A 55,176-nucleotide genomic window follows, 5' to 3' on the forward strand; every position below is an offset into this window, starting at 1 on the left:
GTTGAGAATTTATTTCACACCATTTTATAATATAGACTACTCAGTGCCTCTGAAAAAATAATTGACAGTCAAATTGCACTTCTATCCTTAATTTTTATTGGTTCATTTTTTTTATATAGATGAGGATCTTGGATCCAAGATTTTAATCTAGTTTGCTAGCCGAAATTCTTTTACAAGAAGGCACTGGCTGAATGTTTTTATCTTTGATGGTTGCAGCTGATATTCACTCTTTCTTCAGCAAATCTAAGATGATCCACGTAATTCTTTTTCGAGTCAACCTTTTGCGAGCTTACACGTGTTTTACTTTTAAGTTCAGCATGATGTTTGTTTATTTTTTTTCCTTTTTTTTACTTGTTTTTTTTTTTGGGGGTTAAAAAATGTAATCATTGGTTATTTGAAAATGTACGTTACATGTTAACTCTACGACTAAAGATCTTCATCCAAATTGTACAAAATGGAAAAACAAATATTTGAAAAGAAAGAAAGACATGGAATGCAAGATATTTTTGTTTGCTGGATTTTGAATACAACAAAAGGGTCTATTTAGAAACTTTCTTTGCAATTCTCCGTTTCCTGAGGGGTTTTCTGCTGTTAATGGAAATTTATTTTCATTAAACTCGAATACTGGATTTTATTAATTTAACAAAACAAAGTTACTTGGTCTTATTGGAGGAGCTCATTGATTATTGATTAGTTTGTTCAATTAAAAATATCATCATAATAATTGTTGTTGGTACTTAATGCACTCTGTTTTTGAGAATCAAGTCAGAACACAGGTGCTGTTATAATAATTTCTCGCTTCTGCACCCATGTCAAAGGTTGAATGTGTCATTTTTTATAAATATTGATATGTTCTATAAAATCATTTTTCTATGATATATTATTTTGATTATGTATAAGTATCCTCTTATTAAAGACAATACATAATCAGACATTAAATGTGAGCATTTCTCACAATAAATATTCAAACATTGGGTCATTAAGTTGTGAGGGATTAGTTTTTTTTTTTTTTGGCTAAATCCAATCTCGATAATTTCCATGATATATTATATGTTACGAAGAATGGTTAGAAGGATCATTCTTGAATATTGTTGATGGTCTGCTAGCACGATCCTGAAATTTTGTATTCGTAAAGTTCACATTTGTCTATTAATATTTTATACACAATATGTCTACATAGATATTAGATATATATTCACGCGTTTCAATAATTCAACGATTTTATAAGGAAGAACTAGAATAAAAAAATTGAATTAAATTGTTTTAAAAAAATCAAGAAATGCGGATGAAAGATCTTTTGATGAATTGACTAAACTTATCAAACATATTATCACTTTCAATAGTTCAGTATTCTTTTTCCCTGAATTGAAATGCTCAAAAATCAACGTCCAATCCTACCAGTAGTTCACTAAACTTTACATCCACTCAACAGGTTCAAGAGTTGTTTCCATTCTTGTCCTGCATCATCTCTTCTAAAGATGACACATTCATGTGCATTATTTTTCTCATCAGATTAACTGATTTAACTGATTTCGTTAACTCTTACCCCTTGCAAAGATGAAATCAACTGTATTTAGTAATGTTTGCTTATATATCGAACAAAATTGAAGTCCATTTGTGGTAAGGTCCCATGAAAGTTAAATCAAGCCAAGCTAAAAGAAAGTGCTTCTACTTCAGTGCCACAGGAGTCACATATAAACATTTCTGGCAGCAATGGTTGGATGATACAGAGAAGTTCTTTCTTTTTTTTTCCTTTCTTTTTTCTTTTTTTAAGAAAAAGAGGAGGGCACCTACAAATTTTATTAACAAACCCTCACTTATGGTGAAGGAATACCATGGCTACATAATCAATAAAAATAACTACATCAGAGTCAAAGAAATCAATACCAGTTAAAAACTACAAAGCCTATTACTTTTTAGAAAAAATACATAAAAAAGATGTCAATGAAATGTACGAAGAAGGAGAAAGAGAATATATGAAAGTAAAATTAAAATACAAATAAGCACAAACAAAGAGAGAGAGAGACTCGCTACTACAAAAAATGCAAATATGAGCACCCATTTCAAAGCATTTTCGTGAAAAGGGCTTCAAAATATATCCAAGAAAACATTTAATAGAGCTTATTAAAATATATTTTTTAGAATATTAACCTATAGCGCTTAATTAAAAAAACACTCCTATACTTTAACATTCTACAACTATTATCTATAAATGGGGTTGTAATTGTGAAGCCTGTCTTCAATAACAGTTTCTCCAATTCACCCAAGTAGTCTCACAACTCCCATAGTATTATTAGAAGCTTGGAATTGCATTCTATTTCCTTAATTGCTTCTGCCAATCATATCTGTTACCTGAAGTTTCCTTCACTAAATTTTTACATATGCACTGAAAAATATATCAAGGCATAACCCACTGTCCCATTTTAGTAACTCTAGTGAATTAAGTTGCTCACATGTTTTGAAATTTTAATGAGTAATAAGGTGAGAGATTTTAGGCGAAGACATGATATAAAAGGAGTATGCTTCCTCACCTAATTTATTCTGTGATTTATTTCACCCTACACTTGTAATTCATCCATCCATCCATCCATTCATTCATCTGAGAAATTTCCTTCTTTGAGCCTTTGATCTATTTTCAGGGGAAAAATTGATCGGACTTTTTGTTAGAAAATGGGGAAGTTCAGAGAATTTCTAAGCATATAGGATTAATACAGAGGAAATACGACCTTTTCAAGCATGACAATCAGTGTTCATATGCTGCTCTAAGAAACTGCAGATTGGAGCTTCAGGAATATTGCTGTACCAAAAACACAAAACATTAGAAGATCTTAATAATTTTGCAATAATTTGGACGAATGATAATAGCTAAAAAAGCAAAAACAAAATTCAGCCTTTACTTTTTACCCGCAACAATGAAATAGCCTGAATATATCTATTTAGCTCAGGTCATAAAATATACAGTAAAAAAATTATTTATATATCTATTTGTACGTAGACTTAATTACTAATCAAAGTATAACACGTTATTTTTCTTTTAAAGTTCACCAATTCTTTTGATAGAAATTTAGAAAATGTAGAAGAACAACTACCCCTCTATGCTTATGTATACAAAATTTAGATAATATAAAAAAAAGTCAAAATTAAAAGTATGAATATGGGAAGACAACAAATTCAAAGTTCAAACTAGAAGCAATTGCCATTATGAATGCCCAAGTGTTGAACAAGTGATAATAAAGTTGATTGTCGGATATGTTAAAAAAAAATTAAGTATTGAAGGATATCTATTTTGGTAGGAAAAACTTACTCCCTCCTTTAAAAATAATGACATTTTTAACTGAGTCTCATCTTTATAAAGTAATTACTTATCTTAAAGCTAACATCATTTTTTTTCATATGTACCTTTATTTAATATAGTGTTTCACTTCAAAATAAATGTAAATTAATTTATTTATTAAGGGTATTTTTAGAAAAAGTATAATGATTAGACCTTAAAATATAAAAATATTTTATATTTTTGAACATGTATAACCCTTCAAAAAATATCTTATATTTTTTAATGAAGGGAGTATATACTTACCCTTATATATTTAAAGTACTTGTTTTTATTAAATCTAAGACATTGTAGGTACTTTATATCTCATTTATTTTATAACAAACTTTTGTTATTAATATTAATAATACATTAAAATTCATTTATTTTGATTTTGTTGTATACATTGAGTATATAAGATTAAGTACCTAAATCTTGTCCTATTTTCATTTTGGTCACCACATTAGTAAGGGATATATGGTCTGATTTTTTTGGCAAATATGAAAGCTGAATCTAATGATGTAAACAAAGCAAGAGAATATAAATTGTTATTCATATCTGTAAATTGATTAACATAAATCACTACAGATTTAATCATGTGACAACATCTAAGAAATGTCTCAGCAAAATACGAGTACTTTGTATCGGTATACTTCAATGAGGACAAAAACACGCAGAAGGTATTTTAAAAATTATAAAATATTTAGACATGACTTTTTTAAGAAATGGAAAGACAGAAAGTACAAGGAATTGCTAATTATTAAGCATGTGGCATTAATACAGAGGAAGAAGTGCGTACCTTTTCCAACATAAGCAGTGTTAATAATTGATGTTCTGCTCCCAAGAAACTTGAGATTGTAGCTTTAGGATAACGTCTACCCAAAGAAGAATCCACGGGATATGTTGAGTGAGCATGCAATAATATAACTTAATTTGATGAATAATAATAATAACTGAAGAACAAAAACAAAATTATCAATTATAAAATCATTAATATTGTATACATATGTGGGAGTAGTAATAAAGTGGATGAATTAAGCACCTTTGCGCAGAATGAGAGTCAAGCTCTGCGTATGGTGACATGAGGGATAACAGCAATTTTTGGCCAATCTGGTCCTGTCTCTTCCTGTCTCTTTTTTGACACTTCTCCTCGGGCAATGGACAATTATCAATAGGTAAATGAGAAAGGGATGGAGGGAAGTTGCTGTCTTCAAAACTCATGTTCGGACAGTCTCAAAAAGATAAGGAAGTGAGAGAATTGAGGCGGAGAAGAGCCCTGTAGTTTAATCTTCTCGAGTTGCCACAACCTGAGAATGAAAGAGACTCGACGTTGGATGGCAGCAAGCCCTCCTCAGGGAAGGACTGATCTCCATCTTCAAACTCACCATCACTAAATGAAATTTCTTTCAACTTATAATCAGACACATGCAAACGCCAAGACGCAAAGTGTATGAAGCATGCAAGACGTGGTAGGGTGCAAAGCATGCCTGCTCGCCGTATTACTTCCCTCCATGTGGCCACATCTTTTACTACAATCTTCCTACACCCCTTTAACCATATACCTTCCATGCAAGAGGACTTGGGAAGTGTTGTCTCCAAGTTATCACACCCAAGTATGTATAACTTTTTTAACCATGGAAGGTGTGGAGGTAGAGACTTTGTCAGTCTTGGACAACCCCATATACAAAGCTCTTGAAGGCATGGGAAACTCTTATCTTCTTCACAAATCTTCCATTCCTTCCAGTCCATCATATCATGAAATGTTAAATGTGAAAGGCAACGAAATGGGTTGTTAGAGGATCCATTTTTCCCATAAAACTCTTCGCTTATCACCTTTATTCCATCAAATCTATAAATCTCAAGTTTCTCCAGGGAAGATAGTTGCCCAAGTGGCGGTAAGTTCACACAGTTGGTACAATTCGACAGAGATAAAGAAACTAAATTGGGTAAAAAGTGTGAACCACCCGGCCAGTTTGGAAATTTGGTACCTCTGTAACCTTCAATAACGAGCTCTTTTAAAGTATTATTTGGTTCAAACCCTTCTAATACGTGTTCTTGATATTCTACTACTTCAAGACTGTAATCATACTGTCTATAATTCAAAATTAATTTATCCAAATGCTTTTCTTTCAAATGGCCTCTCTCAAACTTGTGGGTTCATTAATGATCTCCATATTAGAGATGGTTAGAGAACCATTAAATGGTTCAAGGCACCTAGTTCTTTCAAACCAGACCCTCCTTTCTTTGCCGAGAAAAAATGATTTACTGTCTGGAGACGATTCAACTTTCCATATTCTTGGGCATCTTTTTTATGTCATAACAACTATCCAAATCAAGATGACGCAAGTTGATGAGCTTGTAGAAATGTGATGGGAACCCAGTCATGTGACAACCTCTTAATTTCAATGTTTGTAAATTAACCAACAAGCACATTGATTTTGGCAATTTTTCAATTGACGTCTCAAAAAGATCTGGATAATGCAAGTGTTTCAAATTGCTAAATCATCCCCCAACTTTTTGAAAGTTTGACACCCCTCCAAAGATAACTCCCGTATGTACTTGAGATGAGAAAGTCTATATATTATGTCATACTTGGAGATGGAATTTTCATGCAATAGGATAAAACTACGTAATTGGTGGCATTTGAAAACTTTCTCAAAATTTTCATTTGCTTTGCCTATACATGAAAAGTAGCGAGCCTCAGTTGAAATTTCTTGTGCCCGATCAATCTCTAGTTGCACACTAAACTTCCCCATCACAGACTTCGCTAGATCATTCAAAAGATCATGCATCACGAAGCAATTGCCATTCTTTTTTGATAACCTAGATTCTAGGTCATTGAAAATTTCATTGCCAACTTCTTCAAAGCTTTTACTTGTGTGAGGGGAATGTAACAAACCTTCAGCCATCCATAGTTGAATAAGAACATCCTTTTCTATCAAGTGATCTTTCGGAAAGAGGGAACAAAATGCAAAGCAACGCTTGAGATTAGAAGGTAAATAATGGTAGCTCAACCTTAAAGATGGGATTATATTACTCTCATCCTCTGATAAGGACCAAATATCACTCTTCAAAATTGCATCCCAATATTGAGGAGCTAGTTTTGTGCCCAACAAGCTTCCCAATGTTTTTATGGCCAAAGGCGATCCTCCACGCTTGTTAATGATTCTTCTACCAATTGATTCAAGTCCTGGATCAACATATTGGTCACTAGATGCATGTTTTGCAAATAACTTCCAAGGATATTCATTTTGCAATGGCTCCAAAAAATGAATATCTGTGCACCGCATGACTTTCGCCACCCCTTGTTCACGTGCTGTTATGAGAAATTTACTTCCTGGAGCTCCATAGTTGAAAGGAGTTCGAAAGGCCTCCCAAATGGCATGATTCTTGTTCCATACATCATCAAGAACCACAAAAAATTTCTTATCCTTTAACATTTCCTGTAGTTTACGTTGATGTGGATCTAAATCATCTGATTTTTCAAGTTCAATTGAACAATCAAGTACTTTAAGAATCGCTTTTGTTGCGTGAACAAGATCAAACTCTTTAGAAATACACGCCCAAGCTCTGTAGTGAAATCCATCTATCATCCTTTTGTCTTCATAAACAAGCCGCGCCAGAGTGGTCTTACCCATTCCACCCATACTTGCAATGGCAATCACGTCCATTGGGGATTGAGTCTTGCCCTTGTTGCGCGACAGTAAAACTTGACTAGTTTCTCTTTATCAGCATCTCTACCAAATATATCAGCTTCATTTATCAAAGACGATTCTGGCAATCTCTGGCAAACTCTCCTATTCGCTCCCCCTTGAGTGAGTGCGCTAGAGCCAACCTTCAACCCTAGGTCATCCCTCTGTTTTGCTAAGAGTTCTAGGTAGTCGACAAGTTTCCGGATCCTTTGTTCGATATCTTTTTCAAAGGATTTCACATTGGAAGTTAAGCGGTTGCGTAGTTTACCTGTGTGGGGGTGAAGTTCAAGTTTCAGTTGCCGTCGAGAGGCCTTTGTTGCAATCTCAAGCAACAGGTCCTCAGCCTGGAACACAACGCCTCTGAGCTCATCAAGCCAGTTCTTCACATTAGGGTCTGCGTATTGCCTCTCCTCAGCATCTTCCATGACTTTGTTGAGACTGTTAAAGGTCGTCTTTAGTTTTTTCAGCGGGAAGTTATCCTGGAGATTTCTGACACGGAGAAAGTCAAGAATATCACCAGAAGCCAATCTATTGAGAACCGCCTCGATGGCAGCGGTGAGAAGTGCTCCGGAAACCAACTCAGCCATGGCTTAACTACGTAAAACTTAGCACAAGCAAGTATTGAGCAGCAACGGAGGACGAAAACCGGGAAGAGATGGATGAAGAAAGTGAGATTCGTTGGTTTAAGGGTCGCTTCTTTGTTGATTGGTTGTTGGGAATTACTGATCCGAAATTGAAATCAGAGATAATGTTTGTGCGATGCATATTGATTTCTTTTCCACAAAGACTTTTCATAATTCCGTGCTGCTACCTGCCAGCTACTATATTCTTGTTTTCACATTCTCATTCTCATATGGACGAGGATGGATAATTTTGATTCTAGCATATTATTACTTTTAACCCAAGTGAAGTGACTCCTGTGATTAGTGTTTTTTTTTTTTTTTTGAAGTGCCCATTCGAGTTACTACAGTTGGAGTCACGCATGTTTAATAATTTCTCTAATTTGTTAGATAGGGTTAATTTTCTGTGGGCCAGCTCATGTTTTATCTTGAACAAGGAAATATTTTGATATATTTTATCTTGTAATAAAATATACGCGCATGGGTGCCTATATATCTGGGTTATATAAATGAAAAATGCGGATCCAATTAATAATGTCTCTATATTTAATTAATAAAAGCTTTTCATTAACATGATATGATATGAGACATATTCAGACCAAAATACTGATTGAGTTTATCTTATTCTAACCCTTTTCTAAATCTAATAATTTCACAAGTATTAATTTTTTTTTTTTGGCCTATATTGTTATTCACTCTTGTCTTTTTAACATGACCCGCCCTATTAAAATTGTAATATGGAAAAATGGAAGAAAAAGGTTGAAGCAGGGATGCTGCTATTCTGCTAGATGCTTTTGCTCTCCTAGATGTAGCCTGTAGGGGATTCGCATCTCCCTAATGAATGCATCTCCTAGATGCTACTATTCTGCTAAGTTGGAAAGCATACCTCCTTGGGGAAGAGATTCCATTCCTGGACAGCAAGATAAAGACAAGAAATGAAGAGGTGGAAACACATCTGAGGAGCTCCATATGGGCGTGTCTTTTATTGTAATGTTCTTACAATTATTTAAATATAGCCTTTTCATGGAAGAGGACTTGGGAAGTGTAGTCTCCAAATTTCCACATGCCACAATGTCTAATGTTTCTAAATAAGGAATGTGTTGAGGCAGAGACTTTGTCAGTCTAGGACAATCACATATATAAAGCTCTTAAAGGCAAGAGAAACTCTCATCTTGATGACTTATATTCTATTCTTCCCCATCCAACATCTCATCAGAACTTAAATATGAAAGGCAACAAAATGGGGCACTGGAGGAGCCATTCCCGTAAAATTCTTCACCTATCACCTTTATTCCATCAAATCCTTTAATGACAAGTTTCTGGAGGGAAGGTAGTTGCCCAAATAGTGGTAATTGCTCAAATTTGGCACACCTCAGCAAATATAAAGACACTAAATTGGCTAAATGTGAACCACCAACCCAATTTGGAAATTTGCCACCTATGTATCCATCAACAGTGAGCTCTTCTATAGCATGATTTGGCTCAAGTGCTTCCACTATAGACTCTTGATGTAGTGCCACTTCATGACAGCGCCAATACTGCAACATTAATGTATCTAAATGCTTTTCTTTCAATTTGGCCTCTCTTACTTCTGTAGTTTCATCTATGCACCCCACATTTGAGATGCTTCGTGAACCTGTTAAGTGGTCTAAGATACCCAATTCTTTTAATTTTGAACCTCCTTTCTCTGCCACAACAAATTTGTTCATTGTTCGGAGATGCTTTAATTTTCCTATATAATTTGGCATCTTTTCTATGTTAGAACCTACCAACTCAAAGTGACGCAAGTTGATGAGTTTGCAGAAATTTGATGGCAACTTTGTCAAGCAACGGCAATGAATTAATTTCAAAGTTTGTAAATTAATCAACAAGCACATTGAATTTGGTAATTTCTCATTTGAAGTCCAAGAAAGATCCAAATAATGCAAGTTCTTTAAATTGCTAATACCATTGGTCATGTTTTTGAGATTTTCATATCCCCTCAATGATAATTCCCGTAAGTACTTGAGATGACATAGCCTGGATACCATATAACCATTTATGCCAAAATTGAAGGAGAACAAGAGGCAACTATGTAACTAGTGGCATTTGAAAAATCTCTAAAGTTTCAAGATTTTCATTTTTGTTGCTTATATATGAAAAGTAGTGACTCTTTGGTGACATATCTTGTGCTTGATCAACCTCTAGCTGTGCACAAAACTCCCCCCTCACAGATTTCACTAAATCACTCAAAAGATCATCCCTAATGAAGCAATCATCACATTTCTTGTCAGCTTAAAAAAAGATCTACTCCCTCTAGTCTTATTTGTAAGTCATTTTTACCAATCTCACCAATACTAATATAACAACAGTATAAAGAATAATTACAAATGAAATTTTAAAACTAATCCTCGGATAGAAAACCAAAAAGTGATCCAAGCAATATAATATTATTTCCCAAGTAATTCTCTCTCATACTTTACAGAAAAGTTGATTAGTGACAGTAAAAAAAAAAGTCTATCAACTTTACTTACACTTACTGGCAGGAAGGTCGAAATGAATTGGGGGGAAAATTTTTTGGGAAAATACATCCTTCTAAAAAGGAGAGAAAAAGCAGACAAAACAAAAGAAACAAAAATGCATGAGACCACCAATTGCTTCAGCCTTTCACCATGAAAAATTGCTGCATGTCTTTTAATTTAAATGCTCCAGTTGAGGAAGACAGTGGGGACATCAACAACATTTTTTGGACTTAAATGCTCCTCCCATGTGTGAGAATGTCTACCTAAACAATAATCAAGGAGAAAAGCAACATGCAATCAATGAAGAAAAAAATGGCAAGGATATCTATCCTTATGAAACTTAGAATATCCGTATATAAAATTTAACTCTCTAGTATTTCTATTTAGTTCCTAATAATGGTTTCCTAAAGCACCATATCCCCATAATTTTTTAAATATAGTAGAAAGATAGAAAAAAATATATCACTTGTACCATATAGAAAAAACCAAAATATAGTAGACCCGAATGCAATGAAGTTGTAGTAGTATACGGCAAACAAAACTAACGATGCAGTGCCAATTTGCTTCTTATCCTTCCAGAGCAATGTATAAGCAACTGTAAAAAGCCAGTGACAGTAAATTTGCACATTGACTAAAATCTATAGAAGAATAAATGTACACCACAGATTAACTCACAACACCGACAAGTTACACAATTGAGCACATGAAGAAAACAATAATTGATACCACTAGCTAATTTAGATTGTAAACATACTATGAGGACATAACATGCATGTCTGAAAAAATAACATAATCTTCTTTAGAAAGGAGAACTTGTCTCTAGACAAATGACAAACCTTTGACTTGGTTTTCACCAAGAAAAAAGGGGAAAGAAAAATTTACAAAATGAAGCATGGGCTCACAACATTAATGTGGACAATTAAATCTTCATAACAATAGAACGTGACTAGCCAATGCACAATTTTCTTTTATTTGAATAAAGAATCCACCATAAAACTTAAAACCACATCTACACATTCAAACTTTGGTAGAGAATAGGGTTCATGGACAAGGGAGTTACCAGCGATCAGAAAAAGGGATGGTGAGCACACGTTGGAGACATAAGCCTTGAGGTTTAGCATAGCTCAGAATAAGAGGTGCATGCATGAAGCATTGCATGAAATCCATTTGATTGGGTCTTGAAAGCCTTGTCCCTTTGGATAGACCCAACAGAATTGAGTCTCCAAGAATTGGAGAAGCCAAACCATCAAGGGTTTTAGGAGTAGAGACGTCCAAGTCCCAAAACCCTGCTCCATCCATAACCCATCCTAGCTAGTTTCCTCATCTCTCTTATCTCCCAGAATAGAGCACTTCTGACCTTGCAGAACTTTGCCACCGCCAAGGGAAAGAGTGTGCTTAGCCTGTTTCCCTTCACATGGCTCTTTGCTTTATCACTATCGTCAATTTTCCAAAGTGTTAACTTGCAAACTATGAAGCATTGACACAAAACATCCATGTTGACAATTAAATCTTAATAAAAAAAAATATATAACATGACTAGGCGTATTTCATAAATAATCCACAATGTAAAATTTCTCTACATCCCTCAAACCACCCTTACCCAACCTCCTTTCAATCTTATATATGGGAGAACTACCAACTTGAACTTGAATCAATAAGAAAGCAAACATCTTGGATTAGAAACTAAAAGATACAGATTAAATAAATGTTAAGAACAATATCCCAAATGGCTTTTTAAATAAATTCAACATGCAATAACATGGCACAATATTATTCATGAAATATCTTAGACCAAAGTGACCATCACAGTCTCAAAGCTTCCAAAAGAATCCAATTAATAATTTTTTATTCAGTTCAAAAGATTCTTTAAATAAACTTGGATCAAGCCATGATTTGATATTTAGTTATGTAATGTACAGCAATATGGAGTGCACCTAACGCTAGCAAATACCACAGCAATCAAATAATCAAAATATTTAGTTATGCACACATAATTTGATATTTTATATAGAAAGTAGGGTGAACATAAATTTGAATAGACTTTTGAAATCTAATATCAATAAACTTTTGAAACAGAGACAAATATGGAAGGCAATATAATTGAATCACCAAGGCAGCAACCATGTAAAAGAAGGTTCTTATCAAATAAAGAATGTGTTGCTATTTGTAAGATTTTGTTACACTCAATCTGCCAAGGTAAATTGAGCAGTATCACAACAAGAGAGATAGCTTCAGCATACTCAGTTTCAATGAGAGTAATTCAATGCATTTGGCATCAAGTTAAGGAAATAGGGAATGCAACTCATAGAAAGACAAACAGGTGTGGAACAAAGGGACCTAATATGAACATGGAACAAGTCATGGCAATTCTTGTACAATAAAGAACTACTTAAGGTCTCTTGTAAGTATGCTAGCAGTTAACAAGACATCACTGATCAGACTTCAAAAAAAGGAGTTCCATGGCGCCACACAAGTGCAATCAAACCATATTTAAAGGAGTAAAACATGCTTGCTAAATTGAGGTGATGTTTGTCCATGCTAGAATAAGAAAGTATACCAAATGATCTAACTTTTCAATATATGTACAACATAATCCATATTGATGAAAAATGGTTTTACATGATAAAGAAATCACATACCTACTACTTGGCAATAGGGAAAAGCCACCACATCAAACATGTAAAAACAAGAATTATGTTAGTAAGGTTATATTCCTAGTTGCTGCGGCTAGGTCTAGATTTAATGCACAAGGCCTATCTAGCCATACACTTCACTAATACATTTAATTAATGTAATCGAACTTAATTAATTCGGTTAACAATTGAGAATGTTACATATTTTACTCTTAGTTTATTTAGTCTTATTAGAAGAACTTATTGACTAATTTGTTCATTTAAATAATAATAAATTGGCGATACTTAATGCACTTTGTTTTTTTTAGAATTAAATCAAAATAGGGGTGTCGTTGTAATATATTCTTGCTTCTGCACATTTGCCAAAGTTTGAACGATGACTATACCATGCACTTTCTCTGTTAAAAATGTAAGGCATTTTTTGCGGAGTTAGATATTTAAAAATATAAGGCATTTTTAGTCTTTTAAGATATAATCATTGCTTTTTTTTTCAAAAGTACCCCTATTGATAATGACTTTATATTTATTGTAGGGTATTTGATAGAGGTAAATATAAAAAGATAGGGTTAGTTTGAAATATCTTATATTTTTAACAAAGGGAGTATGTGTATTACTTTCATTCATAAATATTGATATGTTTTTATAAAATTATATCAATACTTCATTAAAGTCCATAATACATCTGTCATGTCCCAGAAATTAAACGTGACTAGCATGAGATGTATACATAATCATACATCCCTTAAGTCGTGATAAAAGAAATCTTAATCTAATATTTAATATTTATTTATAAAACATAATTAGACTTGAAATAAAAGTTTAAGTGTTTTTGTAAAAATTTTGGCAGAACTTTCTTTATAAATAAGATCTCCTGAAAATTCTACAATACAATATTTCTATTAAAAACATCAAGTCAATCAGGAGTAGAGTTCCTTTTGGCCAGCTGATAAAATACATAACAGCATAAACAACCTAATTACAAACTATGTGGAGTACCTAACAATAAGTTAATAAAAATAAAAATTCATAATTAATACTTTACATCAAGATAAAGTTAAATCATTGGCTTCTCCACTTCTAGTCAATCAAAAACTCTTCAATGCCCAGTTGGTGGTTCCGCATCAGCTACACTATCTGAGACCAAAATTATTTCCAATAAATAACGTCCCAAAAATAATTAATTAATTAATTAAACATAAAAAAAATTAAAAACACAATTATCATCCTGAAAATTCAAATAAATTTGGAATAAAAGGACTCTATGTAACCTTAAATGAAATCTTAAATCATTAAACCATCATATCAAATATTATCACTTGATTTCAAAGAAGCAAATAAACAAATTGAATAATTATAAATAGATTACTAATTAAAGTCATTAAAATATAAAATCATTAACTAATCAAATTCATGTTTATAGGGAACAATTAACAAATGTGAACACACAATCTACGAGGATAAGTAACCAGAAGCAGCTAAAGCCATGAAACAGACGTGGACACATAGTCCACAAGGATAATTAACCAAACATGGTCATAGCCACGAAACAGATGTAGGTACAATACCCATAAATAACAGACGTGAAAACAGAGCTTATGAAAATCAAACTAGCTAGTAATTGACCATGACGCGCCAAAGGTTAACGGAACTGCTATTAGTAATCAATGTTCTATCTAAAGTCTCTTTAAAAATCAATTTCTAAACATGCGAGAAAAATAATCATCATCGAATTAAAATTTTCTCTTCTCTATATCAGACTCGCATGAATTATGTAAACACTCATTCTTTTTAATGTAAAAACTTACAAACACTTTCACAAATTTTCATGATTGTCCTTGTCAAATAAAGGATTACTAGAACTTGTAAAAAAAAACAATTTGAACAATGTTATAAGCACATAACAGTATACTTTAGAAATTAATAACTATAAAATCCTCAATAATTCACTTCATCTCTCAATAACATAAATAAATTTCTTTGTAATATTTGATTCAAGTTCACAAATGAACAACACCCCAAGCTAACCCATGTTTCTTGTGAGATCCCACAAAGTTATAGAAAAATTCCTATTCAAGTATCTCCTTTTCCAAATTTTTAAGCTAAATTCATGGATAACACTATCTCAGCCAATTATGTCTTCCAAGGAATTTAATGAGACTTTAATAATTATAATTCCAAGCAAAACTCTCCTAAGGCATTTTATCAAACACCTCATAAGCATTAAACCATAAACTAATAATCCAAGTTTTTTTTTCCAATAACTTCCTCAATACCTCAATACCAATTTTAAGTTCAAAGATAGTTAAATCAATTTATTCTTTTGGTAGAACTATTGTAAGTAAGAGAAATTAGCTAGCAAAAACCATATTCTTAAGCTTAAATCTTGAATATGATCAGACTCCCTTCTACTACTCCAATCACACACAGCTACAACAAGAAAGAAATAAAAATCTCTCGCCATCACAGAACATCAACAATGCAAAAAGAAAGGGAAAAAGTCACGAGCTGTATAAGGGAGAAGAGATTCAATGCAAACAAGCTGCAACACAGTCAGAGGAGGAAGATTTTTTTCAACTCCCCAGTCACAAGCCACAGATGAACAAGGACAAAAGGCAAGGAAGAAGAAGATCTGAGCACTCACCTCCACACGGATAGCAAAAAAAAAAACATGAACAGAAGAGGAGAAAGAAATGGTCGACAGAATAGGGGAGAAGACGACAGCCACACACTAGCCTCCCTTTCATGAATCAAACCTCCAAAACTCTTAGACCAACTCCTTACGTGCTCACGATTCTGAGCTTCTAGCAGTGGAAGACCACAGCACACATTAACAATGCCGACGACCTGATTCTCACACCCATCAACACCATATGCATGAACGACGAGGACTGAACAAAAAATGAAGGAGATGAACAGCAATAGAAAGCACAACAGAGCTTTGGGCGTGCACAGCTACGGCGAGCTTTCACCTTCATCGGTGACTACTAAAAAAGGAAGGGAAGAGATGAAGTACAATGGGGCAGAAAATCAAAGCTCTCTCACTCACACACGGTTCTAGAAAAATCGAAGAAGGAGAGGAAGGCATATCTTCAGATTTAAAGACGGGTAAAATGGTAATTTTAGAAAGAGCTGAAGCAAAAACAATCAAATCTCTGTTCTTGAGCTCCCTAAGTTTCAAACTTTAGACCTCCTAATTAAATGGCTACACTATCTCCACCAAGCCAGCTCTTATTTCTTGCTATATTTACTCCAAAATTACTAAAATATATTTAAAACACAATATAATAATTACAATTAAAATTCCTAGGACATAACAACATCCACTCAATAGTTCGGGAATTGTTTTCATTCCTACCCTGCATCATCTCATCCAAACAATACACATTCGTGCATGCATTTCTTTTCTAATTGGTTTAGCTGATTTCATTAACTGATTTAACTAATTTTGTTAACTGTAACCCCTTGCAAAGGTGAAGTCTAATATATTTAGCAATGTTTGCCTATATATCAAACAAAATTGAACTCCATGTGTTGTCAATGGCAATGTCAGGACCTTAAACTATGGGGTGCAACATTCTTAAAATTAAAAAAAGTTAATCTTTTAGTCTTTTAATTTTTAACTCACTTATAATACAGTCTCTCAACTATAACTAACTACGATTCAGTCTTTAACTATTGACTCTCTTATAATTTGATCCTTATTTTTAATTTTTCTTAAAATTATCCTTATCAAATAAGAGGAATAAAAAAAATGCTCATATCTTATTCTAAAATACCTTATACTCTTTGATGTGATATCTAAACTAACATGAAAAAAGGGGGCTAACAAAAGTTAGCGGATTGAATTATAGGCGAGTCAAAAGTTCAGATATTGAGTCATAGATAAATAAAATATTAAGGGATTGAGTCGCAATAAGTTATAGTTATAGGATTGAGTTACAAGTATATTAAAAATTGAAGGACTAAAAGATTAATTTTTTTAAAATTAATAATTTAAAAATAATTAAAAATTTTTGAACCCAAAATATCTAAAGTTGGACTAAGGAGTGTAAAATATTTAGACTAAAGGTTGTAAAATATTAAAATATGTAGACCTTTTTTGTAATTTTTTTTTCAAAGTTAAGGGGTGTATTTGCCCCTTGGCTTCCCTATAGCACAACCCATGCATATGTATGGTAAGGAAAGGATGCCTGAAAGTTAAGCTAAGCCAAAAGGAGAGTGCTTTTACTCAAAACCATAAGAGTCACAATGCATATCTCTAGTAGCCATGGTTGGAGGGGAAACAGGAAAGTTCTTTTTTCCCCCTTCCTTTCTTTTTTGATTTTAAGGAAAGAAAAGGACAGTACCTTAAACTTTTATTAAGAAACCCTCATTTATGGGAGGGAAATATTGTGGTTACATTGTCAATGAAAATAAGTTTATCAAAATCTAAGGGATCAATACCAGTTAAAAACTATAAAGCTTGTCACTTTTTAAAATAAACCAAACAAATGAAAAACAAGAAAAAGAGAATACACTAATACTATGTTTAGATACACAAGAATTCGGATTTGGATTTGAGCTAAATCCATTGTTCGAATAATTAAAAATGTATGGATTTAAATTTAACCCAAATCCAAATCTAAGTTCTCTCTTAATTTTTTGTAATTTGAAATCCTTTATAAACTCTTATTATTTCAAATCCTAACTCAAACTCTTTTGTAATTTGACCTAACTGCATAAAGGCTTGATTGACTTGCCAATGGTAATTCGACCGAACCATCAAAGTTGACAAAAACAAGCTGCCACCATTGAGCAGGACGAGACGGCCAATTTCCACTAAAACCAGACCGACGATAACGATAGGGACCGAATGACTGACTTCTACAAGGACCGAACCGACAACGACAACAGGAACCAGATGGCTGACTTCTATAGGGACTAGACTGATAGCACCAATGGGGACTGAATGACCGACTTCCACCAGGACCAGACCAACGGTGATGATAGGGATCGGACGCCCGACTTCCACCTGGACCGGATGGAAGGGGATCGAAAGAATGACTTTTATTAAGACCTACTGATAGGGATCGGACAATTGACTTCCACTGGGATCGAATCGTGAGGGAAGATAAGGACTGGATGGTTGACTTCCACTAGGACCTGATCGACGACTACGATAGAGACCAAATAGCCAACTTCCATCGGGATCAGACCAACGACAATGACGAGAAACATCTGTCTAATTTTGTTGAAAGTTGGCCAATCGGTTCTTGTCGTCGATCCAGTCTCGGTTAAAGTGGGCCGTTAGGTCCCCATTATTAGTGTCAGTCTGGTCTAAGTAGAAGTCAGCTATCTAATCACCACCAATCCTGCCTTAGTAGAAGTCCGTCGTCCGGTCCTCGTCATCACTGTCGATCCAGAGCCGTTCGATCCCTATCAATCTGGTCTCGATGGTAGTCAGCCGTCCAATCTTCATCATCGCCGTCAGTCTAGTCTTAGTGGAAGTCAGTCATTCGATCCTTATCATCATCGTCAATCCGATCTTAGTAGAAGTCAGCTGTTCAGTCACCGTCATCACTGTCGGTCCGATCCAGGTGAAAGTCAGCCATTTGATCCCTGTCGTCCCTTTCAGTTCGATCCTTGTCATCACTATTGGACCAGTCCTGTGGAAGTCGACCAAGGTCTCGTCCCCATCATTGTGACGGTCTGGTCCCAGTAGAAGTCAGAGATCTCATCCTGATCGTCACTGATGCCACAATCCTATTCAGCTTTGTTTGTCTGATCCCATTAAAAGTTGGCCATTCGAGTCATTGAATTCAACCAATCCTCCAAGTTTCTTTTAAATTCAAATATAGATTTTAAAATTTAAAATTTTACTTTAGATCCAAGCAAAGAATTTAAATATTGTAATTTGAAATTTTTTATATCATCCAAACAAAAAATTTAGAATCCATGAATTTTAAATGTGAGATTTTAAATATGAGATTTTAAATTCAAATTCCTAATTAAAATCCACCCATCCAAACACAATGTAAAGATAAATTGAAGAGATAAATAACCACGAACAATAAACAACAAAAAAAAATAGAGGGAGACTCTAGCATTCTAAAACTATTATCTTTAATGGGGATGTAATTGTGAAGTTTGTCTTCAATAGCAGTGTCTCCAATTCATCCAAGTAGTCTCACAACTCCCATAGTATTATTAGAAGCTTGGAATTGCATTCTATTTCCTTAATTGCTTCTGCCAATCATATTTGCCCTCTGAAGCTTCCCTTCACTGAACTTTGACATGTGCACTGAAAAATAGATCAAGACATAAACTACTATACCTGTTAGTAAACAGGTGAATTAAGTTGCTTACGTGTCTTGAAATTTTAATGAACATTAAGGCGAGACAGATTTTAGGCTAAGACACAATATAAAAGGAGAATGCTTGCTCACCAAATTTCTCCTGTGATTTATTTTACTCTACACTTCTAATCCATCCATTCATCTGAGAAATTTCTATCATTGAGCTTTTTGAAATCTACCCTTGGAAAAATATACAACTGAGTAAATTTTAATATAGAGGAAGTACGACCTTTTCAAGCATGACAATCAGTAAGTTCATATGCTGCTCTAAGAAACTGCAGATTGGAGCTTCAGGAATCTTGCTATACCAAAAATTAGAAGGTCATAATTTTACAATAATTTGGACGAATGATAATAACTAAAAAAGCAAAACCAAAATTCAGCCGCTAATTTTTACCCACAATAATGAAATCGCCTGAAAAAAAATCTATGTAGATCAGGTCATAAAATAATACAGTAAAAATTATTTATGTATCTATTTGTTGACTTAATTACTAACAAAATTATAACAAGTTATTTTTCTTTTAAAGTTCACAATTCTTTTGATAGAAATTTCGAAAATGTAGAAGAACAAATACCCCTCCATGCTTGTGTATACAAAACTAAGATAATATAAAAAAAATCAAAATTAAAAGTATGAATTTAGGAAGACAACAAATTCAAACTTCAAACTAGAAGCAATTGCCATAATAAATACCACAAGTGTTGAAGAAGTGATAATATAGTTGTTAGTCGGAAATGTTTAAAAATATTAAGTATTGAAGGATATTTATTTTGGTAGAAAAAACTTACTCCTTTGGCTATAAAAATGTAAGACATTTGAAATCGAATTTCATCCTCTAATAAAGCAGTTACTTGTCTTTAAATTAATACAATTTTTTCATATTTAATTTTATTTAATAGGGTTTGTCATTTTAAAATAAATATGAAGTAATTTATTTATTATGGAAACTTTTGAAAAAAGCAAAATAATTACACTTTAAAACACTAAAAATACCTTATATTTTTAAATATTCAACCCATCAAAAAATGTCTTATATTTTTTAATAGAGAGAGCATATACTTACCCTTATATGCTTAAAGTACTTCATTTTAATTAAATCTAAGACATTATAAATACTTTATATCTTATTATATTTCATAACAAACTCTTATTATTAATATCATTAACACATTAAAATTCATTTATCTTGATTTGATTGGATACATTAAGTATATAAAATTAAATTCATAACTCTTGTCCTATTTTCAATTTGTTCACCACATTAGTAAGGAGTATATGATCTGATTTTTCAGGCCAAATATAAAAGCTGAATCCAATGATGCAAACAGAGCAACAGAATGTAGATTGTGATTCATAGCCATAAATTGATTGACATAAATCACTACAGATTTAATCATGTGCGTAACTGAAGATCAACATCTAAGAAATGTCTCGGCAAAATACGAGTGCTTTGTATTTATTTATACTTCAATGAGGACAATAAAACACGTAGAAGATATTTTTAAAAAATATAAAATATTTAGACATGACTTTCCAGAATAATTGATATTGTTCTGCTCCAAAGAAACTCGAGATTTTAGCTTTAGTATAACGTCTACTCAAAGAAGAATCCACATGATATGTAAAGTGAGCATGCAATAATATAATTTTGATGAATGATAATAACTGAAAAACAAAAACAAAATTATGAATTACTAAAAATATTAATATTGTATACGTATGAGAAGTAAATTAAGAGGATGAACTAACTTTGAGCAGAATGAGAGTCAAGCTCTGCGTATGGAGGAGACATGAGGGATACGAGCAATTTTAGGCCAATCTGGTGCTGTCTGATTTTTACACCTCTCCTCCAACAACGAACAATCTTGGATAGATAAATGAGAAAGGAATGAAGGGAAACCATGCTCTGGAATGCCTTCGAAACTCAAGTTTGGACAGTCTTGAAAAGATTAGGAAGTAAGAGAATAGAGGCGGAGACGACCACTATAGTTTAATCTTCTCAAGTTGCGACAACCTGAGAATGAAAGAGATTCAAGGCTGGATGGCAGCAAGCCCTCCTCAGGGAAGAACTGATCTCCATCTTCAAACTCATCATCACTGAATGAAATTTCTTTCGACTTATAATCAGACTCATGCAAAACCCAAGACGCAAAGTGTATGAAGATTGGAAGATTTGGGTCGGTGAAAAGCATGCCTCCTCGCCGTATTAAATCCCTCCATGTGGCCACATCTTTGACTGCAATCTTCTTACACTCCATCAACCATATAGCTTCCATGCAATAGGACTTCGGAAATGTTATCTCCAAATTTCCACACCTAATTATGTTTAACTTTTAAACATGGAAGTTGCGGAGGCAGAGACTTTCTCAGTCTCGGACAATTCCATATACGAAGCTCTTGAAGGCATGAGAAACTCTCATCTTCTTCACAAATATTTCATTCTTCCTATTTTAGCATCCCATTAAAACTTAAATAAGAAAGGCGATGAAATGGAGCATTGGAGGAGCCATTCCCATCAAACTCTTCACCTATCACTTTTATTCCACGAAATCCATCAACCTCAAGTTTCTCCAGGAAAGGTAGCTGCCCAAGTGGTGGTAAGTTCACACAGTAGTTGCCCCAACTTGACAAAGATAAAGACACTAAATTGGGTAGAAAGTGTGAACCAACAAGCCAGTTTGGAAATTTCCTACCTCTGTAACCATCAACAATGAGCTCTTTTAAAGTATTATTTGGCTCAAGCCCTTCTAATACATGCTCTTGACGTTGTACCTCTTCACAACTTGCGTCAAGCATTCCACGATAATACATCAGCTTTAATTTATCCAGATGCTTTTCTTTCAAATTGGCCTCTCTTAAACCCGTGGGATTATTTATGATCTCCACATTAATGGTTAGTGAACCCATTAAATGGTTCAAGGCACCTACTTCTTTCAAACCAGGTCCTCCTTTCTTTGCCACAAAAAAATGATTCATTATCCAGAGATGATTTAACCTTCCCATATGTTTTGGCATCTTTTGGATTCCAGTACAACCATCCAAGTCAAGATGACGCAAGTTGATGAGCTTGTAGAAATGTGATGGAAACCCAAAAAAGCAACAATTTCTTAATTTCAATGTTTGTAAATTAACCAACAAGCACATTGAATTTGGCAATTCTCGAATTGAGGTCTTAGAAAGATCCAGATAATGCAAGTACTTTAAATTGCTAATATCATCTGTCAAGTATGTCAGACCTCAATTTCCACTCAAAGATAACTTACGTATGTACTTAAGATGAGAAAGTCTCGATATTGTATCATGATTTATACCTTTACCCACTTGGATGAAACTACGTAATTGGTGGCATTTGAAAACTTTCTCAAAATTTTCGTTTTGTTTGCCCATAAATGAAAAGTAGCGAACCTCTGTTGAAATATCTTGCACCCGATCAACCTCTACTTGCACACCAAACTTTCCCATCACAGACTTTGCTAAATCGTTCAAAAGATCATGCATCATGAAGCAATTGTTATTCTTTTCTGATGGTTCAAAAAATGACCTAGATTCTAGGTCATTGAAAATCTCATTGCCGACTTCTTCAAAGCTCTTACTTGTGTGAGTGGAATGTAACAAGCTTTCAGCCATGCACAATTGAATAAGAACATCCTTCTCTATCAAGTAATCTTTTGGAAAGATGGAACAAAATGCAAAGCAACGCTTTAGATTAGAAGGTAAATAATGATAGCTCAACCTTAAAGATGGGATTATATTGCTCTCATCCTCTGATAAAGACCAAATATCACTCTTCAAAATTTTATCCCAATATTGAGGAGCTAGTTTTGTGCCCAACAAGCTTGCCAATGTTTTTATGGCCAAAGGCAATCCTCCGCACTTGTTAACAATTCTTCAACCAATTGATTCAAGTTCCAGATCAATACAGTGGTTGCTAAATACATGTTTTGCAAATAACTTCCAAGGATATTCATCTTGTAATGGTTCCAAGAAATGAATATCTCTTGCCCGATGACTTTTGCCACTTCTTGTTCACGTGTTGTAACGAGACTCTTACTTCCAGGAGCTCCATACTTCAAAGGAGTTCGAAAGGCCTCCCAGATGACATGATTCTTATTCCATACATCATCAAGAACCACACAAAATTTCTTCTCCCTCAACATGTCCTGTAGTTGGCGTTGATGTGGATCTAAATCATCTGATTTTTCAAGTTCAATTGAATAATCAAGTGCTTTAAGAATCGCTTTTGTTGCTTGAACAGGATCAAACTCTTCAGAAATACACACCCAAGCTCTGTGGTGAAATCCACCTATGATTCTTTTGTCTTCGTAAACAAGCCGCACAAGAGTGGTCTTACCCATTCCACCCATACTTGCAATGTCAATCACATCCATTGGGGATCGATTCTCACCCTTGTTGGGCGACAGTAAAACCTTGAGTAGTTTCTCTTTATCAGCATCTCTACCAAAGATATCAGCTTCATCTATCAAAGACGATTCTGGTAATCTCTTGAAAACTCTCCTATTCACTCCCCGTGGAGTGAGTGTGCCAGAGCCATCCTTCTACCGCAGCTCATCCCTCTGCTTTGCTAAGCATTCTAGGTGTTCAACAAGTGCCTAGATCCTTGGTTTGATTTCTTTTTCAAATGGGTTCACGATGGAAGTGAAGTGGTTGCGGAGGTTACCTGTGGTAGGATGACGTTGAAGTCGCAGATTCCGTCACGAGGCCTCAGTTGCAATCTCAAGCAGCAGATCCTCAGCCTGGAACACAGCATCTCTGAGCTCATCAAGCCACCTATTCACATAAGGGTCTCTGTGTTGCCTCTCCTCAGCATCTTCCATGACTTTGTTGAGACTGTTAAGAGTTATCTCCAATTTTTTCAGCAAGAAGCCATCTTGAAGCTTTTTGACTCGGAAGAAGTCAAGAATGTCACCAGAAGCCAATCTCTTGAGAATGGCTTCAGTGGCAGGGGTGAGTAATGCTCCAACCAGCATCTCAGCCATGCTTGCCCTGCAAAAGTGAGCACAAGGTACTGAGCAGCAACGGAGGATGAAAATCGGGGAAAGATGGAAGAAGAAAGTGAGGACCGTTGGTATTTCATATGAATATTATCAGTCAAAATGGTCTGTGCACCAGAGTCACATGCAAACTGAGCAGCCCAACACTAAATAATTACAGCTAATGTTAGGATTATTATAAAAACAGGCATAGTAGGTGCTTCGTTCAAAGTAATTGCAGCTAAATCATGCTCACGTGGCATGTGATGACTGATGAGTGAGTCTCTTTGGCCGAAGTCTTTTGTCCGTGAGAGATGTTGATATCAATATTCAATATTAATTCCTGCGTGCTATCTTCTCCAGCATTGTGCTTTAAAAATTTAATAATCAACAGACAATCACCATTCACGAAGTCTCGGAATTTTATAATCACAAATTTTACAAAATTGAATTCTACTCCAACTTTTTTTTTTTTTTATAAAGAACGAATATACATTTTTGCTTCTCAATTATTCTTCAAAGAATGCCCAGTATCAAATAATTTAGCAGCAATTTTAGCTTTAAAGTAATTAAGATGTTGCATATTTCCCCGACATTAAATATTCTATTGTTGACAATTAAAAATGCTAATTAGAACTTAAATCTAGCAAAAAATGCCACCTGTGGTGCCAGGTAGATCCAAGTTGAAATGCATTTTGCTCTGGAACTATTCTCCAAGAGGCACCCAGTGTCTTAAACTATTTATCACAGCAATTTTATCCCTATAGTGAGTAAAAAGGATTTGGATTTATAAGTGACCTAAATTTACTTACTTAATGAGTGCTTTGATTATAATAATTGTTTTAAATTTTTGAAGGGAAATGTATCTATATAATTTTCAAGCATAGATGAAATATAATGACTGTAACTAATATATTTATTAAGTGAGTGTACTTAAGTCATTCATCTAATCTAAATCATTTGTTATATTAAAGTTATCCTGTGACTTAAAGATATGAAATTTTAGGATAACTTTGTGCTTTCATGTAACTGCTATTTTATAATTTTGCGATTAATTCGTAGTTCAAGTGACATCCCATTTCAATTTAAGGACGAGATAATAACTATATTATATGAAATTAATTTTATTTTAATTGTTTATTTATTATGATATTAATATAAAAGTAAATTATTTATTCTTATTCATTGAAGTGATATTTTTAAATTAACTATACACTAACACAGGTACGTTTTTTCTAATTATTTAATTTCAAAGTAATTGCATATCTCCTTGCAATTTTGTTTTTGGTTCAAAAGACAAAATCCTCTTTTTACCCAAAAAAAATACAAAATCCTTTTTATAATAATCAATAAATTTGGACAAACTAGAAGAAAACAAAACATATGCACAACTATAGTTTTCAATTTCATATCAGATAACCAATACAATTCTGTGAAGTGGCAAGAGCAATTATTTTGAAATCCCTAAGACTTATGTGACATAATTTTTTTTTAGCCAAATTAAGATTTTTATCATTAAAATAATAAAAAGTATAGTTGTTAAAATCTAAATTGAAGTGGTTAAAACCAAAAGTAAAATTGTCAATATAAAATGCATAGTTGTTAGTTTAGTTATATAATAATAAATGCGCTTTTTATATTAACAATTTTAATTTAGTGATTAGCAACTTCATCAGTTTAGGTATATTAACAATATAATATGGCTTCTACCAAAAGAAAAAAACAATATAATATAGCTAATCATAAATTTAGTTTTGTTATGCAATATTAACTACGTTTCTTATATCAAGAAATTTATCTTTGTTATTAATAAATTTTAGTTCAAGTTTTAACAACTACACTTTCCATTATTTTATAGAGTCATAAATGTAATTTTGTAAAAAAAAATTATGACAATTACTCTTCTATTCAAAAATATAAGGTATTTTTTGAGAGATTGAATGCTCAAAAATGTAAAGTATTTATAATATTTCAAAGTACAATCATTAACTTTTTTCAAAAGTACTTCTAATGAATAAGTTAGTTTATATTTATTTTAGAATGAAATAACCTATTAAATAGTGATAAATATAAAAATATGATATTAGTTTAAAGATGAATAACTATTTTATTAATTGATAAAATCTAATTAAAAATATCTTATAATTTTATATGGAGGGAATAAGTCCCTAAAAACATTAGAATAATTATCTAGTGTTTTGTCAGTTATCCATTGTAAAAAGATTTATTTGTTAAATTCTATTATAACCTTTCTTTCCTTTATCTTTCTGTCTCCAATTTGAGACTAATGTTTGACCTTATATATTAATATTTTGCTGCCAAGCTCAATTGGACCTTAAACTTTCAATCAAGAGAAAAAAAAATACAAAATAAAATGGTATGGAGGCAATATTTGCAATGCGTTCGGCCGTTTGCATTCGCTATTGGGAGCAATCCTAATTCTCTATTTCAATTTAAAATAATATTTGACGTCTATTTAAATTAATTTTTAAATATTTTTATTATTGTAGTTATTATAAGGATCTATGTGTTGCCTCTTCTTGGCACCTTCAATGAGTTTGTTTTGTTGAAACTGTTCATGGTCAATTTCAGTGTTTTCCGAAGCGTAGTTAGAATTGAAAATAAAGATCAAATTTAAAAAGTCAAGCTTGGAAACTTTGTTTAAATAAGGGTTCAGATTTTAAAAATTAAATTTTTTTTAAAGTGATCAGATTTGAAGGCCTAATTCTAATAAGCCCTGTAAAAAAAGACTCGAGTTTGGATGGCCTTTTAAACCCTGTTATATTATTTTTTTTTTTTTAGTAGAACATGCATTTGAAGCTAAGAAGGACATACTCACCTCACCTGAAGCCCCGATCCTACATACGTTATATTTTTATTAATTTTAATTTATTTTAAAATTAATTTAATATAATTTAATAAATATCAATGTACAACATAAAATTTCTATTATTTTTTATCTTTTTATAATTATTATGTTTGTATATTTATAAAAAATAAACTTTTTTAATGAAGATTTGAATTTTCTTATTAAATGTATGTTATTTAATTTTTTAAAGATTATAAGAATTTTAATTTTATTTTAAATTTTATAATATTTTAATTAATTTATAGTGCTTAATTTTATTTTAATTTTTTTAATTTTTTAAAAATAAGACTTATAGGTTTAACTTTGAACTTTTTAAATAAAAATCAAGCCTAAAAAAAATAAAAAATAAAAAATATGGTTTAAGGCCGCGTCTGCTTATTTTCTTAAGTCTACCTGTAACTTTCTGACCGATAGGAAAAAGTCAAAAAATGTTCCCATAGGCCAATTTTTTAAGAACGCCTCAATGGCAGGAGAGAGAGATGCTTGAAGATTGAGCAGCAACGTAACGGGGGATGAAAACTGGGGAAAGATGGAAGAAGGAGAAAGTGAGGATCGTTGATGCTTCATTAATATTATCCATCAAAGTGGTATGAGCATGGCATGGAAGATTGGAAGTCACATGCAAACTGAGCAGCCCAATACTAATTACAGCTAATATTAGGATTATTATAACAGCAAGTATGTGCTTTGTTTTACGTAATTACAGCTCCATGCCATGAGTTAATATCAATAATCAATATTCAACATTCCATCCACGGTGGAACCATTTTCAATCTCATTTTCCTCTTCAAAGTCATAGGCGAAAAGAAAGGAGAGAAGAGGAGCAGAGTATGGCCAGCATCTCACCTCCTCCACCAATCATTTGGCCTTTTGCTCTGTGTTTCATGCTTTCTGTCAGGGTAATCTAAATGGCACTAGTACAAAATATAAAATTTATGGGATACTTTTTACATCGGTTGAAAGGCAAACGGTGTAAAAAATAAAGGCGGTGGCATTTTTGTAATTATTTTGAATTATGTAACACTTTTTACACCGGGTGTCCAGGCACCCGGTGTAAATAAAAAATGTTTTTTAAATTCATTTCTCCCTTCATTCATCAGTTCCCTCGTCTCCTCCTTCTCGTGCCCTCCCTCTCGTCTTCCCTTCGTCCGCCCACTCCCCCTCCCCCTCGTCTTCTCCCTCGCCGGCCGCCCTCCCCCCCGTTCGCCCAGCCTTCCCACCCGTCCGCCGAGCCCCCTCCCCCTCCTCCCCTCGCCGCCCACTCCCCCTCCCCCTCCCCCTCGGTCCGCCCAGCCCCCTCCCCCTCGTCCTGTCGCTCCCCCTCCCCCTCCCCCTCGGTTCGTCCGGTCGCCCCTTCCCCTCCCCCTAGGTGCCCACTCCCCCTCCCCCTCTCCCCTTGCCCACCCCTTCACTCTCCTGCCCCCCTGCCCCTCTCCTTCCCTCTTGCCCCATCCACCACTCCTTCTCCCTCCCTCTCAGTGTTGAGCCGTTGCAGCAACTGCCACCATCCAGGTATGTGTTGAATATAAATTTTTAAATTTTATAATGTTTAAATTTAGTTTTTAATGATATTGATTGTTGCTGGGAGTGCTGTTAGTGGCTTCATAAAGCCTCAGGTTGTTGCATGTGATTCATTTATTTGGTTTAAAATTGTTAATTTTTCCATGTAAAATTTTCTAAAACTTTTGAGAAGTCCAATTTTTAGGGGAGACTCTGTCAAAATTTTTTTTGAATTTATTCTTTCCTTTAATTTTTTAAATTTAGTTTTTAATGATATTGATTATTGCTGGGAGTACTGTTAGTGGCTTCATAAGGCCTCAGGTTGTTGTATGTGATCATTTATTTGGTTTAAAATTGTCAATTTTCTCTTGTAAATTTTTTTTAAAAGTCTTAGGAGATTCAATTTTTAGGGGAGATTCTGCCGAAATTTTTTCAAATCTTAATTTAATTAGGAACTTAGTTTTTTAAAATAGTTTGAAGATAATAACATTAGTTATATTCTTTAGGAGGTGACATATGGATCGTAGTTGGATGAATGCTAGACGAACGAGTGACGAGTATGATAATGGGGTGAAAGAATTTTTGGAATTTGTTAAGAAAAATGCTGTTGACAATAGTGAAAGGTTCTATTGTCCTTGTGTTAATTGTTTGAATGAGAGGAGATTAGGTGTTCCCGAAATAAGAGAGCACTTAGTTTGTGATGGGATTTGTAAAAATTATACAATATGGATTTGGCATGGTGAACGATTGGAAAATTATAGTAACACATCTCAATGTGTGGGAGTTGATAATCTTGATGATGAAGTAGAAATGAATGAAGATCGATTAGAGGACATGATCCGTGATGTTAGGGAAGAGGCTTTTGAACGAGCACATGTGTATGATAACTTGTGCACTGACGCAGAGAAGCCTCTATACCCGGGGTGCACTGATTTTAGTTTGTTATCTGGGGTGTTAAAACTAGTTATCTTAAAGGCAAGAGCTGGGTGGAGTGATCAAAGTTTCACATGGTTGTTAGAGTTACTTCAAATAATGTTTCCGAAGGGCAATGTACTACCAAATCGTTATTATGATGCCAAGAAGATCTTGTGTCCAATGGGTATGAAGTATAAAAAAAATACACGCATGTCCTAATGATTGTGTTGTACAGAAAAGAGCTTGAAGGGGAGGAGAAGTGTCCGAAATGTGAGGCACTACGGTACAAAGAGAAGGGGGCTCCTACAAAAGTCTTATGGTATCTTCTAATTATACCAAGGTTCAAGCGTTTGTTTGTAAATACTAATGATGCAAAGAACTTGATGTGGCATGCAAATGAGAGGATATCTGATGGAAAACTTCGACATCCAGCCGATTCTCCTCAATGGAAGAAAATTGATCAATTGTTTCTCGAATTTGGCAATGAGCCAAGGAACTTGAGGCTTGGACTTTCTACCGATGGAATGAATCCTTATGGTAGTCTTAGTAGTATACATAGTTCATGGCCTGTTCTTTTGGTGATTTACAATCTATCACCTAAGTTGTGCATGAAACGGAAGTACATGATGCTATCCATGTTGATTTCGGGACCAAAACAACCGGGAAATGATATTGATATTTACCTAAGACCTCTGATTGAAGATTTGAAAGTGTTGTGGGAGGTAGGTGTGGAAATGTTTGATGCAAATCAGAAGGAGAATTTTAAGTTACGTGCTATGATCTTTTGTACTATAAATGATTTTCCTGCATATGAAAATTTGTCTAGTTATAGCGTGAAAGGTCATAAAGCTTGTCCAATTTGTGAAGAAAGCACAAACTACCATCAACTTCAACATGGAAAGAAGACAGTCTACCTTGGCCATCGGAGGTTTCTTAGATGAGATCACCCATATCATAGATTGAAGAAAGCTTTTCATGGTCACCAAGAACACAATGATGCTCCGGATGCTTTGACTGGGGATCAAGTATATGAACGTGTGAAAAACATTAATATTATCTTCGGTAAGACTAAAAAGAATACTGGTGCAAAAAGCATATGGAAAAAAAGGTCTATCATTTTTGACCTCCCATATTGGCGCAATCTTGAAGTAAGGCATTGTATTGATGTTATGCATGTGGAGAAAAACGTTTGTGATAGTATTATTGGAACGCTTCTGAACATACCAGGTAAGACTAAGGATGGTGTGAATGCAAGATTGGATTTGAAAGAAATGGGAATACGGGAAGACTTACACCCAAGACCAGAAGGTAAACGAACTTATTGTCCCCCAGCCTCTCATACATTGTGCAAATCTGAGAAAACAAGTTTTTGTGAGTGTTTACATGGAATCAAAGTTCCTTCGGGGTATTTTTCAAATATTATGAAGCTTGTATCTGTGAAAGAGTTGAAACTGGTAGGCTTAAAATCTCATGATTGCCATGTCTTGATGCAACAACTATTACCTTTGGCTATTCGAGGCATATTGAAAGAAGATTTAAGACTTACAATAACCAGACTTTGTTTCTTTTTCAATGCTATATGCAGTAAAGTTATTGATCCCCGTAAACTGGAAGAGTTAGAACAAGAAGCTTGTACTATCTTGTGCCAACTTGAGATGCACTTTCTTCCTACATTTTTTGACATTATGGTTCACTTAATAGTGCATCTAGTAAGGGAGGTAAAATTGTGTGGCCCTGTTTATTTGCGATGGATGTACCCAGTTGAGAGATACATGAAAATACTGAAAGGTATGTCAGAAATCCATTTCGACCCGAAGCATCAATAGTTGAGAAATATGTTGCTGAAGAAGCTATGGAGTTTTGTTCTGATTACTTGTCAAGTACAGAATCAATTGGACTTCCTAAATCTTGTCATGAGAAAAGGTAATATGGTCAAGGCACACGTGGAGTATCAGTGAAGAGCATGAATCATGATGAATTACAAGAAGCACATTTATATATCTTGAATAATATTGATGAAGTTAAAGATTACATATCTTCTCATAAATAACTTTTAAAGGCAAAAAATTATCAAATGAGAATGACAGAACAAAAGTTGTTGAAAGAGCATAATAGGACTTTTGTGAATTGGTTCAAGCAGAAAATTTTGAATGAAAGTGGTGTTTTTAAAACAGTTAAATGGTTGGCTGGAGGTCCTAACTTTGATGTTATATGTTGGAGTGCTATGATATTAATGGGTATTCCTTTTATACAAAGTCTTTGGATGAGAAGAGTACGGTGCAAAATAGTGGAGTTATGATAATGGCTGAAGCCGTACACTTTTCTAGTTCAAAAGATATGAAACCTAAACTAGCATCCAGAACTTACTTTGGGGTTATTGAAGAGATTTGGGAGGTTGATTATACAAAATTTAGAGTTCCTGTTTTCAAATGCAAGTGGGTTGACGTCAATAGTATTCGTGATGATAAGTTTGGATTTACAATGGTTGATCTTAAAAAACTAACTTTTAGAGATGAGCCATTTATTATGGCAGACCAAGCTAAACAAGTTTTCTATGTCACGGATCCAGCAAATAAAAATTGGTCAATAGCACTTAAAGGAAAAAGGATGATTGATAGTAATGACGATCATGAATCAAATTTTGATATTTCTGAAACTCCTAACTTCTCAAGTGGGCTACCAATTTTGGATGTGGTAGATGAAGTAGATGATGAACATGCCATAAGAAGTGATCACCATGAAGGGATATGGGAGAATATCCCTATATGAGTTTAGTTTTAAATTAAAGTATGTTAATTTAGTTCAATTAAATTTATGTTGTGGGATTGTTTTTCTTAATTATCTTATCTTTGATTATTTTTTTAATTAATTTCATTTATTTGAATTAATAGGAATATGGAGAATCAAGGTATGACACTCAGAGCCAATCAATTGGTGATGTTGCTCCTAGTGGGGAGCTAAGTCAAGGTACCCCTAGTGAGGAGCCGAGTCAGAGCCAGTCTGTGAGGAGGGGAAGACGTGGCACACGATTAAGAGATCTGACATTAAGTAGGAGTGCTGGGCGTAGGTTACCAATTCAATTTGACCGGAGATGGAATCCGATAGGGCCACATAAAGCCAAGTTTGTTAGTTTTCTTGGCCTCCTCTCGCGTACCAAGCCTCCTATTGTGTTTGAGGACTGGCCTGATGTGCCAGAACGTGTAAGGAACAGATTTGGGAAAGTATTCAGGTAAGTAATTAAAAATTAAAAATTTTTTATAGTTATATATTATTGGGCAATTATTGATTATTATCTTATGTCTTCATTGTAGCTCACATACGATGTTCCATCTAATCAAGATTGTCGACACAAATTGATTTCTTACTGTGGAACACGTTGGAGAAATTTTAAGACTGATCTTGCTAGAAGATATATCTTTATCGAGTGCCAGAGGGTCAGGCTCGTCCCAATCCTCTTGATACATACCAGTTCCTTGATGAAGATACTTGGAAAGAATTTGTCAGGATTTAGACTTCTGAAAAGGCTATGGTTTGTTAACTTTTAATTTATTTAAGTTTTATTTAGATTTACTTTAATTATAAATCTAAAATTCAATTTATTAACAAGAAAAACGAGCTAAAGGGTGAGAAATTGCTCGGCAAAATCAATGCCCCCACACCTTATCTCGTGGAGGTTATGCTAGAGCTGATGATATACTGATGGCAGAGAAACAGAAGAAGAGAGAAGAAGAAGCCAAGTCTGATCCTTCCATACTCCTTTCTCCACCATCACCTGTCTCTCGAGAGGAGAAATGGAGATATGGACATCAGTACAAGAAAGGAGGCTATACAAGTGAGACAGCACGGGAGATTGCCGAGAGGATTGTAAGTAAAATTATTATTCCTTGTCCCTTTAAATTTCTATACAATTGTATATATTATTAATTAATATTGTTATTTTTATATTATAGGATACTCTTAAGGAGCAACAAGCCCAAGGAAGCTTCATTTCAGAGGGCAAAAATGATATCTTAACAGTTGCTACAGGCAAGCCAGAGCATCCGGGTCGTGTGAGGGGCGTTGGATATGGTGTGGGCATTAAGGACTACTTTGGAGCACCTGCACGTCCCAATTCAGGAGGTGTAGTGACTAGAGAAGAGCTTGATACATTGATATCCACTGTGAGGCAACAGACTAAGGATGAGTTTGAAGCTTCATTTAAGCTCGGCTTCTACAAATGAAAGAGCAAATGAAGGAGGAGATGATGAGCATGATGAGCTCACGACAGGAGACAACTGCTGAACCAGTTCATACATCTCCTGCATTTCATAGTACAAAAGGGAGTAATATTCTTGAGCATGTGTCAGAAGGTCCTTCTGGTGACAACATTGGTGAACCATGTGAGATATTTCTAGAAGATCCTGATAAACGCTTGGTTGCTCTTGGTAGCATCTATAGCTTGGGGTCAACCATCCACCACAAGCAAATTCAAGATGATCAAGTAAGAGTGGTGGTTGCAGATCCAAAAGTGCCAGATGCTTTGGTTCCATTCCCTACTGATGAGGTGAAGACTGTGGTTGAAGCTGTTGGCAATTTTATCCTATGGCCCAAGAGACTTGTGAATCTAGTTCAAGCTGTGGTACGAAATTTCATAAATTTTTATTATGTAGCAACTTCCTAATATATGTTTTTTATTAACTATTTCTTGTCTTTTTATTATGTAGAAGCTTTCCTCGTCGAATCTCCCAAAGCTTCCACAACCCTCGTTGACTCCGCATCAGCGAATGATTTTAATGGCGTATGATTTATCATTCGAGTTCAAGAGTTTAGAAATGGATTCGGAGGTTGTGGGCAAGAAAGACATGATAGTGACAATTGAACGGGAAATTTGTTCGACTTCTGTCAAATAATCAGCTTACCACACCACACATTGAACTATTTATGATGTAAGTATATTTTTCTTTAATATAATTGCATTGTTGTAAGTAAACTTAATCATCAAGTTTAGTAAACTAATATAATTGCATTGTTGTAGGTATCTTCATCATTTGTGCATTACATCGGGCAAAGGTGATAAGTTTGGATTCCTTTGCCCTCATCACATGACAGAGAAAGGTAATACTCCAGAGTTAAGGGCCGCGTACCTCCAACAGAGAATATGTGAAGTCAAAAAGGACGTTTTTATGGCTCCATATGTGCACTCGTAAGGATCAATTTATAATTAATAGTTTTTTAATATGGATTTACTTTAACTTGTATCATATTTAGCAGGGACCATTGGCAGTTATTTGTTCTTTCAATGAAGAGCAACACTGTCATCTTTTTATGCTCCCTCCATTACAAACTTGGGAAAGAAATGAAGAAGACGATAGACTTGTAAGAATACTTTTACTAAACTATTTAATTTAATTTTTTTTGAATATTTTTACTAACTTGGTAATCTTGATCATAGGGCAATGAGAACATATCAAAATGTAGTCTTACAAAAGCATGGACATGAGCTCAAGGATCCCACATGGATTGAGCCAAAGGTGATGCTATACTTTATTAATATATTCAACCATTAAGATTTCTTACTAATTTTTTATGATTTGTTCTTATATAGAGTCATAGACAACCGGTGAGGACGAACTTGTGCGGTCTATATATCATGAGGCACATGCTCAATATTATCACATTAGGCATGACCGAATTTACAAAAGAGGTAAATATATATATTTTTAAAAATTTTATTTTATTATGTTATTTGAAATTGATTAATATGCCTACTTTATGAATTAAATTTTAGATGTTTGACAATTCGGATGCATTTTCTGAAGCTGAAATTGAAGACATCCGCATACGTTGGGCAACCTATTTTGTGGAGAACTTGTGAGGTTTTTTGTTACTTTTAGACATGTTTTAATTTTGATAGTTGACACAATTTAGATAATTATTAGTTTTCTTAATAGTTAAATAGTTTTGTATAGTTGATAAATACTTGATAAACAATTGTAAATGAATTGAGCTGTCTGATTTGGCAATTTTTATGCATAGGAATGAATTTTGACAATTTAGACAATTATTAGTTTTTTTAATAGTTAAATAGCTTTGTATAGTTGATAAATACTTGATAAACAATTGTAAATTAATTGGGCTGTCTGATTTGGCAATTTCTATGCACAGGAATGGGTAAAATCGATAAAATAAATATAATATAAAAAATAAAATACTTTTTACACCGGTTATTACCACAACCGTTGTAGAATATAATATTTTTTACACCGGTTATGGTCATAACCGGTGTAAAAAGTGTACCTTTTACACCGGTTCCGCTCCCAACCGGTGTAAAAAGTTCACCTTTTACACCGGTTCTTATCCCAACCAGTGTAAAAAGTTAAAGTAAATTTTTTTTTAAATTTTCTTGTATATAACTTTCAACATTGGCTCTATAACCGATGTAAAAAATTTAATTTTTACATCAGTTTTATAACCGATGTAAAAAGAGGAACTTTTTACATCCCCTGAAACAACATCGTCTCGTTAACCGCTGTAAAAAGTTATTTTTAATCACTGTAAAAAGTCATTTTTGTACTAGTGTGGGAAAAACTTTATTGAGAAATTTTTGAACTTGTTCAAATATTCCACCTACCTCCAAAAACATTATGACACAAAGTGAAAGGTCGAATGATTGCTAAAGGAGGCGAGATGTTCACGATGCTCTGCTCCTCTTCTTTCCTTTCCCTCTGCCTACGACTCTGAAGAGGGAAATGGGATGATTGAAAATGATCCCACCTTAATATTAAGTGAGGTACATGGTGGGTGAGGCACGTGGTCATCGAATCCCCCTTTTTTTATTATGTGACCACCTGCTTAATCATAATATTACTTCACAGATATCAAAATCATAAGAAATAGACATAATTCTCATGACGTATGAGATGTAATAATTTATAAATAAAATTTACATGCTTGACAAAATATATATATTTGTCCTACGTTGACAGAATATACATCATCAAATAAATAGGCTAAATTAAAAAATGATGTCTCATATACCAAATTATGCCTTTAGTATTTCTTCAATCGAACTCATTCTTGTAAAAATGAATAATCATGGGGAATGAAATTTAAAATTCTCAATAACCAAGTTTAATATGTAATAATGCACGTCAGATAGTTAATCATGTGATTGTTAAGTGGACAAACGAAACACTTATCCAAACAATTATTTCCAAGCAAAACAAACAATTATTGTATTTGCATGACTACATCTTATATTCCTCCTTACACCATGCTTGGAAGCAAAGTCAGTCTATCAAATTAAATATGAGTTAGACCAAACTACAAGCTACTTATTAGATCCAATGAGAGCTTACCATATGATAACTCAACCAAATAAAATTCTACCAAACAATTTTTAATATACTTTGACAAGTCATGCACTTATAACAACTGGATAAAATCATTTGATACATTTTTTATATCAATTAGACAAAAACACAACCAAACAATTTATCTTATGTTTTTTATCAGTGCCAATATTTAAAAAATATTCATAAATATAAATGTAACCCACTTGGCAATTATTTTTGGACAAAATTATACATATATATGTTATTTCTCAACAAAGCAAAACCATTACATAAAAAACCAAACTAGACCAATCGGTTCAACTGATTTATGAGATAAATCGAGATGCTATTAACCCAGCCTACTTAGGTGTAACCCACCAAGTTAGCCGGGTTGGCGGAGTTATATTAAGAAAGAAAAAAGACAAAACACAGATAAGTGAAAAAAAAGAGGATGAAGATGAAAGAGATATCTAGAAAGAAATTGAGAAAAGAAGACATTTTATATTATACCACCACCTTAGATATGATTTTTCAGCTATAAAATTGTCAAACCAGCCATGAAGCCATGAGAGGAGCTGAGAATCCAGTGAAACATTACATTCAGGCCGGGGAGACCCACGGCGGAGAAAAGAGGAGGAGGAAAGAAGACGATTAAATAAAAATAGGGGTTTGTTTGTTGTTGGGCATTACACGATTGCATGGCAATTAGATTCCTTTTTCTCTCTCCACGTGCTGTATCATTTTTACAATTTTTTTATTATTATATTGAAAAAGGCAAATCAGGCGGGACATGATTTGGAATGAAGGGAGACAAAATCACAAAACATTATCATATTATTATTTACTAATTAGACAACGCAAAAAATTCATATACCCTTATAAAAATGATAATTCTCATTTCCATTATTATTATTGAATGTTGTTCATGGTAGTAGAAAATGGGCGAGATAAATGAAATATGTTAAATTATTATTTTAATAAATACTAAATTAATAATTTTAAAAAATTAGAAAAAAAATTATGAATTTCTCGTCTTTAACTAATATTCTAATTTATCTAAATATTTATATTTTTCATACTCAAAAATATAAATATTTTGATGTATATAAATTAAATTATATTATTTTAATGAAAACTAATTTGACTATGATATGACCTCTTGTTGGAGCACTAATCCTTAACTCACTGTTTTAATTGATTTAATGATCGGTTTAATTTTTAGTACTTTAAACAAAACAAACACACAATTAACTCCACACATATATAGTACCACACATTAATAATGATTAACTCGCGTCTTGGATAACATGTTCATCTTACAACACCTCTTTCACTACTCTTTCACTCAATACTAGATCACCTCACAAAAGATAGGTTAATTCAAACCCTTACAAGCCACCTATTAGGCCTCCACTAAGGGCTACTATGTGGCATAAAAAATAAAAAAAAATTATATATAAATTTTATAGAGTAGATTTATTTACAAATAAGTCCCATGAAATTCAAAAACTATAGTTAGGATCCTCAAAACTTAAGTGTAATTTTGAAATTTGGCTGCAAAGATAATAATATCTCTATTAAACATATATTACATCAATCAAATAAATTATTTATAAATATTTTATCAACAATTTATAACTATAATTTAAACTTTTTATAACTATAACGTTATATATCTAATAGTTAAATAATCATGCGTTACTTACAAAGTTTAACATTAATTATTTATAACTATTTTATCAGTAATTTATAACTATAACTTCAACTTTTTACAATTATAACTTTAGATATTCAATAGTTAAAATGATCATTTTGATTATTGAAAATAGGAAGTTACGATTGTAAAAAGTTAAAGTTATAATTATAAATTATGAAAAAGTAGTTATAAATTATTTAACTAATGTAACACACACACTCTCTCTCTCTCTTTCTCTCACTAACTATAGAGATATTATTGTCTTTTCATCTAAATTTTAAATTATACTCAAGTCCTAAGGACATAATTATAATTTTTAAATTTTGTGAGACTTACTTATAAATAAGTTAAGTCCATGAGACTCATATATAATTTTCTCTAAAAAAATATAACAACAATAACTCTCCCAGTTCCTCTCACAAAAGTCAAGCAATTATATATTAGTAATGTACAAATATATAACATTACAAACTTTACAATTTTTTTATTTTTAAAAATATTACAATAGAGCATTCCGTTTGACAAAAATATTTCAAAATACATATTTACAATGTCATAATTTTTTCATAAATATAACAATATAATTTTCTCAATAATATTTTAATATAATTTTTTAATAATCACACAAATAATAGTAGACAATACTAATTATAAATTAAAGTATAATTAATTTGTGGTCTAATCCTCCCCTTTTAGATGTTACATATGTGTGGGGAAGGATGTAAAAGAGAAAATCAAAGGTTTAACTGAAAAAGGTCCCCCGTAGTTTTAACAAAAAAAAAAAAAACAGAGAGAGAAAATCAAAAGCAAAAGCCGAAGAGGTTGTTTTTAAGGTCCTTTGCACTATTTTAAAAACCAGATCAAGCCGGCTAATTGAGCAGCTGATGAAAATCATTAACAACTCAATTTAAATCAAAAAATATTTTTATGATTAAGCCAGATTTGTTAGCCTCTTTGTCATTTTGCCTTTTCCTTTTCCTTCTTGCAACAACTACTCTAGTTCGTTAAAAAAATTATGTGTTTAAAAATATTGAATGATTGATATAGAAATATTTGAATTTTATTTAAAGAATTAAAAAATAAATCATTTTACAATTCACACAAATTTTTTTAAATCAAAATAAAAGGTGGAGTAGAATGTAAACCAAATAATCATAAACTTGTTCTGCAGATATATATATATATATATATATTGAAAAAATTGAAAATCTATCAAAATATTGTTAGCTTGTATGTAACATCATATTGTCATAAAATTTATTCTCTTTAAATCCTTATTAAGCTAGAAGGCATGTTTTGACTTCAGTGAATCTTGAGTTCAACTAATTTCAACTTTTTTATTAACAAAAAACATTATTTTTTGTTAAAGCAAAAAAGTCTATTCTCTTTATATATATGGTGACAAAAAGGAAATATTATATTTATATTTATTATCATTTTTATATATTCACAAACGCCTTATAAAAAATCGATTTATAATTTTGATTCTCCCAACGGAACCATGGGTGGAAAAAAAAAAAAAAAACAATTTCTGGAAAGCCCAAAGAGACGAACGTGACGGTGGAAACAGAATAGAGGATTACCAGTGACAGAAAAAGTATACTCGAGAAATGAAGAGGGCGCCATTAGTTTCCACAATTTTTTAGTGAAACACTGCTAAAAAAAATATAATTAAAAAAAATTTAATGAGAGATCATTTATTATTTTTTAGATTATCAAATTAGCAACAAATATCAATTACATATCTTGAATTAAAATTAATAAAAAATGGTGAGAAACCATTAATTTCTTTTTAAAATGAGAAAATTAGTGAAAAATTAATAGAGAAATTTATATTTATTTTTTAAAATAAGATAATTAGTGAAAGAGATTGAGATGAATTTTTATACTTTTTAAAATAAATAATTAGCAAGAGATTCTCATTTAAAAAACTTTTAATTTTAAAATTTATTATTTTCATTTTGAAAATAAAAATAAAGTTCAAAATGAACTAAAATATTTACGATAAAATTATTTAATATTTGATATTTAATATTTATTTTATTTTAAGTTTATTTTCAAAAAAATAATATTTTATTGAAAAATTATAATATAAAATGCCATATAAATATAAATATAAATATAAATTATTTCATCATATTAACAATTAAAAATAAAATATAATGAAGAGAATTACATACAAATCACATACAATACATTTAAATACTATAAAATTCATTAACAATTAAATAAAAAAATGACAATACATTTAGTGAATGTTTGGTTTACTCCTTAAGTGAGGTTAGGATGATCCAAACCTCACTTAGGATAAAACACTCAGTTAAATTTTGTTTGGGTAAAAAAAAATTAATAATAATAATAAACGAGCGGTGACACTCCAATGGCTTTATTTTCTGAAGGTGTTTGAGGGAGCGTTCATTTGAATGTGTGCCAAATTTTTCTCACTCTTGGTTTTCTTCACCTTCTTCTTCCGCCTTTAGCCTTGCGCGAGCTTTTGCTTCTTCCTTCCTCTCTCCTCCTTCATACATGCAGCTTTCTTGCTTGGCGGTGGCACAGTGACTATGCTGAAAATCAAGAGTGATTGTTTCCAAAAAAAACCAACCACAAACTCATTATGTTATTCAAAAGAGAAAAAAAATCTCGGAGGAGCCCAGTGCGTAGAAAGAAATAAAACCTGATGTAGAGAGAGAGAGAGGGAAATGCGAGATGAGAATCTAAGGCAAGAAGAGGAGGAGGATCTGAGGCAACCAGCTTTCTCTGCCTCTTGATTTGAAAGCCGATCAGTTACAGTGGAAAAGGACACAAGCTGAAGGGCTTTACGTAATTTATTGCTTTAAGTTTAATTTTGATTTTTTAAAAAAATATTAAATTAGTTAAAAAAAATATATGAAAAAAATTCATGTTTATTTTTATTGTCATATATCTCAATTATCTTTTAAATCAAATCACCTGAATAAATTTTATTTTATACAACAGGTTTTTTTAAAAAATATTTAAATATAAATTATGTTATAATCACAAATTTTTTTTTAATTTTAGTTGATTTTTAACCTCAATTATAAATTTTTTAATTTAAACACATGCTTATTTGTTATTTTTTTGGTTCAATTATTAATAAACTTTATAATATTTAATTATATTATGTGAAATTTTAAAATAATTCTCTCAATATAATATATATATATATATATGTATATTTTTAATAATATATTACTTGATATACATTCGTAAATAAATAATATATATTTAATTTTTTATGTTGTAATTGTAGATATATTTTAATTTAATTGATAAAGAAATAACATATAAAGTTGATGGCAGGAGGAAGGTTCAAGACTTGACGTGTAACATGGTACGAGGTGACTCAAACATGATGAGTGGTGACTAAAATTAACAAGCCTGTTTTTCCCTTTCTAAATAGGTCAGGAAGAATTCAAGGAATGAAGAAATTGGATACAGGATGAAATGAGACTGCATTCTTTTTTTTGTCTTCTGATGAAAAAAAGAGAGCGCATGGTTTGTGTGTGTGTGTGTGTGTGAAATGTTAATCCGATATTTCACGAAAGCGAAGTGACAGGGACCTCTTTTAAAGGGGGCGGCTGCAGGCCGCCAGCCTCACAACAAAAACGACATTTAGCTTTGTTGTTTAGCTCTTTACATGCAAAAAAAATTGCATCAAAAAACACCTTGGTCAGGCTCGCTTACCAAAACAAAAATAAATTAAATTAAATTAAAAAAAAAGATAAGAATAAGATGATTAAAGAGAATATGTAAACACATTCATATGAGAGATGGATAATTTAGTTTGTGAAGTTGAGAATCATAATTTATAAGATTTTTAAAAATGTAATGATTCTCACATTTTTAATATATATTAATGAGTTTTATATTGCTCACCATGGGAGATTTAGTTCATTTCTATTTTAATTTTTTTAATTTATTTCATTTTATTTTATTCTAATAAACAAATGTAACCTAAAAAAGTTATTTGTAATCAAAAATATTTAATAGGTTTAAAGAAAATTTTTATCAAATTACTATAGTTCCAGCTGTCCTATATGATAATAAATGCTAAACTTTAAATGAACAACAAGAATTAAAATTAAAATTAGCAAGTGTGAGTATGTTGAGATAAATATGTAGGCATATGTGTATAAAAAAATAAGATTTATATCAATCATATATGCCAAAGAGTGGGCATGGAATCCATTGAGAAAGGTGGAACATCTAGTTCTTAGTCCCATGAAAAGTGGTAGAAGAAAATCAAAAAGATTACAGTCAGTAAAGTCGTTGAATGTTACCTTTTGATTAACCATATATTTAAATGTTTGCTTATTAATAGAACATATTTGCATCATGCAATAAATTTTTTTCCTATTACTATGTTTCGATAGTTTCCAAAATTTATCTTTTTAATATTTGTTGTTTTAAATATAAAATAAAAATAAAATAAGTTTTCATCTTTTTATCAAATGCAAAGCTATTTTGAATTATAAAATTGAGTTTATTTTTTCCCATCTCTGTTTGTATATTGCAATGCAAGATCATAACCATACAAACAAAATCAATTGACAGAAGAAGCATGTTTATAAAAATTTAATACAGTACAGTGCTTTGTATTTTAAATTTTTAGCTATATAAATTATTTACTTAGAAGAAAACACAAAATGCATTAGCACTTTTTTTTTTTTAATTTCAAATCCCAGTCCCGATAACCCAACGTGGTTTCCGAAAGGACCAACATACAGCAACTGATCATCATCAGACAGCTTTCTATTATTACATGTAAACAATTTCTGAAAATCAAAGTAGCTACTCATCATCATCATGATCAGGTCTTAGGTTGAAGTTGGAGGGTGAAAGCCTTCAAGGAGAGAAGGACATGCTTCAGTCTAAGCTTAACATCTTCATCAAGCAAGTCACCATTATCAGGATTGAACTTAGGAGGAGGTTCAAAGGCATTGAGGAAGAACTCAGGCTTGTTGAGGAAGTGAAGATCAAGAAACACTCCAATGTCACGAAGATGGAATTGGCCTCTTCCACCACCTAACAGCCCTCCAGCACTTACAATGGCCGCAGCTTTGCCTCCCCACACGTTGGGAGGTCTTGATGCCCAGTCTAGTGCATTCTTCATCGGTGCTATTCATTACAACGTGAATTACATACTCAAATTAATTAATACTGCATTTGGATGTATGAGAATTTGGATTTGGATATATAAAAATATATGAATCTGGATTGATAAGCCAAATCCAAATTTATATTTTATTATAACTTTTTTATAATTTTAAATTTTTTTAAACCTTAGTTTTTTGAAATTTCAGCTACTTTAATCTTTTTATTTTATTCACGTTTTCACTATAAGTACTTATATTACTCTTGTTTTTCCTCTAATCTCTCATTCTTATCTCTTATTAATTGAAAAATAGACGTAATTAAGCTCTTCACTCCTAATATTTCATTTTTGTTTTGAATATCAACTCATATTTCTCCTGCCTTTAAAAGTTTTGACACTATCTAAACAAAATAGTTTAAATACATGGATTTTAATATTTAAATTTAAATCCAAGATTTTAACTTAAAATTTAAGTTTTAAATCCATCAATCTAAATGCTGCCTAACTAATAGAAATAAGAGAAGTTGGACATATAAGAAAATATTGGCCTATTGGGGGGGGTGGGGGGGGGGTAAAGAGAAGTTGGTTTAGAAGAATATAATATTATTTATTGAAAAATAATTTTTTTTTAAATGTTGAGATTGAGATCGTCCATGAAGTTTAGGAAGTGAATGAGTGTGCGGACAGGGATGTGAGACTGGGATATTATCTGGATACACATTTCGGCATTTCGCTATATATTTATACTGATACTCCCATAAGTTGTTTGGCTTTGGTCGAAATGGATGAAGTGAGTACATTATGTTCATTTCTCCTGTGTTCCCAATCTGTGTGCTTGAATCGCCTCTGATTCAGTTTAGAGCACCAAATTTAGACCATCCAGGTAAAAAATCGATGGTCCACAATTTAATATAATTTTATTTTTATTTTTTAACAGCTTAAAATTAACAGGTGATAAATATATTATATTCCAACACGAGCGAGACACAGAGGGCTGCAAATAAGTTCTAAATAAAAAAAATTAATTATTTTTTCAGTCTTATTTACATGTCAAATTTCAATATTTGTAAGTTCAACTTTTGCGTCTACATTAATTACTTTTACTTTTATTATGTCATCTAATTAATTATTAATTAAATACAATTTAATAAATAACATGGATGTAAGAATTTTTTTTAAAACCTGTGACTTTATTTTTAAAATAAAAATTACAAAAAACCAAACATTATTGAGTAAAGGACAATAGGACATCACTATTTAAATAAAAATACCAAGAAAATGACTAAATTAAAAACTATTCTCAAAATTAATGTTGTACGTTTTGACAAAATGATAATAAAATCTATAAAGTGTAAAGTAAAAAAAAAAAAAAAAACAGAGCAAACGTGAGTGGCAAATAGAAAAGGACGATACTAGCAAATCTTTAAGGTGACTTCCTATTTGAAATCAACACAAGGTTGCTCTAGTTTAAAAAAATAGAGATCAAATTTAGTTTTGAAAATAAAATTAGTAAACATGAAACTATAGGAGAATTACAATTAGGTTTCAAATAAAGAAATTAACGATTTCTTCTATTTATTTACAAGTCTAATTTTTATATTTACATGATATATCTAAAATAAAATTATTTTTTTATTTTGTAAAATTCTTGAGAAATTCTTTTTTTTTAAACAAATTCTTGCATAAACACATGATAGAAAGGGACTTTTGTAAATATAGTCCATATTATAAATCAAATTAAGCAAACAGTTTAACATTATTATATTTTACATTATAACTAATTTATTATATTTGTTAATGATATACAGTTGTATATTAATAATAATTTTTTTGTAAATTTTTAATGATAAACTCTTTGTATATCAATGATAACTTTTTCATATATCAATGTGAATAGATCTTACCCTCAACTTTTCAAAAATTTGGTTCCACATTTTCTATGCACAAGATTTTTTTCGACAAGCTAATTTATCTATGATTAGAATCTACTTATATTTGAATTATTTGACATGGAATATTTCCACAAGACATACAAAGCACTAATGACATGGCACAACGCATGCAATAATTTCCCTTGATTATCCCTGAAACTCTCTATTTAGCAAGCTCGGTTAGTCGCTTTAGTTTCAATTTTCAAATCAGATTTTGTGAGAAACAGAGTAGTAGATTACCAGAGACAGAAAAATTATACTCCGGAGAAGCGAAGAGAAACACTATCGGCTTCCAGAATCTTCCGACGAAACGCTTCAACTTCCACCGGAAACCTCCCTTCTTCTTCAAGATCTGTATTCAGCATCGGCAGAGAAGCGATGTCGACGTGCTCAATCTGGAGACCTTCAATGTCTCCCTGGCTCATTCGATCGCTATCATCGATCCAAATTCCACAAATCAGAACCGTAACCAAACCAATCAAAATCAAAGAAAACGGGACAGAATAGTTTTTATATCGAAGTTTCTGATCATACGGGACAGCAATAGAAGGAAAGCGGTCATGGAGCAATAACCAGATCGAATGAGGCCTCTGTTGTATGAGCATTTACGGAAGGTGAACCACAGAGAGGCCACCACCTTCACCGGAGCCGCCGCACCCAACCGCCCCTACTAGTGCCATGCTTCCTTTCAAGCGTGATGAGAGTCAGTCAACAAGGACTTTCTGCGAGAATACAATGAAGAAATCGATTAGATAGAGTATATAAATAGGGCAAAGGGGCGTGGGGTCTTTCACGTGATTATAAAATATTGTATTGCGTTATTTATTAAAAATCTCAATTTTTTAATTTTATATTTATTAATTAAAGGAAAAAGAAATTCGTGCATCAATCCGTTACACCGCGCTATCAATCTCCGTGAATTAAAATTACATCATTTCAATCAATCAAAGAAAATATTGTCTATCACTATTTTTAAGAAAAAAAAAACAATAAAAGCACCCCAATTGTATAAATGATAATTCAATTTCTTAAAATGTCATAATTTATTAAATATTTAAAAATTTTTATGTAATAAATTTTAAAGTGAATGATTATTTTACTCTTAATAAAAATAACAAACCCAATCATAATTTTTACTGAAAGAATAAATAATTTTTATTTTATGAATCGTAAAGATTAGATAAAAAATCATAACTATCACTGTATAATTTTTATTTTAAAATAATAAATTTTTATTTACAAACTTTTGCTTGAGTAATAACAATTTTTTTATGTAAATTGTAAGAATAAAATAAGAAATTATAACTTATTAAATGTACTTTCTCTGATTAAAAAATAAAGTCACAAAAGAACACGTCTAAAGTATAACTTTTATTTAAAGAATCGAAAGAATTAAATGAGAAATCGCAATTTGTTAATCAAAATAAAATAATCTTTTAGTTTAAAATTTATTGACACAGAAATCCTTCGAGACTTAAGTTAAATTATGGCATTTCGAGAAATCAGAGTTATCATTTATATAATTCAAAAATTTTACGATTTTATTCGTTAAAAAATGTAAAGTCTTTTTAACTAATCCACCCCCAATAAAATAATTACTTACTTTTCAACTAATCTTATCTTTTTATATTTATTCATATTAAACACCCTACAATAAATGTAAAGTTATTATCAATAAAGGCACTTTAAAAAAAAAGATAATGATACACCTTAAAAAGATTAAAAATGTCTTATATTTTTAACATCTAACATTTAAAAAATACTTTACATTTTAAACGAAAAAAGTATTATTTCCTAATTTTTAATAATTTTATTTTTAAAATAGAGTATTTATTTAATTTATTATCTTTTCCCTTTCTATCATTATCAATGATGAAATGAATTTATATTTACAGCTATTTCATATGAATAATTTATAAACAGGATATTTAAATGATGTGATATATTAAATTTATATAAGAATTTCTCTTAAAGAAAGATGACGAGTCACTTTGTTATTTGTGTAAATGTTTTTCAATTAAAGCAAAATTGAAAGATTTTTTTATGCTTTGTTTGACATCTTATAGGTTATAATTATTAGGGTTGCTTTCTATTTTTGTAAAACATTGTTTAAAAAAATTATCCCTAACCTTGTTCATCTTAAAAGAAGGAGACTCACAAATATACATGTCAGAATTCAACCTGCAGCTTCTTTCAAGTTTTAAAAAATGGGGCTGCTGCTAAGGCAGTATAATTTGGACTCGGTTTCCTCCACCCACCCCACCCACTGCATTTGGACCGTCCAGATTGATGTTTTTATTTTTTTATGTTATATATTTAAATAAAAAATTATATAAATTTTAATAAATTTGTTTATTAGTCTGGATAATCTAAATTTAATATAAATAGGTCCTACTTAATTTATAAAAAATTAATATTAAACTTATCTATTCAAAATATATCTAAAAAATTAATTTATAAAATATTTAATATTAAATATGAACCATTTATATTAAATCTAGACTGTACAGACATGTGAGCAAATTTATTAAATTTTTTTAAATACATCTAAAAAGTTAATTTATAAAATATTAATATTAAATAAAGATCATTTATATTAAATTTGTACTATACAAACATGTGAATAAATTTATTAAAAAATTTTAAATAAAAATATTAAATATGGACCGTCCAATATTTGAATTGGTTCAGATTCCGCACCTTGTCGGCAGCTGTGCCGAGACGGTGGAAGCCAACTCCGCATAATTTATGGATTTGTTTCCAGAGCATATAATAACATTTATTCCGCCATATCATATATATATATATATAATATTAAAAAAAAAAATCGTAGTGGGTCAGGAGTTGCGCTAATGGACATTTAAGCACTGAGCAGTTATGTAAGCAGTGACAGATCAAAGTTTTTTTAAAGTAAAAATAAGGTGCGTCCTTAAAAAAAAAATTTTTTGAAGACATTCAATAGCATGATGCCAATAAAAAAGAGGTATCGGTTCAACAAGAATAAATTTAAAAAGTTTTTATTTAAAACATTCATAAACATAATATTAATTAAATAAAAGTTTAATTTTACTACACATAAAATAAGTTTGATTTTAACTTAATTTAATCATAAATTATTATTTTTTTACTTTATTAGCGCTGTTGTTTTTGTGAATGTCTTCAAATAAAAAAATTTTAAAAACTCTTTTTATCAAGCTGATATTAAAAAAAAAAAAAAAAAGATTAGAGAGATTAATGCCTTTATAGACCTTATAAGTATAAAAATAATTATGTTTGGTTAAAATTGAGGAAAAGGTATTGGATAATCTCTTTTTCTATAGTAAAAGATTACTCAGTGCTCATCAGAAAATAGTTCATGGCTAAATTTACACTTTTTACCACGCTAATGTGTCATTGTGAACCTCACATAATATTGGTCAACTAAATTAACGGTGGACTACTATATACTCCATTTTTAAAAGTTTATAATTATTTTACACCATCTGATAGTTTAAAGTATCAGATGCTCTTGAAAAATAATATATGACCAAATTTGCACCTTTATCCTTTTATAAAACATGTTTTAAGAATAAAAAAAATGAGCGTTTTTCTCATTCCTTCTTATTCTTCAGAATAATATCTTAAAATACCTAAAAAATGTTTCCATTTTTTTTATCATCCAAAACAATATTTGTGTTTTTGTTCTTCAAAATAATTTTAAAAAATACATTATCAAATAGTTTTTTTTTGTTTGGAGAATATAAAATGTTTACGAATATGTTGCCAAACAAACCCCTTATTCTCTTAGACTAAATGGACCTTCAATTCTCTAATTTTATATATGAGGTTTTAGTTTAGCCTATTGATTTATCACTCTAACTTTATATTATTAGTTTCAAATGATTGTTTTATACTAATCATTTTTATTTAAAAAATAAATTTAATATATCAATATTTAATAATATTTTATCAATATTTAATGAAAATTTAATATGAATTTTTTTTATGAATAAAACTAACATATTAGAAGGAAAAGACTAATTAAAAATAATTTATAAAATTAAGGAACAAAAATAAAATCTTTTGCCATACTTAAAAATTTTATTATAAATTAAAATTAAATTATTGCTTTTTGATATTTATGGTTTCATTTAATTCCTAATTTAATATATATTTCAAGTCCATTAACGACTAAGACCGATTTTGGGAAAAGACAAACGACTTTTTGTCTATTTGCAGCTATCCATCTTAACAAAATTCCCCATGATAAATTTTAATGCTTGCTTTTCTGATATTATTATAGGGTAAAAAAAAATTAATTTAATCATAAGGGTAAAGGGCACTTCATATTTTTTATATTGATCTGTACCTTTTTACTTTATTAAATACTACAAAAATTATTAAAAATAATTCCTTCTATCCTTGTTAGAGGGCAGAGCTAGAAACTTATCAAACTTTAAGATAAAATTAATAAAATTTAAATTTTTTTAATTATAGTGAAATATGTTAGAAGTGACTTATAAATAAAATTAAAGAATATATTTTTCTCACGTTATAATTTACACAATATGCTATAATAATATTTACAATAAACGTTTAACTGTTGAGATTTTTGATTAGAGAATTGATTGATAGTAATGGAATATAAAGTAAGTTTCTCCTAAATTTATCCTTTCAAAAATTCATTTTGCATGTACTCAAATAATTTGGAAGATCTTGACATTTACTGACTCACTGCCTAGAAGTGAATTGGGCTTTGTTCAATCAATGTGGTTGATAGCTTTGAGAATTTACGTTTATGCTCATTGAGATTCAAACAGCCTTCAAAAGCTAAGTCGGAAATCCTAGAATTCTCGTTTGTAATTAAGTACTTCTTTATATTCAGTCTTCAATTTTAAAAATGACAAAAGCTAAGTTGAATAAAATAATATAAAGAAGTTGAGAAACGTAATCTTGAATAAAATGTTTTTTAAAAAAAGAGAATCATTTAATTTTATACAACCATAAGTGCCTTTTTAATCTTTTATTCTTAACACGGTTAAGTTCTTCAACAAAAATTGTTGACATTGAACTTTTAATTAAATAGTGACACAATATTTTTAAATATTAACATGTTAAGTTTAAGATGTTAAAATAATAAGTGACAAAAAATCATCATTTAAGACTAACAATGCTATAATTAGAAAACTGAAAATATCTTTTATAAATTCAAAGACTAAATTATAATCTTATATAAAGTTAAAAGATTGATGATACACTTTTGTCGAATATTATTATCCTTCTATTTTGTCTGAAAAAGAAAAGAGTAATATTTCCCTCCACGATATACGTTTAAATTATCTAGCTTCAATTCCACAAAATGTTTTCTGATGTGAATGGTACAACAAATTAACTTTTTTTTTGAAATGGAAGTAGACATCTGTAAATAAAGTAAAACGAAAGGTATATGTAATTTACCAAGAATCTTGTAATTATGAATATTGATCTTGTGTCATTGAACTGACCAAAATGAACCTAAATCATGATAATTATTATATTCAATTTTATTCTGAATTTGGTTTGAAATTATACATACTCTTTGTATATAAAGCCTAAATCAGTTTCCACAGAAACTGATGCAAATATCAAAACTTATATATACGTTAATTTTTTTTGCCCAAATTATATATACGTTAATTATATGTGGCCCAATTGTCTTAATTATAGATCGCGTGCCAATAATATATATGGTAATGGCAGTTTTTTTTTTAAAAAAAAATCTTTCACTCACTAAAAAAAGAAGAACTCATGCACTCATCACATTAATAGAAGGTCAAACCGGTAACCTCACGCTTAAGAAACAATTAAAAGAAATATTTAGGTCTCATTTGATTCATTGGAAGCATTTTAAAGAAATTAAAATTAAAAATGAAATTAGAAATGAAAATAGAATTGGAATTGGAAATAATTTTAAAATGTAAGCGTGGTATGAAAGAAATTTTGAATGGAATTAAGCATGTAATTAACCAAAAAATATTTAAAAGACAAAAACACTCTTTCAAAAAAAAAAGGGAAAAAAAATCCATTTTCTCCATTGCAAAGCAAGATGGTAACATCATAATCATAACTAGCCATTGGAACCACATTTGCAATCAGAAAAATTGAAATATAATGGAATGGGAGAAGTGACTGACTATTTTTGCAATCCAAAACAAAACAATCCAATACAAAACAAATTGAAATCAAAAAGTAAAAAAATATAACCCTTTTATGAACAAATCAATCGATCAAACACTAATCACCGCCATAGAAAACAAAATCAAAGGAAGAGAGCTTTGAAGCATCATCAAGAGGGATAGAGCTTCAAAATATGGTTTGTATGCCATAGGCCAATAGATGATAGAGTTGGGATCCACTGAGTCGAGCTTCTTAAATAGCAAAGATTGACAAAGAGAAGAGATGAGAGATCTTTGATCTAATGGTAGAGGGCATGATAGATAGTAGCTCAGATATGCGGTGGAAGGTGGGGTTTGGCAAAGATGGTGGTGCATGGTGGAGGGCAAAAGCTAATGATGATGAGGCAAAGGTGAAGGTTTGATTATCAATGAAGGAAGGAGTGAAGAAAGGAAAATATGAGTGTAGATGAAGAATGATTTTTCAGATTGAGGCAAAAAATTTGGATTTTGAGAATTTAAATTTATTCCACCAAATGAAGGAAAATGAGCTTTTTCACTTTTTTTCTCTTCCTTATCCTGAATTCATGTGAACTAAATGGGCCCATAGTAATTATTAGTGGACTACAAAGCAATCAGCAAATGGAGACCCCTTTTTGGCACCTTTATTCTACAATCTTATGATGCATTTAGATTTAACCAAATCCTTCATTTTCATACATAAAAAATTATAGGTTTAAATTGAATTGATCCATTTTATTGTAATTATTTTTAATTTGAAATGCTCTTTATACTATAGCCATTTGAAATGTCAATCACTTCAAATTTCAAATATTTTATTCTTCTTGGTGTTTTTGCTTTTGATACCTTCATAACTAGTACATTTTCTAATCTCTCGTTAATTAAAAGTAGAATTAACTCTTTGTTGTGATTGATCCAAATTTTTCAAGAAAAAATTGAAAAAAAAAAAAAAAAAAATATTTAGAAGTTGCCATCAAAATTTTAAAGGATAATTTTAAAAATTTTTTAACATGTGATTTAGGTATAGAAAAAATAGTATGAAAGTTAATTGTGTGCATCAAAAGTGTTAATTAGGCATCCCACAACACTTATTTATATAAATGGTTACTTTAATTTAACTATATAAGTTTATATAATCTTAAAAATATCTAATTATCCTTGATAAAAAAAGAAAATAAAAAAATATTATTTATTTATAAGTTACTTCTTAACTTAGAATAAAACCTTAAGACTTACATATCCTTTTGAGATATTAAAGCGCACATAGTGTAGAAACAGCAATGCATGTCTCTTGGTTGAGTTTTATTAAAGGAAAATATTTATTATTCTCATTGTTTGATAAAATATTTTTAATGTTGATTTGTACTTTTTATCATGAAGATAATTTATTTCATTATTTATGATGAGATTTTGAGAGAAATAATTTAATGGACAATATTTTGATAAGATTCAAGAAGATTCGCATATAATAAAGTCCATCTTTTAAGAATGATTTTCTTATTTTATTTATTTTTAGAAAAAATTTTATTTTTAAATGCTTTTTAATATATACTAACGATAATTTATTACTGCGTCGAATAAGCTAATTGACTTATAAAATTATAAGGACTCTAAAAGTTTTACAAAATAAATGATTTCAAAACATATGTGTATACAATAATTTATTGTTATACTTCTCCGTCCAAAAATGTAAGTCATTTTTAATCAAATCTCACTTTCAATAAAGTAATTACTCATTTTTATACTACCCTTATCTTTTCATATTATCCTTATTAAACACTTACAATAATATTAAGTTATTATTAATAAGGACACTTTAAAAAAAAAGACAATATTTACACCTTAAAAAATTAAAAATACCTTACATTTTAAACATTCAACTTCTCAAAAAAATATCTTATATTTTGAATGAGGAGTAGAGTAGAAAGAGTTAATTATACTATTATATGCCTGTGAGAATTTTGAAAGCCTCACATGGTCAAATGATTTCAAAACTATATACATATAATTATTTATTGCTAGATGGAATAATAAATTAATTAAACTCACAAGCTTGTGAATACTCTAAAGTCTCAAACGACAAATAGAATAATACACTCATAATAACAAAGCAAGATAAAATTAGATACACCAAATGTAATGTTTTTTCATTTGAAAAAAATATCACAGGAAGAGCTTTACATTACACCATTTGACATTGGCTTATTCTAAATTTGATTTTTGAGGCTCAAAGTTCAAATCTTTATTATTACCTGTGCTTATATTTCGTATGTAATTACATCTCGAAGAGATTAACTCTCATTAAAATATATGCATAAAAATGTTAACGCTTGAGTGTTGATAAATGAAGAAGAGAGACAAAAACAAGCAGATCAAGGCTTCAATGCATACCATGAGAATAGTTATGGCACAAAAACATTGAAACAAAGAAGGGAGGCCAAAAACAAAGGGTAGGCCAAAATCCCAAAATTTCCAAAGTTGACAAAAGAAAAGAGAATCACATCAAAGTGGATTCCATTTAAGCTTATTGGTTCTTTGAAAAAAAAAATCTAAAAGAAAAAAGCACCGCTAAATAAAAGAAACGAGAATGTGCCTTGAGTTTTGGATATTATTTATGATACTGGATATCTGTTACTCAATAGAAAAGGGAAAAAATTAGATTAAAGTAATATATTTATGTCCTTCCGATTTACGTCAACACAATCAATGACAAAATGAATTACAAAATACAACAACTAAGTAATGAGTACGTACAAAATTCACTTATTTTGATTTTGATTGAAATCATGTAATGTATAATATACATTGTATAAAATTTAAAAATAAATACTTTTTTTTGTAGCTATGATTAATGAATAGCAGGGCTTTCCTATTTTTTTTTATACAAGTATTATATATAATCTTCATGGCCTCTCGAATATTACGAGTTTGGATATCCAATCTAAATATTAATTTCTTGATCGTCTATTCCCACTTCCAAATGCATCGAAGAGGTCACCTTTGTCCTTGGTATAAAAGATTTATTAGGTTCAGAAAAAGAAGAAAACCAAAAAAAGTAGTAAAATGAATAAGAATTATCTGCAAAAATTTATTTAAAAATAATTCATAAACAATATTTATTATTGATTTGTAATAAAAAACAGTTCGATAGAATAAACTGAACGAGAGCGATGGTATGAATTGAATTAGTTAGACAGGGGGAAAAAAATCAAACTCTTCTAATTCATCTCACTTTGTGTGCACGCAATTTAGTTTCCATTTAATTTTTTTTGACCACTTAGTTTCCTTTTAAACATTAGTATCTTGCCTTGTAACAAGTCACTTTTAATTATTCTGAAGAGATATAACTAACTAATTATTGATAGTGTTTGAAAAAAAAATTTCCAGATCACTTTGTTGAAAATTATCATATTTTTTTCTTATATAATATCTTAAACTACTCATAGAAAATTATAAAAAAAATAAAATTAAAAAAATAATTAATTATCAATTTTTTTATGTAAGTAACTTCTAAAAAATGATATCAATTCTTGTAAAAATTGGCTTATATATAAGATGGGATGGAATGATTAGTCTCATAATTAATTTGGACAAACTT

General features: G+C 31.2%; 3 protein-coding genes and 2 pseudogenes across 3 annotated transcripts; all 5 read right to left on the bottom strand.

Moving 5' to 3' along the window:
- Window positions 1-5,799: 5,799 nt before the first annotated feature.
- LOC129296395 (putative disease resistance RPP13-like protein 1) lies at window positions 5,800-6,957 on the bottom strand. The gene has a single exon (XM_054935005.1). The coding sequence runs from the start codon at window positions 6,955-6,957 to the stop codon at window positions 5,800-5,802; it is 1,158 nt and encodes a 385-aa protein (XP_054790980.1).
- A 1,852-nt stretch (window positions 6,958-8,809) lies between these two features.
- LOC129296396 (putative disease resistance protein At3g14460) lies at window positions 8,810-9,331 on the bottom strand. The gene has a single exon (XM_054935006.1). The coding sequence runs from the start codon at window positions 9,329-9,331 to the stop codon at window positions 8,810-8,812; it is 522 nt and encodes a 173-aa protein (XP_054790981.1).
- A 4,542-nt stretch (window positions 9,332-13,873) lies between these two features.
- On the bottom strand, window positions 13,874-24,131 carry LOC129296394 (putative disease resistance RPP13-like protein 1). Its single transcript, XM_054935004.1, has 2 exons — window positions 23,774-24,131; window positions 13,874-13,890 (listed from the first exon to the last, which is right to left on the bottom strand). Exon 1 carries the CDS (start codon window positions 24,090-24,092, stop codon window positions 23,808-23,810), a length of 285 nt encoding a protein of 94 aa, XP_054790979.1. The 5' UTR covers window positions 24,093-24,131; the 3' UTR covers window positions 13,874-13,890; window positions 23,774-23,807.
- Window positions 22,333-23,780, bottom strand: LOC129296397 (putative disease resistance protein RGA3; annotated as a pseudogene).
- Window positions 24,132-42,947: 18,816 nt separating the features above from the next.
- Window positions 42,948-46,093, bottom strand: LOC129296399 (NADPH:quinone oxidoreductase-like; annotated as a pseudogene).
- Window positions 46,094-55,176: the final 9,083 nt, after the last annotated feature.

The sequence above is a fragment of the Prosopis cineraria genome, unplaced genomic scaffold (genome assembly GCF_029017545.1).
Source record: "Prosopis cineraria cultivar Desert tree isolate PC_DT_omini unplaced genomic scaffold, ASM2901754v1 PC322, whole genome shotgun sequence".
Classification (NCBI taxonomy): Eukaryota; Viridiplantae; Streptophyta; class Magnoliopsida; order Fabales; family Fabaceae; genus Prosopis; species Prosopis cineraria.

Bases quoted from the DNA above. Each gene is read 5' to 3' on its own strand.
- LOC129296395 (XM_054935005.1), bottom strand. From the start codon at position 6,957: ATGGGTGGAATGGGTAAGACCACTCTGGCGCGGCTTGTTTATGAAGAC.
- LOC129296394 (XM_054935004.1), bottom strand. From the start codon at position 24,092: ATGGCTGAGATGCTGGTTGGAGCATTACTCACCCCTGCCACTGAAGCC.
- LOC129296396 (XM_054935006.1), bottom strand. From the start codon at position 9,331: ATGAACAAATTTGTTGTGGCAGAGAAAGGAGGTTCAAAATTAAAAGAA.